General features: G+C 35.8%; 2 protein-coding genes across 5 annotated transcripts; one reads left to right on the top strand and one right to left on the bottom strand.

Moving 5' to 3' along the window:
* The first annotated feature begins 30898 nt into the window (after positions 1-30898).
* LOC142640556 (arogenate dehydratase/prephenate dehydratase 1, chloroplastic-like) lies at positions 30899-55659 on the top strand. 4 transcript variants are annotated; one of them, XR_012845200.1, is made up of 12 exons: positions 30899-31600; positions 32203-32270; positions 32373-32483; positions 32810-33010; positions 33128-33208; positions 33298-33393; positions 44131-44208; positions 44292-44381; positions 44496-44563; positions 46867-46910; positions 52960-53041; positions 55069-55100. XR_012845200.1 is itself a non-coding variant. In XM_075814699.1 (11 exons), the coding sequence occupies exons 1-11, from the start codon at positions 31315-31317 to the stop codon at positions 55123-55125; spliced, it is 1218 nt and encodes a 405-aa protein (XP_075670814.1). In that variant the 5' UTR covers positions 30902-31314; the 3' UTR covers positions 55126-55659. The 4 variants fall into 4 exon arrangements, 2 of the variants coding, with proteins under 2 accessions (XP_075670814.1, XP_075670815.1); XR_012845201.1 differs by lacking the exon at positions 55069-55100 and having other exon boundaries at positions 46867-46955; positions 52960-53015; XM_075814699.1 differs by lacking the exon at positions 46867-46910 and having other exon boundaries at positions 30902-31600; positions 55069-55659.
* A 6032-nt stretch (positions 55660-61691) lies between these two features.
* Positions 61692-62087, bottom strand: LOC142639800 (uncharacterized). The gene has a single exon (XM_075813938.1). It carries the CDS (start codon positions 62085-62087, stop codon positions 61692-61694), a length of 396 nt encoding a protein of 131 aa, XP_075670053.1.
* Between the last annotated feature and the right edge of the window lie 10002 nt (positions 62088-72089).

Below are 72089 nucleotides of genomic sequence, written 5' to 3'. Positions count from 1 at the left end.
ATTTAATTCATTAAATCATTTAAATAAGTCATATGACTATTTAAGTTAAGTGGCTAGAAGCACACATGATTGATATTTTGACTTGCCAAATTTTGACCAAAAAATTTCATCATTTCCTAACAGTTTGTACTTTTGTAAAAACTAATAATATATTATGGTATAATAATAGGTGATTTTGAATTTAAACATTATCTCTGCTTTACCACCTATATATATATAACATATTGGGCCCCATTTGCTATGGGAGAGTTTAGGGCCTTTAGGCCAACACGTGAAGAAATATTGGTAAATTGGTTAAACTCATCATTTTTAACAGCTTAAGGGAGTGTTTGGTACATAATTTCAAGCAAGAATTTTCAGTTTTTAAATAACATTACACGTATTTCTACACAATTTTTCACCTACACGTATTTTCAAAAAAAAAATCTTTTAAACTTGAAAATTGTTGTTTAAACACACGTACTAAACGGACCTTAAATTTTTAAGACAATTAATAATTTATCAAAAAGTAAGTATGTCATTCGTTATATCTTAAAATATTATTTAATTAACTGCAAAAGTGCTTTATAATGCTTTAATTTTATTAAATGGTACTTGAGATATTCAAAATTAGGTTAATTCGACTTGATATATATATATATGACCTCAAACCTAATTCATAATAAGATAGACAGGTGAATTTGGTATGGGATTGGGTTTTCCAAATACAAATGGGATAAGTTTGAGATAAAGTTCCTAAATTTCGATTAAAAGACTAACTAATGGAAGCGTATGTTGGTAGGAATGACGAAGGGGGTTTGGTGAAAAAAAAAATTAAATCTTTTCCAAATCTAAAGTCTTGAATTATTTTATGAATATCAAACCCTATGAAATTTGTCCACCTTCCTTGGATACGGCCAATCACCCAAACTTTGCACGCACATATATAAACTTATAAATCCCAATCAAGGGAGGAAAAAAAATTGCATTGACCCATTCTGTGGGATTGTTTATTAAGAAAGCCCGGGTTACTATACTCACTCAACTTTGGGATCCTAAGCTGAGAAGAAACTGTATCACACTGAATTACCTGTATTAAGTTATCCATAATCATTGACGAACATGAAATAGATCTTAATGACCCCACGAAACCAACTTTTTGTGTGATTTGGCTCCAAAATATAAAAAGTTCTATGAGCCATAGCCAACAATATGAAAAGAATTTCTAAAGTTAGGTGAGTAGGTGCAACCCAAAAAAGATTTGTGCAAAAGGATGTGGAAGAAAGTCCTCAGACTGCATGATTAATATAGCTTTTGAAAATGGAATTGGATAGAAAACCTAATACCGCATAATTTATAGTGACTGATTAAGATGATGGCAGCTTTACACAAGGCATATGCAAGCCGTGAGTACTGTAGAACCCATGGCCCTACATGCGTTCAGGCCTACAATAATATTGTTTATTTTGGCTTTATCTACTAAAAGTTTCTTCTTCTTTTATGGCCAAACAATAAAATATTCTTTGGTGGAAAGAGGAGGGTCAATAAATGACATTGTTGCAATCACGTGAAAAGATGTATGGATGGAACAAATAAAAGTCTCGTTTCATATTGCGTAGGATGGATTAGGTGATATCATTCGGTTTACCCTATTTCTTCCACCGAAATTTCGTGTATAAATTTTCATTTCAATCATTAATTTTGAAATATAAAGTAGCATATCACATCCGTTCGTTCTAAAAAAAACTATATAATCATTCATGAAACTTTGTAAAACTTTGTGCACAACTCTTGGTCAATGAATTAAACTCATGCATTCCTCTTACATGTATACAGAACCCCATCAATTGCAGACTGTCTTCTTCTCTCTTATTCATTTTTTATTTTTGAATTAGAAGTCTGAATTTAAAAAAATAATAATAATAGGAGGTAGACAGTTTGAATTTTAAACAATTTTTATATGAAGATATCTAACCATTATGTCAATACACAATTTATTCGTAAAAGAGTTCAAGCAATTCTGGCAATCTAGCCAAGAGTAGAGCCATCTTTACAAAAGGGGACCACTGTTAAGTTGAAAAATCACCGCCCTTTGTTGAGCAACCAAGACCTGAATATGAGACAATGGGCTAAGTTTTCCCTTTGACAATAATCATGGGATACTTTTTTTCTGGTAGATGTTATATTGTTATGTATCAACATCTGAACGGTGGCCCTGCAAATTTTAGGTTCCTTATGTCAAAGTCAAAACTATCACCAACCCAAGAGCTGTCGGTGGCTAGCAGAGTAATACTACATATGCAAAAAATTTCACAATATTTCTCTCAATTGAGCTAATGAGTTTTTACTGGTTTTATTTGAACCCACCACTAACATAATTTTATCACCTACTACTAACAATTTGCCACATTAGCAAATGTATAATTTTTTTGTCTATAGATTTTCTTAGAGCATTAGCATTGGGGGTGTAAAAACCCTTAGTTGCTATTTTACCCACTAAAGCCTTAAAAACCCCCCACATCCGGGTATGTAAACCTTTTTTTTTTTTTTGGCATCCTAGCTATAGTGAGGTTGCATATATGCAACTTCATTGTTCATGAGGATGTAAAGATTATATAATTTTTTAATCTCTTCTCTCTATTCCTCTCACTTCAGACTATGACCTCTTTCTCTTTATTTGATGGTGTAGTTTATATTATTTTAATGAGTTGTATATAAAATAGAAACTAGGATGTTGAGTGAGTTGTAAAATGAGATGGTAAAATAGATCAAATAGGTTTTAAGGTTGTAGAATATAACTTTTTTGGCATCTTAGATGCTAATGCTTATAGCTACCAAAACTTACAAAAAAAAAAAATCAAAAGCCAAACGGGGAAGAAATAATAGTCAATAAGCACAAATTTGTATCCAGCAATAAAACTCTTTAGATATATATATATATATATATATATATATATATATATATAATCAAGCGAAGAATTAAAAGATCTTGCCCAGCAGCTCATGGACCGGTCAAAACAGCTAGAGACAAAAGAAAAGGTTTCTCCTGCCTCTTCTAAAGCTTTAGTAAACCGCAATCCAATTGACCCTTTCCAAGATTCCCAAGATCCGTATGATGGTTACAACTTGGATAGTGATTAAGGCATTGATTAAATCCTGACTAGCACCAGTAACTTCTCAGGATCAGATTCCAATCCGGTTACTATTCAAAATCAACACCAGTCACTAATAGGAACAGTACCCGCACCCAGCAGAGACGTGCTACTTGTTATCCCCATCTACCATTTTAGCCCATAGGAAGCAAGGACATAACTTCCTACGCATAGGTTTAGTCCAGGTCAGAGTTAAACCACTTGTCAGAAAAGGTATGAACAACTCAATCCTTATGGCCCTCAGAGATACTCATCATATCAGGTTTCATGACAGCCTCTTAGGAACCATAGAAACCAGCCTTAGCAGTGGACCAGTTCATTTTGACTGTTTCCTTGATTTTGCTGTCCACATCCATGATGACAATGTCATTAAAGCCCTCACACTCAATATCAAGACCCATAGAACCCTCATGACGCAGGGAACTAGTCAGATTGCCTTGATATACAAAGTTTACTACAAGTACATAAGAGCGAATATGAATGCCGGAGCACTTGACAAGAGAAAAAAGGGTGAGACAACCCTCATCCAAACCACTGACCCTAGTGCCAAGATTCAGGTTCCAAAGACCTTAAAATGGACAGAGGTCACATTCCCCACCAATTGGACTTTAGAGAATAAGAATCATACTCTACAGATCCAAAACCGAGCCTAGAATCCAGATTTAGATTTTGTCCAACAACTAGCCGATGGTACGGTTAGGTTAAGCTTTGATAGATCTAGGCTCAGCACTCCTCTAGATTATGAGTGCAGAATACCTCTGGATGAATCTCGGTTTAGATCCCCAATAGATCTACACCAACCCTTTAGGCAGTCACCTATCTACCTTAGAGATAGACCTGCATCCCAGCATAGCTCAACCAGACCTTTAGGAACACCATTTTCAAAGTCTAGAAAAGATCTAGGTGTATAACTCCAAGGAGTCCAGACCAGATCCCAGCTTAGCACACCTTGCTACGCAGCCAAAAAGGACTCAGTTGTCAATGAGGAAGACGACCGAGAGCAATCTCTTCCATCCCCATCTGGGACTGATATGGAACAACTATTTTCGCAAGAACCCCAGAGTCCTCCCATAGATCACCAACTCATGGTACTCAAGAAAGTGTTCACTCCTGATCTAGTAGCCTTAGGCAAAGAATTTGATTATGAGGAAAATAGACTAAAAAGAGAAGCCTATAAAGCCAACTACACCAGAGAGCAAAAGGTAAAGGTATTAGAAAAATGGAAGACATTCATGAAGGAAATATCCTGTAATGTCTCCTTTTTCATATACTTTGAAAGATACTTTGGTCAACACAAACAGTTTTGTGTTCTCACCAAAGCTTGGACCATAGATGATGCGAACCTCAATCGACACGCTTTGAGACCCAACAGAAAATATTGGAATATTTAATATCAAATGATGCGAACTTCAATCGACACACTTTGAGACCCAACAAAAATATTGGAATACTTGCCCAAGAAAGCTAAAATTCAGATTTTTGATAGAAACCCTGACCCAACGTTTATAATTGAAACGCGAACCAAAGGTATAAGTTAACCTTGACCCAATGATTATAAAGAATCACAAACCAAAGGTATAAAGTTTGAACGCCACAAGGAAGAATCTCTGATAAGTTCACAGTTCTTGAATAACCAAAAGAAGAGCAAAGCCTCACATTTTCTGATTTTTATTCAATCATCTATATAATGAAAAACGTTTACAGACTTCAAGCCCTATTTAAGAGCTCTATAAAACTTGATAGACAATAAAATATATTCTAAAATTACTCCTAAGTGATACCTTACCATATTATGAATCAAATTTGACCTAAAAAGCATTAAATGCACCTAAAAACAAGGAATTAAATCACCTAAACCTAAAATAAAGTTTTTACATAAAAATACCAAAAATAATAAATTAAAATAATTAAACTGTAAATTGTGTCCTACATCAGACCCCTCCACTTGAAACAAACTCGTCCTCGAGTTCATCTTTGAAATCTAAAATCTTCCGCTCCAAATAAACAAATACTTCGAATGCTTTAATGACTTGATTCGGTTGTGAAATTTGAATCTTTCATAAAGTGTAGCAGAAAATTTTTTCTCATCTACTTTTAATTTATTTGCAACATCAATCAACAAAGGGTTGATAATAAAATTAAAATTTTCTACTCCAAGAAAATCAACATATTGTATAGTCATCTTCAACAAATCAACTGAGACTTGAGGATTAAGAGTTGGGGACTCATCCTTATATTTGACCTCAATTGAATCTTCCACAATGTTTTCAATAATTACCATCTCTCTTTTTTTCAAGTTTTTTTTTTCACTTTTTTTTTTTTCCGGATGATAACAGGAAAAAAAAGATAAAAGGATAGAAAACTGATTTTAGAACCTGTGCTCTAATACCAAATGATGCGAACCTCAATCGACACGCTTTGAGACCTAACAAACAATATTGGAATATTTAATACCAAATGATGTGAACCTCAATCGACACGCTTTGAGACCCAACAAAAATATTGAAATACTTGCCCAAGAAAGCTAAAATTCAGATTTTTTATAGAAACTCTGACCCAACATTTATAATCGAAACACGAACCAAAGGTATAAGTTGACCTTGACCCAATGATTATAAAGAATCACGAAACAAAGGTATAAAGTTTGAACGCCACAAGGAAAAATCCCTGATAAGTTCACAGTTTTTGAAGAACCAAAAGAAGAGCAAAACCTCACCTTTTCTGATTTTTATTCAATCATCTATATAATGAAAAACGTTTACAGACTTCAGGCCCTATTTAAGGGCTCCATAAAACTTGACAGACAAGAAAATATATTCTAAAATGACTCCTAATTGATACCTTACCATATTAGGAATCAAATTTAACCTAAAAAGTATTAAATGCACCTAAAAACAAGGAATTAAATCACCTAAACCTAAAATAACGTTTTTACATAAAAATACCAAAAATAATAAATTACAATAATTAAACAGTAAATTGTGTCCTACATCAATAGAAGGACCCAATGCAACTAAGGAAGTTGTTCGGTCTAGTCATCCACCCCTAGAAGCCATAACCTTTAAACACCGCAAAAGTGAGATAGTTGCCTCTCCTTTCAAGGTTCCCACAACTGAGGAAAAACCAGTCAAGAAAGTGATAGAGCAAAATAACTATACCAACCAGTGTTTAGATGTTATAGGTAAACAACTTGATAAGATAAAAGATAGGATTGAAAACAAGGTCATCCTCCAGCCAGGAAGCCCTAGTAAGCCTATCCAAACCCTAGAAAAACCTCTAGTCAAGCTACCCACAACTAAGCACACCAGCCTCAACTACCCTAAGGACAAAACAGCCTTAGAAATAGTTGCCCAGAAGCTTGAAGAACTAGCAAAGCAGAAACTAGTCATCCCTTCACCTAAAATGACCCCACAACTTAAGGTCTTAGACATACGAACAACCTCTAGCAGTTCTAGTAGAACCTCCTCTGATACCAAAAGGGGGGGTAAGTTACAGACTAAGGCCGGCTAAGGCCAGGTGCGGAAAATAAAAATAAAGGCTGGCTGAGGCCATTGGGTTACAATTGTGAAAACCGACTAAAGTGTTACAAAAGTAAAGGAGTGCCATCTAATGACAATGCTAAAGGTTGTAAAGAGGAGAGGTGTTTTGGAACTCTTCCTAAAACTGGACCTCTGAGGTATTCTGGAGTTTTTCCTAGAATTGAGCCTCTAAGACAATTGACAGTTGGAATCTTATCCTGAATAGTGACTGTTGCTAGTCAAAATAATCCCTTTTCTGTCTGGATGGCTTAATCCGAGGATGCTGCATCAGATGGATATCCATTATAAGGAGTCCATGGACGATTATTATTTTGTTCATGCTCATGATAGATGGCATATTGGTTGCATAACCCACAGTAAATTATATATAAGATTAAGGGGAAAATGTAGGTATAGTTTCTTAGGTATTTATACTTTAGGTTCTTCAATTGAAATCAATTATATGATTGAATTAATCAATGAAACAAATGGTTGAATTTAATTATCCTTTAGAAGATTTTTTTTTTTGTTAAGTAAGAAACTATACCTAAATTTTGTTCTTAGAGTAAACGAAAGTGTTAAAAAATGAGAATGTAATTGAGTGATACTTGAGTACCGAATAGCCTAATACACTCTCTTTATCATAAAACTGTATTTAGTAAGGTCCTTAAAATTCCAGACACATTCTTCTTGTCTTATAATTATGGCATTTGTGAGGCGAGGTGGGGAAGAACAAGGGGTAAGTTAAGATAACTTAGCACATAAAAGAAAAAAAGAAGGTAAGCTAAGCCTAGTTTTTCAGTTTTATTTATATGTTGTGATGATGATTTCTAATGATAATTGATACATGAAAGAATGAAACCATTAGAGCTACCTTTAGAATTTCCTTCCTTTTGTAATGACTCGCCACCCTTAGGAGGCTTTTTCTGTTTTTACCTAGCTAGTTCTTTGAGATAGTTTCTTCCTTTATGGAATCTTTCCTCTCTAAATCATGGAATTCCAGTAGGCCATTTCTACTATTAAAATTTTTTTTTCTTCTTATATTTTAACTTTTCAGTTACACCCTTTCTCCTTATCTCTTTCCTTGTATTCATCACTTCTTGGTGCTAAGATATATGACCCTTTTGATGAGGGGAACCTTCTGGCAAGATAACTAAAGCTTGAAGCTCCCCTTTAGCTGTAGCCTTCCCTTCTCCTTTTCCCTTCAGTCTTCCCCTTACAAGTCCTTCCCTGTCTCTTTGTTAATGGATTTACTCGCCCCTCCTCCATTTATGGAGGTTTCAGATCTCATATCATGTACAAAAAATAGCTCCTAGATTGATGCATGTCTAGAGCTCCCTCCAAACCAACAAGACCCAATAGCATCCACCTTCATACTCCTTGGAAAACTCATAACTTACAAAAACTTTGGTACATCATCGGTCTCTGATGTTGTTAATAGAGCATGGAGACCATCCATCTAGATTCAGGTCAACCTGTTAGAGAAGAACATTTTCATGTTCCATTTCAACCATGAAGCAAATTTGAGTAATGCCTTCTGACGAAGACCTTGATCGATTAGAGGCGAGCATCTGGTTCTGAAGCAATGGAACCCATCACTGGCGTGGCAAGAGATTCCTTTCTCAACATCAACAATTTGGGTGTAGGCCAATGGGCTCCCTGAGCTATAGAAGTCCCTAGGTAAGCTTAGAAGACTAAGGGAAAAAGTAGGGTCAATTGTTGAGATGGACTTCGCAAGTAAGGGAGGTGGAGCTTGGAGAAAGTTTATTTGTATCCAAGCTAAAGTTAATCTCCTTCAGCCCTTCATGCCTAGCATCTTCCTTCCTAGGAGTAACCTGCCTCATCTATGGATAAGCTTTCGTTATGAGAAGTTGGCAGATGTATGTTATCGGTGCGGTTTAATCGGTCATGAAACCTAGGTTTGTCAAGGCAAGGCCCTCCTCATCCGTAACCCGTTTGGACATGAGTTTCTTGCATCGAGGCCATGGTTAAGATCTGAAAACAGCACCACACCGTAAGATTTTTTGCTGGTCCCCACAAGCCTTACACCTCCAAGCCCCTCCACCGAAACAAATCTAAGCACAGCTGACACCACCATGGCCACTGCAGCAAACATTGCCACATCAGCAAGCCAGGACAACCAGTACATTCTGTGGAAAGGCAGTGAACCTCAACAGAGATGTACCAACGTAAAAGTGCAGCTTCCCAAGGCATTTCATGGCATTAGCACTGAAGGGGGGACCAACATTCAACAGCTAGTAATTGTACCCACACACATCAGCTAAAATGATCCTAATAACTCAGAAGAAGAGGATGACCCAAGTGCATGTCAATTTTCAAGGGCCTAGCTTTCTACACAAACCCAAACCCCACACAACCCCTCTACTTAGTCAGAAGATACAAGCCCACTCTTTCCACCTGGTTTCGAACCACCCAATGTAAGCCCAACCAACGAAAGCCCAAGTTTCACAAAAACCCCAATCCCTAAAAAGCAATCCATTACAGATAATGACCTAAATCATTTAATCCCATCTTCCCCTTCCTCAGCCTCACCGCAGCATCGACATAATCAAGAAATTCCAACCTTTCTCCCCCATCCCAAGCCATAACTCTCATTCATAGTTAGGTTGCTGAAATCAACAACACCCCATCACTAAAAAGGAAAGTATCAAGGCAAGAGACAGAGCTTTTCTCGAAACAAGGAAAAATAGAGGGGGATGCACCTGAGGCGGTCTCTGTCGATCCTATAGCAGTCACCTCCATCCCCAAATCAAGCCTCAATTCTCCATCCTTGAGGGGATGCAAAACAATTCAGGAATAGAGAAGATTTTAAACCAAGGTAAGTCTACCAATATTTCTATCTCTATTAAAGCTGATGCCACTTGTTCCTCTACTGTTCCCAGCAATGGTTGTTCTCTATCTATTCCTTCTTCTATGGCCGAGGAGGCGGGCCTCATCAAGCCCCCAACCTCCCCATGAAGGTCCTTGGTTGGAACTGTCGTGACATCTATAACGTTGCGAAGGTCAAAGCCCTTAATGCTCAAATAAAAGGGACTCGCCGAGATGTTGTTTTTCTGTGTGAAAATAAAGCTTCTGCTTCTAGGATGGGAGAAGTCATGAATGAAATAAAATTTTCTAATTTGTGTGTACTAAAAGCTAAGGGTATTGTAGGTGGTGTCTATATCATGTGGAAGACAGGTCCTATGATCCACCAGGTGGAATTCAACAAAAACTTTATCGCAGTTAAGGTCTTTGATGCTCTGTGTAGCTGGGTCCTTGTTGGCTTTTATGGTCCCCCTTGTCAAACTAAAAAGCAAAGGGCATGGGAGAACCTTATGGCCCTTCTGGAGTCTTGTCATTGCCCATGGGTATGCTTAGGTGATTTCAACTTCACCATAAATGACAATGAGGTTCTCAATACAAACAGAGTTGGAGTTGGGTCATTGACTACCAATTATTTGAAGGAACTAAATTTCGAGTTTAGAGCTATTGACTTGGGTTACTTGGGCAATACCTTCAGTTGGGCTAAAGGTAGATGGGGAAGTTAAGCTATCAAGAGAAGGCTTGACAGGGCTATTGCTAGTATCTCGTGGAGGTTAGCTTTCCCTAAAGCGCACCTTGGAGCTATTAATTCTGACCACACTTTAATCCTCCTAGACACATATCCAGAAGATAGTTTTGCCCATAGACCTTTCCGATTTAAAGCAACTTGGATTAGATGTAATGGGTGTAACACTGTGGTTGAGAAGGCATGGAATGTGGATGTAAGCAGCTCAGCTTTGTCTAAGTTGTACAAAAAGCAAGCTGCGACTAGATAGGAACTCTGTAAATGGAATAAACAAGTGTTTAGGAATTGTCAAGTTAGGATCAATTGTCTTATGGAGAATCTTAATGATGTCCAAAGGAGGCACCCTTCTGAGGAGAATGGAAGAATTGAAGAAGCACTCTAAGCAGAGCTGTCAGAATGGTTAACAAGAAGTGAGATCCTCTGGAAATAAAAGTCTAAGGAACACTGGTTGAAGGAAGGGGACAAAAAAACAAAATTCTTTCATCTTTCCACCATCATCAAAAGAAGGAAGAACAATATTAACGCGGTTAAATCAGAAGAGGATTAATGGGTAATGAGTGCTAATTAGAGCAGGAAGCTTTTCTACACCACGTTCAAGAAGATTTTTACTATAGAGAACACTTGGACAATCTCATGCCTTCATGTGTGTCCAAGATAGATAATATGGAACTGAGCAAAATCCTTACGCCAAAAGAGATAAAGGCAACTGTGTTTTAGATGCAGGACTTAGAAGCACCCAGCCCGGATGGTTTCCGTACGCTGTTCTACATAGAATTCTGGCCTACAGTTGGCAACACAGTAATTCAAGTAGTCACCTCCTTCTTTACTAATGCCAGTATGCCTAGTGAGGTAAATAGCTCCCTCATTGTACTGATTCCTAAAACTCCTAATCCTTCCTCTATTAACAATTTTCGACCCATAAGTGTCTGCAATCTAGTGTATAAGATCATATCCAAATTGCTTGTTGCAAAGCTTAGACCTCTATTACACAAAATTATCTCCCCATGCCAGTCGACATTCATCCTAGGAAGATGGATAGCAGAAAACCAAGTGGTGGTTAATTAACTTCTACACAACTTTAAAACAAGAAAAGTCAAAAATGGCTTCATGGGCATCAAGTTGGACCTCCAAAAAGCCTATGATGGAGTAAATTGGGAGTTCATCAAAGTTGTGATCACCAACCTAGGTTTTAGCAACACTTTCAAAAAATGGTTCATGGCATGCATCTCTTCAGTTATTTATGAGGTGATTGTTAATGGAGGTAAATCGGATCAATTTAAACCAAGCAGAGGGCTGAGGCAAGGCGATCCTCTTTCCCCATACCTATTCATCTTAGGCTAGGAAGTTCTCTCAAGAATGTTGGATAGAGAACTTATGGCGGGAAATATCAGCGATGCGAAAGCTAGTGTTAGAAGTCCTGCTTTAACTCACGTGATGTATGTAGATGATATTGTTCTCTTCTCAAAAGCTACTAGGAACGACGCTAGTATTCTTTCCAATTGCATTGACAAGTACTACACCTAATTTGGATAGTGTATTAACAAAACAAAATCAAGAATCTTTTTCTCTAAACACATTGAAACTAGCATCAGAAGAGCAATAAAACAGCATCTCCATATGAAAAAGCTCAAAAAAGATGCCATATACCTGGGTGCACCACTATTCCCATCCAGATCCCCCTCAAAAGACATTAAATTTCTTGAAGAGAAACTGGAAGCTAAATTGGCAGGTTGGAGAAGTAATTGTCTCTCATGGGCTGGCATATGCACGCTCATTAACTTAGTCACCCAAGCCATCCCCAACTACACTTTATCAGTATTCAATGTACCGACCAAAAATTGCAACAAGATGGATGCCCTATTTAGGAGATTTTGGTGGAAACCCAATGAAAGAAACACTAGTTTTATTGCTTGAATTGCATGGGACAAGTTATGTCAACCCAAAAAACAAGGTGGACTCAGTTTTAAAAAGATGAAAGAGATGAACTTCGCTCTACTAGCTAAATTGGCTTGGATGGTAGCTTCAGGCAAGCAAAGCATTTGGATGGAGGTGCTTCGAACAAAATACAAAGTTTGCAATGGATGGATTATTGCAAAACCTTTGAAGACAGGTTCCCCCAAATGGAGAGCTATTGAAGAGGCCAAAAAATCAGTAGTGAAAGGGGGCATACCTCCTCCTGGGAGATGGGAGGTCTATTGATGTGTGGACTGATCCATGGGTGCCTAGGATTGAAAACTTCAAACCACATCCAAGAGTGGATGAGTACAAATTGATTGCAATCAAGGTCTCCGATCTTATTGATTCTTCAACTAGATCATGGATCAGAGGATTAGTTAACGAAATTTTCACCCCTGTTGATGCACATGCAATCCTCTCCATCCCTATCCCTTATATTCCCAAGCAAGATAGGATTATATGGATTCCTGATTCAAAAGGAAGATTTTCTATCAAATCTATCCACAAGGTTGCCCTCGCACATCCGAAGAGTGATACTTAGCCCCATGCATTCTGGTTGAAGGTGTGGAAAGCCAAATTCCCAAAAAGACTCAAAATGCTAATATGGAGAATTGGTGCCAATTATATCCCCATTTTCAAGTGAACATATTTTTGGGAAAGGAAAATATTTTTAAGTGATTGGCTGCATTCTGAAAATTGTTTTGGAAAATATTTTCTGGTGTTTGGTTGTATTCTAAAAATGCTATTTTTCTTCTAGTTTCTCAAATTTTCTCAGCCATTTTCTTAGCTTCTTAACAAATTTTATAATTGAAAATTTCAATATGTATACTTAAAGAAACAAAATTCAAAACAAAACCATTCATTAAGCTAAAATATTTGGTCAAACTGAGAGAAGGAGGAAGAGAGAGTGATCGAAAGCTGAGGGAAAAAGAGAGGTAGATCAAGAAAGAAAGAGATCGGTCATGGGTGGGTCAAGGGCAACGAGATCGATCATGGGTGATGAGATTGGTCAAGCGGCGATAGGCTTCAGGCAGTGACAAGATCAAGACGACGAGAGTTCAATCTAGAGGGCGGGGGCAACAGGCTTCAGGCAGTGGTAGGCTTCAGGCGGCGATGGGCTTCAAGCGACGGCAGGGTTCAAGTCTCTCTCTCTCTCTCTCTCTCTCTCTCACGCAGGTAGGCTGAAAATGAGTGTAATTAGTTTGAAGGTAAAATAGAAGTGTTAACTATTTTTACACTTCAAGGGTTGATATATTACAGTCAACAAAAAATATTTTCTGTTTGACTGAATTTTTCGACCAATCCAAACACACCCTATGGTGTAAAATATTTTTTGTATTCCTTTTACAGCCGAAACAAACATAGCCTTAGAAGCATGATATGTTTTGTTTGATTCTTGTTTGTTGCTTACTTTAAAACTATTTTTCTGAGCGTGTATACGTGCACATACTTTATGTATGCGTACGCATACCTCATGTATGCGCATGCATACTCGTGCCCAAAAACGCAAATTTATGGTTCTTGCTATTTTTTTTTTTTATTAGTTTAATCATATGTTTAGGTCTTGTTGAATATAGTTTTCACATGATTAGCACTAGGATTGGTAGAATAACATGTTTACCACTGAAAATAGTGAACCTTGACACAAGCTCGATACAAGGCTTTTATTGAGAATTAATGAGGAACCCTGATAACTCTTAATCTATCAAGCTTCGCAAATCCAAAATTTTCAAATCTATTTTTGCATCATGATGACTTGGACTTCTAGGGTTTCGTTCAAACTTCTAGGGGATATAAAAGGTTTATTTTGAAATCATCATAGTACCCAAAGACTCAATTAGAGAATCTATAAACTTGTGGTGAAGCTAATGAATTTTTATGTGCTTTATGGTTTTGTAAACAAGTGCTTCCTTTTCTACAAGTGTATTGAAGTACTTTGCATCCAACAAGCTTCAAGTTGCTGGGAGTTAGTCACATACTACGATCTGTGCATAGGAAAGAAATCTCTACAAAATCAAGACCAATTAGAGATTGGCATAAGGATTCAACTATAGGTTAGTACTTTGTGGTAGGCCAAGTTTGGGGTAAGATTCCTTGTATTTATAATCTCCTGATTTTGATTAGTGATTCTTGGGAGTGGTGACTTGAAAATCACCAAGTGGGTTTTTTGCCTTGTGAGAGGTTTTCCCCATTAGTCAACAAATCACCATGTCAAGTTTACTTTTCATTGCACTCTAGACTATATGGTGATTTGTTCGTGCCTCCACAATTTTGCATATTATTTGACCTAATTAATCAACTTGTGTAATTGAATTAATTAACTAGAGTTAATCTATAACCCAACATTTAGTGATAAAAAGCTTAATGGGTATTTACGATATGTGTTGTTGGATGGTCATATAGGAATAAGAAAAAGGTGAAATAAGAGGATATTCACCATTGGCCGTATGTGAAACTTCTCAGTAAAGCATGGCTTATTAATTGGTTTTGCAACTCTTGAGAGCAAAAATTATAATAAACTAACTAAACATGACCTTTCTTTCAGAAAGAGGCCTAAGAGCAATAGAGTCCAAGGATTTTTATTGGTACAAATGCCTAAAGATAACCTCTCAATTCTTTTGTAATTAAGGGATTTCAAAGTTTTAAAAAGTGATAAAGCCTTTCCTTGTGTTGAAATTTTGATTGAACAAAAATAATAAAAGTCTAAAATATGCACTTCAACTATTCTTATTTCCATGTCCTATATTCAAGTCATCTTCAACTAGCAGGTTAATATCAGAGACCTCACCTCTCCTAATAAGATTTCATCCTATCATCTGACTGCTAAAGGAAAATTGACTTGTTTTTTTGCTATAAAAAAAGGGGCAATTCGACTTGTAAAAGGGGGGGAGGGAAATTATAAATGCACTTCCACTATAGTGAGAGTATCAATACAAGGTCATTATCGTGGTCTAAAGCTTTGGTAATTTCCTGTAGTTCTACTTCAACTTGTGGTTATAATAAACACGTGCAGTTGAAACTTGAAAGCATGTAGTGGATTCTTTTTTACAAACAGTATGTTTTGTCTTTGAAAAAATACATATATCTCTACTAATATATACCAGTTAATGTATAAGCTATAACAATAGCTAAGGGCTAGGTTTAGGTGGGTCTTGTTCAGCTTGAAATTGAAAAGTTAGCCTAATTGAAAGTCTGTCTACCAGTTATTTTGTGGGCATTTGAATGAGCTTATTTTTATTGATTTTTTTTTTATAGTATAAAAGTATAGTAATACGTTTTAATAAGTGATATTTTAAAAAGCTACACATTCTCTTTTCAAATGAAAATAAGATCATTCAAATAAAACCAATATTCTATATGCAACATAAAAATGGGGCAAAAAGAATAGCTGTTTTTTTTACCCATTTTTTTTATAAGTAATTAGATTAGCTGTTGAGAGTATATATTATATAAATTCTTATGACTGTTATAGAATCAAAACATTGTAGCAAAAGTACTAACTAATTAGAAGTTATTGTATTCATTAGACTGTTAGGACATATGTAATTCATGTTAGAAACATATGTCAACATTTTATGTAATTGGCTAATCCTTTGACAAAACGCACTTTACTTGTATTTGGGTATATTTAGGATGTGTTTAATGTTTCAAGAAACAAGATTTCAAGTTCAAGTGTTAAAGCTATGCAAGTCTGTCCAAGAATCAAGTGAAGAAGTGTTGTTCATTAAAGCTCGACAGCTAGTAGCTATCGAGGTTTAAGAAGCTGTTTCAACCCGAGGCTCGATAGCTGCTCGATAGATAGGGTATTTGTCGAAGTTTATGAAAAACAAATTTTCAGTTTTGATTTTCATCCAATCCGTGAATGTATGTTTGGGTTTTCTTTTCTCACAACCCTTAATATATATAAGGATTATTTTAAAGGTCATCACAGGTAGCACAGTTGCACAAGAGCACAATTGCACAAGTGTGAAGGAGAGTGACTGAAAACCTAGTTTACCCTAATTTATCTTGAAGAAGCTGTTGTGTTTGTACACCGTAGGGTTTTGTAACCAAGCAACTTTGTGATCTTCATCGTGTGATGAACTGAACAACTTTACAGCCAATATCCTTCTCAAGTTGGTGATAAAGTCATGTACTAGGATCTGCGCATCTATTGGTTAGTCATATACTAGGAGCCTTGCAATACAAGGAAATATTATCACTACAAAATAAGTCCAATTGGGTATTGGGGTAAGGGTTCAACTATAGGTTGGTATAAGGTACTAGGATTCCTTTACTTGTAATCGCTTGTTTTGATAATAGTAGATTCTCGGGAGTGGTGACCTTAAAATCACCCGATGGGGTTTTTACCTCAGAGGTTTTCCCCATTCATAAACAAATCACAGTGTCAAATTTAATTTCCGCTGCATTATACTTTATTTGGTGATTTTCTTGTGCAACCACGCTCTTTTTACGTAATTGAACATAATTAATTTACTTGGCTAATTAATTGGTTAATTCATCACAAGGGGTCAATATATTCTTGGTCTATCAAGTGGTATCAGAGCAGGCACACTTTAATTAGGGTTTAATCTTTGTTATGTGATCCATTGACCCCTATTTGTCATGGATAGAGGACAGTCACTCATTGTACCTCCTTTATTAGATGGCATTAACTATGCATACTAGAAAGTACACATGAGAGCTTTTTTATAGTCCTTAAATGAGAAAGTGTTGCAAGCTATGGAGATAAGCTGGACTAAGTTGAAGAAAGCGTCAGCCGACTGGGATGATGCAAAGATCAAGGCAGCAAATTTCAACAGCAGGGCATTGAATGCTTCATTCAGTGCAGTCACAAATGAGGAGTTCAAAAAGATATCCTCTACTGAAACTGCAAAGGAAGAATGGACCATTCTCTAAACAACCTATGAAGGAATTAAGGTTGTCAAGGATTCAAAACTTCAGAGGCTCACTACAAGCTTCAAAGAAATCAAGATGAAGGAGGATAAGTCATTTAATGAGTTCTATACCAGGCTTAAGGACATAGTAAACTTAGCTTTTAATCTTGGGAAAACCATTCCCGAACCCAAGATTATGAGAAAAGTGTTCAGATCCCTGCCGTAGAGATTTCATGCCAAGATCACCGCTATAGAGGAATCAAAAGATATTGACAAGATTCCTTTGATAGAGCTAGTTGGTAATCTACAGACCTATGAGTTAGGTTTGACGAGGATTGGTAAGTCGGGTAAGGGCAAGAGCATGACATTGAAGGCTAAGAGTAGTGACACGGATGAGTCTTCAAATGATGAAGATTCTAAAATGAAGTCTTACATCATCAAGCAATTCAAGAAGTTCATGAAGAATGCCAATGCAAAGGGCTTCGACAAGGACCATAGGCAATCAAGTTTTTCTCAGTCTAAGAGCCAAGACAAAGGGAAAAAGGATGCTAGGGATGGTGGTCAGTACACTATTCCCTCAGGACCCAAGTGTTTCAGATGTTAAGGATTTGGTCACATAAAACAAGAGTGTCCTACTTATCTCAAGTCCATCGGGAAGAGCAAGGCATTTGCTACTACATTGAGTGACACCGAACTTGAGAATGATTCCGAAAATGAAGATGATGGACTCCTAAATGCCTTCACCACCACTGTTAATCCTATTGAAGGGATCGTAGAAGATGTGGATGAAGAAGAAGACTTGGTGCAGTCAAAGTTTGAAAAGATGGATGAACAAGATGACATCCACACTACCTATGCAAAGTTATATAAGGCCTCGGAAAAGTATGAGAAGTTGTATAGGTTGGCCACCAAGAAGCTCAGTGATGTGGAACTTGAATGAGAACAACTCTCCACAAAGTTTGATGAAACCAATCAGACCATTAGAGCACTGAGGTTTGAAAACAATTTCTTGGCTAAGAAGATCAAGAAGATTAAGGCAAAATTGTTCCAAGTTAGAGCTCAGTTGGAGAGGACCTCAAGTGCAAAGCTTGATGAAATGCTTAGTATTCAGAAATCTGCTTTCGACTGAACCAGTTTGGGGTATGATTTCTCTTCTCCTAATATTGCTTCTTCTAGTACTACTATTTTTGTTTCTCTTGCTAATAATATTAAATCTAAGAATAATTATGCTAAAACTGTGATAGCTAGTGAGAACATAGATAAGAGTAAATCTATCTTAGGAGCACCTTTTAAGCTTGCTAAAAAAGAAACCAAAAACCCTAGGGCTAAGAAGAGTAATGCTCAAAAGTCTAAAAAGAAGAAGCAACATTTTTGTCATCCTTGTGGAGCAATTAGACACACTCAACCTAATTGCTATAAGTGGCAAGCCACTCAACAGAGCAACAGAATGGTCTCGTCTGGAAACTTGAGTCAGTTTCCATCCTCTCTTGCTCCTCTAGGTGATCTTCTCAAGGCCTTCATGTTCATTTTGAACTTGAACAGTTGCAATTCTTCTCCCTCTCCGCCTGTTCAAGGATTTGCAAAAAGGAAAGGTACTTCCAAGGTGTAGAAGGAAAAGGGCTCCAAGTGATTTAGTCACTTTCTTTTCTCTCTCTCCCCTTCTTGTTTTTGTTTTTGTTTTTGCATTATAATGTGTTTTGCTTTCTTATTTTGAGTCAATCTAGTTTTTATGCATTGATTTGGTTGACATGTTTTTGTTGGTTTGTTTTCCAATTTTGTTTTTGTTTTTCATTCATAAAAATAAAATTAAAAATTAAAAAAATCAGAAAAATACAAAAACAGTGTGTATCTGTGTACATTAGTACTTGTGTACCTTGAATGGACAATGAAACAAAGTTTTCTAAACTTTGTATCTCTTGTAGCTTAAATGATCATCTCTATTCACAACTAAGCAAGCGAGCTTTGTGAATCTTATTTGTGATGAGTAAGATTAAGTTGTCTCTTGTACTTAACACTCGTATCACTCTCTTTACAAGAATGACTAGAAAATCCTAAGAGAAAGGCATAAATAACCATCTCACCACTGTTGCCCACCAATCATGAAATGGCATCTGTATGCTTCGGCATAGCAAAAATGCAATATCAAAAAGTTTAACATAATTGGGTATTTCTTTTATCTCTCTTGTATGCTCATGCATGATATGCTTAATAAAAAAAAATATGCAAAGAAAATTAAAGCAAATAAATCAAAATGCTTTAAAATATAATTGCAAGCGTGTATTCTAGGAGATGTGGGAGTTATAGGATGTACATCGAAGGTGATAGTCCCCATCAAGCAGTTATGATCGTGTGTGAGTTAAGTTGATTTACTCATATCTCAAATCGTCATAACATGCAGACACTTATGCAATCTTGCGATATTTTTCACACACAACACGTAATATTTTTTACTACTTTTGATACATGTGCAGGTATAATGTGATTTGGCCATCACAAGGTTTGCATGTGTTAATGTATGCTCACCAAACTGTCTTGACTTGTTTTTGAAATATAAAATTGGTTAAACGTGTTTAGTGTGTGTGTGTGTGTTTTGGATCTAAATACTTGACATTTTTCTTGATTGAGAAATGTTTTGAGAGATTAAAATGTTGGTTGGATCCTTGGTTGAGTTGCATGTTTGATTGCATTCATGTCTGTGTTTTTCTCTTCTTGAAAAACTGTTTTTAAAGCAATCTCAACAGCTCCTCGATCCATCGAAAAAGTTTCTGTCTCCTTGATAGATACTCGATAGCTCCTCGATCCATTGAATTCTTTTTGCTGTGAACACCTCTAGACAGCTCCTCGATAGCTGGATCTATCAAAGTTTAAACCTCGACACCTCTCGACACCTTTCTATCTGTTGAGAATTAAGAGGTTCTATACATAGGTTCCTCACGATACCAGGTTCACTTCTCTCGATCTCTCTCGACTCCTATTGACTCTTCACCTGCCAAAACCTCTCTCTCACACTCTAAACTTCATCCTCAAAGGTTTTTCGACCTAGATCAAGTATTTCTTCACTGGTAAGGGTCCTAAATCCTTCATTCTTCATCCATTTCATGCATTTGACTAAACTTTTTGGGATTTTAAAAACATTTTGGGACTTTTCATAATTGATGAAGTTTTTGTGAAATTTTTAGGATGGGTCTTGCTAAAATGGCTTTAAATCATCATGCATTGCATCACATTTGCATAATAACAATGTTTCATGCATTTTAGATGTGTGTTTACTTTGTTGCAAATGTTGTGTGCTGGTAGGTTTGCATTGGGGTGATCGTCAGTTCACTCCTTGCTCAGCCTTTGCTAAAGGTCCAAGGTTTATTAACATGGTGATGACTTTTGTTTTGCATCATTTGTCTCACTATAACTCCATTACAGAGCCTCGTGCTCGATTTTTGCTTTCCCTCTTAGAGCATCTTACTATAGACTTCCCATTTTATTTCATTCTATCCCTCATTGATGTCTATAGGGATACAACGATTCTTGATAAGCTCATTTTTTTGTCTCCGTTCCCGTTTCTGACCACTTCTCCATTATGTGTGCCATATACGCCGCTACCCTTAAATGGAGTGAGGCGTAGCTACATTCGAGGCAGCTCAAGACGACGATTCCTCTAGCTTCTACAGCTCCATCCACATCCATTCCCTCTTCTTCTACGGGTGGTGTGTCTCTTGAGGACATCATGGCACAGCTTGTACGCATGGATGTTCGCTTTGACACTCTCAATAATGAGTTGTGTCAGGTGAACACCTATGTTGGTCGTATTACACGATGACAGGCTTGCGTTGATAGCTTCGTTACTTCTCCTTCTCCATCTCCAAAGACTTTTGAGGATGAGGATGAGGATAAGGATGATGATGGTGATGTTGATGCTATTGATGCTGAGGATGATGGTGCTAGCTTTTCTAGCGATGATGAGATGTCTACTTGATGTACTTACCCTTTGTCACTCTTGAGAAAAAGGGGGAGTAGTTGTGGATATGAGGGTAGTCATATACATAGGGGGAGAGTTAGTACTTAGGAGATTACTTGGGAGATTTTTGTTAGGGGGAGTGTTTATATTTTGAGGGATATAGTGAGGACTTTTGTATCTTTTTCTTTTCTTTCTATTTTAGATACATTGTTCATGTACCTTTGATCTTATGATCACTTTATGATAGCAAACCTTATACTTGTTGATGATATATATACATTTGAGGTTGTTATTACAGTTCTTTCATCTATCTTTACATGTGTTGTTTCTTTTCTATCTTTACATGTGTTGTTTCTTTTCTCTCTTTATGCACATGCTTCTTTTTATTTGTATGCAACATTTTATTTCTGTTTCACACTAAGATGCCTTAATGAATTTTGTTTAAAGTATTTCAGAAATACAGGTTGTCAAAGTCTTCTTGCCATGAATTCTCTTCTTGCAAAGTTTTTCAAGAGTTTGTATTAGGATAGATTTTATTGTACTTAACAAGTGAATATGAGTTGAGTGATTTATGACTTCTCTCATATGTTCATTTGTTTATTGTGGTTTTGTCACGGATTGTCAAAAGGGGAGATTGTTAGGATATATGTATTCATGTTAGAAACATATGTCAACATTGAGTAGATTTAAGATGTGTTTAATGCTTCAAGAAATAAGGTTTTCAAGTTCAAGTGTTAAAGCCATGCAAGTCTATCCGAGAATCAAGTGAAGAAATGTTGTTCATTAAAACTAGACAGCTAGTATCTATCAAGGTTTAAGAAGTTGTTTCAACCCAAGGCTCGATAGTTGCTCAATAGATAGGGTATCTGTCGAGGTTTATGAAAAACAGATTTTCAATTATGATTTTCATCCAATCCGTGAATGTATGTTTGGACTTTCTTTTCTCACAGCCCTAAACATATATAAAGATTATTTTAAGGGTCGTCACAAGTGCACAATTGCATAAGAGCATAATTGCACAAGTGTGAAGAAGAGTGACTGGAAACCTAGTTTGCCCTAGTTCATCTTGAAGAAGCTGCTGTGTTTGTACACCATAGGGTTTTGTGACCAAGCAACTCCGTGATCTTCATCGTGTGATGAATTGAAGAACTTTGCAGCCAATATCCTTCTCAAGTTGGTGATAAAGTTGCATATTGGGATCCGTGCATCTATTAGTTAGTCACATACTAGGAGCCGTGCAATACAAGGAGAGATTGTCACTACAGAACAAGTCCAATTTGGTATTGGAGTAATGGTTCAACTGTTGGTTGGTATAAGGTACTTGGATTCCTTTACTTGTAACTGCTTGTTTTGATAATAATGGATTTTCGAGAGTAGTGACCTTAAAATCACCCGATAAGGTTTTTGCCTCGGAAGTTTTCCCTATTCGTAAACAAATCACCATGTCAAATTTAATTTCCACTGCATTATACTTTATTTGGTGATTTGTTTATGCTACCACGCTCATTGCATATAATTGAACCTAATTAATTCACTTCGTTAATTAATTAGTTAATTCATCACAAATGGTCAATACATTCTTGGCCTATCACAGACTATCAAAAGTTCATTTACTTATCTCTTCTAACTATAACTAGAAAAGGTGGTTACCAGGTAAGACTAATATTAATAGAAAATCATTATCCACATTGCACAACTCTTACATTATATTAATACTACTTGATGTATAGCCCCTTATATTTATATAATTGCTTATGTTTCGTTTATTTTTTAGTTTATTTTTCTTCTGTTTCTTGTACAACTATATTTTGCTTATTTGTAGATGATCATATATATGAGCAGAATAAGTTTTTTTGTTTCACATTATTCCATAAATGCATTGCGTGAATACTATCAAGTTTTTATTTTTTATTTTTGTCTTGATGAAAAACTGTAGCTATTCTTTGGAGGTGGTGATTCACTAAATAATTATATAGACTTGACACAAACATTTTTTTTTTTTTTACTAGCTTCATTAGTAGAGAGGCAACAAGTTTTAGTATATCTATACACAAGTTTTTTTTTCCTACCTTATTTTTCCTAATTTTTCATGGATTAGCATGCTACATCATTAACAAACTTATGTTTTGTTTAGATGGGTAAGGTTAAGGAGGCTTCAAATCCCAACCCTAAACCATCCAAAAATAGCTCAAATGTTAGAGTTATTTGGACATTAAGACAAATAACAATTTTTTGTGAAACTTGTGTGGATGAGGTATTTAAGGGTAATCAACCTAATACCCACTTTAGTAATAAGGGTTGGAAGAACATTACAAGAGCTTTTGAGAAGAATGCTAGAAAGAAATATCCTAGGAAAATGTATAAGCATAAGTGGGATGGATTAAAGAAATAATGGATACTTTAGAACAAATTAATAGGAAGTGAAACTGGATTGGGATGAGATGCAGCCAAAAGAATAATATCTACAACTAATGGGTGGTGGGAGAGGAACCTCATAGTATGTTTGGTATAACCCATTGTATGTATGTTGTATTAGTAGATAAACAATGCTAATTTGATTAACAAAAATAGTCAAACTTGTAGGAGGTACTTGATGCTGTAAAATTTCGAGAGAAGGGTTTGGAGAATATTGAGTTATTAGACATCATGTTTAAGGACATTGCAGCTATTGGAGAATTAGCATAGGCCCCCACTTCAGGTGTGCTACCTAATGATCTTGAGACACATAAGGAGGGGTTAAGTGAAATATGATGATGATGATGATGATCCTAATGGAGTTGAGACTCCTAACCACAATAAGACAAAGGAAAGAAGTGAACTTTTCCATTATCTACACAGGGTAAAGAGAAGAAAGGGGGAGCAACATTGAAGATGACACAACAACTTAGTCATATGTGTGATGTTGTGGAGTAAATGGACTCAGCTTGTTCAGTTGAGCAGAGTAGTAATATTTGTAATGTCATGGAACGTGTGTGCACCTTGGATGGCATTGAAAAGAGTTCTGAACTCTACTTCATGGTAGCCTATATTTTTCAGAAACAAGAGAAAATAGAGATATTTGTCGTGATGGAAGACCCACATTTACAGCTTCAATTTTTGGAAGAAGAAGCAAGATTATTAGAGGGGGGGGGGCACTACTTTAGCACTTAACTAGCAAGTGAAAAGTTTATAAGAAGATAATTGTTTTAAAATGTGTTCTTTGTTAGATTTTTCGTGGTTTATTGCTTTTTCCTTTGAATAATGTGTTTGTTAGAGTGATTTGAACTTGTTCAGATGTTTAAATAATGTTTTTTATGATTATTTGTTTTTAATCATTTAAGCAATTTTTTGGGTGATTTTTCTTATTGTTATCATTTTTTAGGTGTCATTCATATGGATTACAATGATCATAATGATAATAGTTATGATGATCATTCTTATGATGTGGAAGATGATGATGAATGATACGACCTTGTTGTTGCTGGATGTTATGTAGCAGTGACATGTTATATGAAATACATTGATAAACAATCATGTAGAGATTCTGATCAAATTGGCTATAAGTGGTTGATGGATTGTTTGATTGGTAATGAAGCAAAATGTCATGAAATGTTTAAAATGAAGCCACTTGTTTTTCTTCAATTGTGCAATGTTTTACAACATAGATATAGACTTCAACACTTAAGGTATATTAGCTTGAAGAGTCAATAGGTATATGTTTGATGAAACTTGGACAAGGAGAATGTAACAGATTGGTTCAAGAAAGATTTCAATATCCTGGTGAGACCATTCATAGACATTTTCATAGAGTTCGTAAATACCTTAACATAATGTCAATAGATATCCTCAAGCATTCTAATTGTACATTTAGTAAAGTTCCAAGATAAATACAAAAATATCCATTATACATGCCACATTTTCAAATATTCATTTCATTCATTCTAATTTGCTTCTAATTTTTGTTATGATTATTTCCTTAGTAACGAAAATTTGTATTCTATTTTAGAACTGTATTGGTGCCATTGATGGCATACATCCAAGTTGTTATTGGAGAGGACAAGAAAATTCCATATTATAATAAAAAGGGTGTGACAAGTTTTAATGTGATAGTAGCATGTGATTTTGATTTACTTTTCACATTTGTTATGGTTGGATAAGAAGATGCAACATACGATACACATAATTTCTTAAATTATATTCGTCGACAATCTGTCAATTTTCCAAAACCATCAACAGGTATATACTATTTTTATATATTAAATATGTATGAAGGATGTTATTTATGTACATCTTTTTTTATTTTTTGTTAGGAAAATATTATTTGCCACCTTACAAGGGAAAACATTATTTGAGAAAAGGATATTTGCCACCTTCTAAGGGACAAAGATACTATCTTTCAAATTTTCAATAAGTTGATCGAGGAAATCACCTAGGAGAGAAGTTTAACTATGTTCATTCGTCACTTAGAAGTGTGACTGAACGAACTTTTGGAGTGTGGAAGAATAGATGGAGTTTTTGAAGCAAATGCCATTTTACGACATTAAGGACCAAAAAAACATTGTAGTTGCCACTTGTGTTTTACACAATTTTATAAGAAAACATGATAGGGAGAATGAGAAATTAAAATGGGATGAGCATAGGACAAACCAGAAAGTAATAGTAGTGAAGAAGGTAGTAGCAGTTAGGATAACGTTGTGAATATGCATGATAAGGAGATGAAATTTATTTGTGACAAGATAGCTCAATCCATTTGTAGGTTGTTGATAGTATTTTCATTACTTCTATTTTGGAAAAATTTTAATATTTTGGTTAAGAACATTTTTATTATTATTATAATGGATTGTATAGTATTGATATTGTTGGTAATGAAGATATATTTTGATATTTTTAAGTTTCTAACCATTTTAATGTCTTTCTCTTGATGATTTTTTTCTTTGAGAAACTTCTCTCTATGAATTTGATCATCATTATCATCGTTGTCATCATCATCATCAATTTTTATTGTTGCTTAGAAATTTTCCTTTATAAAAATAATGATTACTTGATAAAAATAATTGACAAGGTAACCTTAACAATATACTTAAGTCATTTTTTGGAATTTACACCAAAATAACAAATTTTAAAGGCATAAATGCACTTTTAGTCCCTATATTTTGGATCAATTCACATTTTGGTCCCTAAATTGATTTTGTTCCTATTGTTGTCCCTATTTTTAAAAAATCGTTTCTATTTTAGTCTCTGTCGTCATTCAAGTAACGGAACCCTATTACGTGGCAGACGGAGTGCCTTGGTTACTGACATGGTGCTGACGTGGTATTGACATGACATTAAAATATTATTAAAAAAATTATTTGGCATTTTTCAATGCCACATCATCATTTTAATTTTTTTTTCTTTCATATTATTATTATTATTATTATTATTATTATTATTATTATTATTATCTATACTACTATTTAAGGGGCTTCCTTTGTTTGGACCAGATTTTTGTTTTTGTTCCAAAATACCTCTATACCCCTAGGTTTAAGTAGAGACAAAACTAAAGGATAGTTTAGTAAAAATACATGTCTAACTTGCACTAAAATATTTCTTACAAAATAGGAACACTCTTCCACTAACCCACTTCTTCAAAGCAACTATACGTTTATTTTTTTAAAAAAAAAATAGAAAATAAGTTAAACACCCCACATTTATCCAAAAACAAATCTAAATGTATATAAAAAAAAAAAAAGGACAATCCTATTTTTTTGTTCTAAAATGCCCTTACACTCCTATGTTTAAGTAGAGATAAAACTAAAAGACAATCCGGTAAAAATACAACCCTAATTTTCACTAAAACATTGCCTAAAAAATAGGGTCACTTTCCTATTGATTTTCAAATTTATTTATCCACTTATAAATTAAATTCTCAAAATAAAAATTATGTATATAATAAAAAACATAGATTTTTTTTTTGCTACTACCACTAAAAAAAAAACCTCATCTCACACACGAAGCGCATGTGATGAGGTTAGTTGTTATTGTTATTATTATTATTATTGGCCTTAAATATAATATTATTATTTATTTTTACTTTCATTATTTTTTTCTATACAAACATAACAACTTGTTTTTCATGTTCTTCCCAAATTCAAGAAATAAACCCAGTAACCAATCCAATCTCTGGCAGACCCAAATCCAAATCCAGCAACCAAATCAAATCTCCATCAAATCTAAAAAAACAAGAAATAAAACCCAGAATCAAGAGCAAACCTAGAACAGTGTAGGTGAACCCAGAACTGTTCTTCATTTTCTACAAAAAAGAAGAAGAAAACTTGCCTAGAAAATTAAAATAATCAATATTTTCTTTTCTTTTATTGATTTTCTTAGCAAATAATCAAACCCATGAACCCAGAAAAATCATCAACAACCCGAAACCACAGAAATCAAACTTCATATTCTCACAGTCAAACCCACTGATCAGTCAACAAACCCACGCCTACAAAGTCACCAAACCCACTACCACCATCGTTGATCAAAAATGAAAGAGGAAGAGGGATTCGGGTTTAGAGAGAGAAAAGAAGTCGGAGAATGACAAAGAAAGAAGCAAAAGAACAATACAAACACAAACAAGCAAAATTTGGAGATTGCATGTCGTGCCCATGTTGCTGATCCCCTCTGCCTCTTCTTCTTCTTTTTTCTCAGGCCAATCTCCTCATCTAATTCTTCTGGGCTGATCTTCTTCCCTCTTCTTTTTCTCAGCTGTGGTTTGGGATATTTTTCAACCAACCCAATCTGAGGGCACGTCATCTCAAATCGAGAGAGATGGAGACTAAGAGAGACAGATGCCGTACAAACACACAAACTAATTTGGGTTTTTTAGCACTATAAATACGCATCTCTGGCCAATGTCGTTTGGGATATTTATTAATTTATTTTTGTTTTGATTTTACTTTTTTGGTTTATCTTAAAAGAAAGAAGAAAATGAAATAGATACAAACACAAACACAAACACAAACAAAAAAACGCCAACATAGAGCATGAATAGTGTTAATTTAGTGTTTGTTTCTAAAAAAGTTCAAGAAAAATTGAAATAATTGATCTCAATTTTTTTTTCTCGATCTTTAAAATGGTAAAGTTTTTTTTTTTTTTTTTTTTGAATTTTTTCAGTTAAAATTGAAAATTTTTTATTAGAAATTAAAAAAAATTAAAATGCTGACGTGGCAGTGAAAAATGTCAAATAATTTTTTTAATCATATTTTAATGTTGTGTAAGTGTCACGTCAGCACCATGTCAGCAACCAGGTTACTCTGTCTGCCACATAATAGGATTCCATTACTTAGATGACGGCAGGAACTAAAATAGAAACGATTTTTTAAAAATAGGGACGACAATAGGAACAAAATCAATTTAGAGACCAAAATGCGAATTGTCCCAAAATATAGGGACTAAAAGTGCATTTACACCAATTTTAAAATAGCATGTCTTTAAAATTAGAAAACACATTTTTTTCACATTTTTACGAAATGCTTATTTGTGTTTTTTAAATTTGTATTTTCAAAAAGCTATTTCTCAAAATAAAAATTTTAAAACAACTTATCCAAATGGACCCTAAGAGCTTTTGTAGTTTAGTCGCGTTACATGTTTTTATATTGAAAAATGCTATATACTCAATATTTTCACAATACTTTCAAGGTTGATATTGGTTATTAGTGATGTATAAAAAAGTAATTTCAGTGGTGAGTTTAAATTAAAATTAATGACAACTTACCACCTAAAATTTGTTGTAAATGTATTATGAAAATGTTGTGGATGTAAAAATTCTCTTTTATATTACAAAGAAAATTAAAAACTAATTGGTGCCTTGGTTTAATCTATATATAATATAAAACCAAAATGTTTGACTTTTTGTTGACCGCTCCTTATTGTGTCACATAACTACATAAATTAATGCCATGTATACATTTAAAAACATCGAACAATTATGACTTTTCATTTTCAACAAGCACATTTTCATTCAATAGACAACTTTTTGATCAATAGGCAATTTTATATTCAATAGACACATTTTCGGTCCATAGACATCTTTTTGGTCAATAGACACTTTTTGGTATATCCAATATGAAGAATTATGATATTTCAATAGACGCCTTTTGGTAGACACCTTTTCATTCTAAAAACATTTTCAGTCAATAGACACATTTTTCATTCAATAGGCACATTTTTGGTCAATAAGTATCTTTTGATATATCCAATATGAAGGATTATGACCTTTCAATAGATTTAGTAAGGATATTTTCATTCACTAGACACATTTTTATTCAAAAAGCATATTTTCAGCTAATAGGCACATTTTCGGCCAATAGGCACTTTTTTACATATATATTACAACCTATCTTATATATACCTATATATACAATACAAACTAAACTAAAGACGCAATATTCTGTCTCTTTTTCCTTCCTAAAAAAACTAATAAATAAAACAACATTGTCTTCTTCAGCCTAACTAATAAAACTTTATACCATTTCTTTCAATATCATTTTCTTTTTTTAATTTCATACATTTTTACTTACTAGTCCAACTCAAGAATAATGCTTTTTTTCCTCCGAAACTCATTTAGTAACTATTTTACACAAAAAACCTCTTTTTAAAATTTTACACATTCATTTTTACAAATAACCTACATCAGTTCATCTATCCTACTACATCTATTAATTAAATAATAATTTCCTCACTTTTTTTTAATTATTTCTCCCCCAACTACCTGTACGCGCGCCACTCTTTCATTTCTGATTAATTTCTCTCTCTCTCTCTCTCTCTCTCTCTCTCTCTCTCTCTCCTCTTCATTTCTGATTCATTTCTCTCTCTCTCCTTCTCTTCATTTCTCTTTCGCTTTCTCTCTCTCTCTCTACCCATTTCTGTGTTTGCTCTCTCTCTCTATACCCACACTCTCTGAATCAACTCTCCCTCTCCCTGAAAAACTCTCCCTCCGAAACAACTCTCCCTCTCCGTTTTTCATAGCTTCAAGCTCCCTCTCCCTTGAAAAACTCCATAGCTCCGAGCTCCCTCTCCCCTGAAAAACTCCATAGCTCCGAGCTCCGATTCGCACCATTCCATAACCTTCAAGCTCTGATCCGTCCGTTCCACAACCTCCAAGCTCCGATTCGCTCCGTTCCACAACCTCCACGCTCCGATCCAAGCTCCGAGCTCCGATCCGCTCCATTCCACAACCTCTAAGCTCCGATCCGCACCGTTCCACAACCTTCAAGCTCCGATCTGTCCGTTCCACAACCTCCACGCTCCGATCCAAGCTCCGAGCTCCGATCTGCTCCGTTCCACAAACCTCTAAGCTCCGATCCAAGCTCCAATTTGCTCCGATCCAAGCTCCGAGCTCTGATCCAAGCACCGATCTTGTTTGTGTATCTCTGTTTTTTTTTTTTTTTTTTGAGCAAGTGTATCTCTGTGTTGTGTTGATTTGTTTGTGTGGATGGGTTTGTGTATTGGTGTGTTTGTGTGTATCTGAGGAAAAAGAAGAAGATGAGCAGTTAACTGTTTTTGAGCACAGAGAAGAGAGAGAAAAAACGAGCGAACGGAAATTAATAAAATAATCTATAAACGAGCTACAGTAACCGTGTATATTTACACGGTTACTGTAGCTCGGGTTGAGTTTGCACAATTTTGCATATTTTTACACTTATTGATGTGTGCTCAAAATGTGTAAAATTGATAATTTTTTGTGTTTTAGATGATTTTAACTAGACTGATGTGGTTGCTCTAATAAAGAATAATTATAAATTTTTTATAATAATTTTTTTTTTAAATCAATATCATATTCCGTCCAATAACATATTTTTTAAAGAAGTAAATATACACCACGTGTAATGTGTGGTGGTCCTACCACAATTCCTTGACATGGTCCCCCACAAAACGCGAGCTCAATGCTTGAGGTCGCAGGTTCAGAAGGATCTATATATATAAAAAAATTTGATTTATTTATGGTCGTTCGAATCGTTTTTTCACTCTCAAATTGTGTTTAACTTTTGTCTGGCTTCACAGAGCTCACATCAGCACACGAACAACTTGTTCGGAACAAGTCTCATTCACGGAAGCGTGTAGCTGTTGCACGTTTTTTTCACCTAATTTTTCAGGGCGGATTGCCCTCCACCTGCTCGACGAAAGTCTTCAACCAACACTTCCCTCGCTTACTTAAAACACAAGGCTTAGCTTTGTCGTTTTCTTGGTTTCAACAATAGACGCAAAGTATTCCTTTGTGTTTTTTCAAATCCATTTTCTGATGGTTCTTATATATAGCAAACATTGTGAGGAAACATATTGGTCTTGAAGCTTTTTGATGGCTTTGAAGAGTGTAGTTGTGCTGGGGGTTACAAATTCTCAGTATGGTTGGAAAGACTTGGGGTCCAAGCCATCTGGGTTTCCATTGAATCGGATAAATGAGTCGGAGAAAGTATTCAAATGGATGCGTTTTGGTGGGTTTCCGGGTCTGCCAGCTTGCCGGGCAATACGGTCTGTGGAAAACGAGAACACGTCCAACCGGGGCACCAAGTTGCAACAAATAGTTGATCAGACGGAGAACGATGTTTCAAGGGGATTGCAGAAGGATTTGAACTCCCTTCCAAGTGGGGTTTTGTTTCTTTAATGGCAATTTATCAAATTTATGGAGTTTTTAAAGTTTTGAATTGATATATGTATTAGGATCGGATACAGATTAAAGCTTTTTTCAAGATGATTATTTCATTGTAGTTTTATTTTATTTTTAAATACAGCAATTAAGAATCTTTGAATATACATATAGTGATGAAGTGAGGATTAATTTTATTGGCAACTTGTGGGACAAATGGGATTGACTATCCTTTCAATGTACTTCTTATTTAGTTATGTAAAACTGGAATTTTAACTTGCATTTCATATGGGCAAAATAGTTGCTAGACTCGATAGTTGATGCAATTGAGCATTCAGAAGGAATTCATGCTGGTTAATTGTCAAAATTATATTTAACATGAGCAAATTTAAGATGGTGAATTACCCAGTAAATGAAAGATGGTGATTAGCTTTTAGAAATATATATCATAGGAGGATTAGTTCAATTTTTATTTATTTATTTTGGTGGATGTAAATGGTAGGACTAGAATTTATTGAATTCATGTTCAATCTCAGAAATTTGCCTCCCATCTTTGACAAGTTTAATTTGACTCAACTTCATGTTTGGTTACAATCACAGGACCATTATCTGTATCTGATCTTTCTGCTATTCCTGATGGTGGTTCAAAGGCGCGAATATCATTCAAGGTAAGGGATATATTTAGCAGAAGCTAGTCTGTAAATCCCAAGAATAAGATCAAAATGAATTGCCAGGTGCTAAAGACTTAGTGTCCTCTTGTTCCTTATCAGGTTGAATTTATGGTGCAGGGTTTACCGGGGTCGTACAGTGAGGATGCTGCACTGAAAGCCTACCCTAAATGCAAAACAGTTCCTTGTAATGATTTTGAAGATGCATTTAAGGTTTAGTATGATATATTGTAATAATTTGTAGGCTGAAATTAGGACATCAAGCAGAAACTCAATTCTCTATATTTTCTTATACAACTTTTGAACATTTGTATTCAACACCTTTGTTATGACTCAATCCCAAGAGATGGAATCATTAGCGATATTTTGGTGAACAACATGGATAGCCAAACACCTTCTAAAATGAGCTGATACTAATCCTTACTTCATTAAGTCATACTGAAGCCGCAACATGTCGCTTTTGGTGAAAGGCACTTGCCATCGTACCACGGCCTGACCTCTTAATCATTGCTTCATTCATTTTTATATTTTATTTTCAGGCTGTTGAACTATGGCTAGCTGATAAAGCAGTTCTTCCAATTGAGAATTCTTCAGGTGGAAGTATCCATCGTAATTACGATTTACTCCTTCGTCATAGGCTTCAGATAGTAGGTGAGGTAAAGTTGGATTGTAATCTCTGCCTTCTAGCTCTGCCAGGTGTCAGAGCAGAGCACTTGAAACGTGTTCTAAGCCATCCACAGGTCAAGAGTTTATTTCCTCTCTCCATATTGAAACTGGTTATATTGATGTTAACCAATCTGCATGGTCCAAATGTTTGTCCTTTCCTTGTTTAAAATTTGAGTAGTTCTTGTTTATAGGCGCTTTCCTTGAGTGATATTCTCCTAAGTAAGTTAGGTGTTTCCAGGGAAAGTGTTGATGATACAGCTGGGGCTGCTCAGGTGATTGATAGACGTCTCTTTTGTACCTATAATGATCTCGTTTGAATCATTACATAGAATGATTTTAATTTAACTCAATTTTGGTTTAGTATGTATCCTTAAATGGCTTGAGGGAAGCTGGTGTTGTTGCAAGTGCTCGAGCTGCAGAAATTTATGGGCTTAACATACTGGCAGAAAGAATCCAGGTACAGTTTTCCTTTTTTTTTTTTGTTGTGTCTCAAATTTTTGTTCTCTTACCCTACACTTGTTTTGTCAAGAAAAGGATAAGTTGGAGGTCCTACCCATTTTTTATTATTGATTGGTAACATAGGAAGCACGGATATTCCACTTTTTCCTCATGTATCTGTATCCGATGCACATTTGTATCAGATACATTTGGGATACTCCTACAGCATGTCTCTGCTTCTTTTTTTTAAGTTCCGGTGTGTCTGGGATACACCCGTGATGAGGCCCTAATATAGTCATAACTAGCCCCCCCAATAGTGAGAGATAGTTCAAACTTGTGAAGATTTTTATTAATATTTTTAATATATTGGTTTCTATGTTGAACACTTGTCTAGTTCTTTTTTATTTACTCTTTTGGATCTTGGCCTATATTCTAAACATCATTTAAAGGCCATGGATTCACTTTATTATCAATTGTTGCTCATAAATTGATATATGCTTAACAATATATAAAAATACAAATAAAAATATATTTAACAATTAATTAATATTTGTATCCCCACCATATCGTATCCTAGTTTTTCAGGAAATGCCGTATCACTGTATCCCCATATCATACCATATCCGTATCGGTGCTTCTTAGTTGGTAACTTATAGAACAAAACCAAGTTAAGCCTCAATTGAACCTGCCCCCACACCACTCTATGGCCCGCATCTGAAGCCTTGAGATCACAGCTTTTCTCTATCCTTTATGTATTGCCCTTAAGAAACCAATAAATTATTTACATTTATTGGGGATGATTTGAGATGGCAAGCTATTGGACTTTTGCACCTATCATACTGGGTTCAAAAGAGGGGAGTTGAACCCGCTACTCACTCCAATATTTAAACAATAGAGGCTAGCAGTGCATCATGAGTCCACTATCAAGGCTTTATAATATATCAGGGGCATGTCCAATATCCATCTTTGGATGGTGATCGAAGCTTTTGGTTGCTGGGTTTTTGGAAGAATGTTAACCTTGAGCTGTGGACTTTTTGGATATTATCACAATCTGGTTTGCAACCCAGTGCGGTTAATCTGGTTAACTAAACCAACTTTTTTGTCCCTTTTTGGTGGAAACAACCTCTTAAGAACATGCTAAATTTGAGAAACCTAGTCAGTTAACATTAAATGAGGTCAACATGTTTTTCATGGCTTGGGGTAATTAGTCTGAAATTTTGTGCACATACAGCAGATTATTCAAGTTTTCCTTTCTACGTTTGTGGCCTGCCCGTGGGCTCATGGATTTTGCAAATGTTTCAAGCCCACTTGACAAATTCCATCTCTTGGGCCCAAGGGTAAGCTCAAATAGGCCCTATTCTTTGCCCTTCATGCCACACTTCTTCAAAATTTCCCATTAAAGATTACATGGGCTTGGGCATATGAAAATTAAGAAAATAAAAGGAAAAAAAAGGGTCCATAAATAATTGGGCTTTTCTTTGTGTGGGCCTTTGGAAAAGGGGGCATTAATAACAATGAAAGAAAGTGGGTGACAGTTTTATAGGTGAGTGTTGTAGTGCAGGAAGCCACGTATCAATTTATAAATGTTGAATAGTTATATACTTTACTAGAGGTCTTGACACATACCTTTGGTGGAACAGATCACCAAATTGCCGAATCTTGTTCTTTGCTTACTTTATGAAATCCTCACGATCTCCTTTGTTAAACACCTCCAAGTCGCAAGAGAGGCTACTAGAGTCTCTCCTAATTTCCACGCTCTAATTTCTAGGAAACAATAGATGGTGTCCCAAAGAGATGACTTATTTTGAAAGAGCACTCAAAAACTATACATATGTTCACTCACTATATCTCTTATTAATCTGACTGATGTAGGAGAATTTTAAATACTAGAAGAGATTCACTTACTATCAGATATATGTAATCTCTAAAAGATCTCATCTGTTAAGTTTAAATTACTCCATTACTGATATTGATAACTCATACCAATATTAATTAGTTTAAATTTAAACTTACTTATCAGATAACCCATGTGGACGATCCATGAGCCATGGTTTATGGGTTGGGGCAAAACCAGCCCAATTTCTAACTTTTCCCACTCGTCCACACTGCGTACTATAGTCAAAACTAGCTCCTCTCAATCTCTTGTCCAATCCTCTCTTTATACAGAAAAATGAAGCGTGCGACCTGACGAGAAGGTGTAGGGTAGGAGTACTATATTAAGTCACCATCTAAACTAACATAGTACATCACTCATAATATCTCGTCTATGCCCCAGATTATTTGATTACACCCGATCAAGTTTCTTCAATCCCTCATGAGTTCAAAACTCAAAGCAACACTTGATCCTATACCATATAATATGCTCATGATTATGTTGAAAAACAAATTACTCATAATCACCTAGGCTATGAGCCATAAAATAAATGGTGTGTTCTAAATAATCTTCCCAGACACTCATGTCAATCCATTCACACTTGACTGCTTTCCTAGACATCTTCGCGAGACCGTATATATGATGGCCCTGAGATGACATGCTAAAGTAATGACATCAAACATTCACTTCATGACATAGTTCTAGATTGAAAAAAGGGCACAGAATGGACCATATAATGGTTGACTAGGGCTCACATAGTGACAGAGTAAGGATCTATCCAATCACTCCCTTAATTGGTCGGCTATAGCACATACAGTATAATTTGTATGCTACGGTGGTGATCCCACTCAACGGATTTGTCACACTCAAACACTGTACAAATCTTAGTCCAATTGCCACAAAGGCAACCACTTCTCAGTACAGTTACACATCAAGTTCCTGTCCAAGATCTCACTTTTGGCTTTATTCAGGCTTCATGAAGTTGTGGATATGCTTCAAGTGCAACTCCCATAAGTCTCATCTTAGCCTAGCTAAGGCAACATTCATTATATTATCTTGTACGCCTCCTTAAGCATCAAGGTGATCACTTACTTGATTTATAGAAAAACAAAGTGGTCACTATTTCTCATCCTGCTTGCTACTCAAGAGTGATCGTCTATGTGAGTAGACCAATCTAAGCCTAGTGACATATTCTCAAATAATGTGTGTTCAGTATGCAATATCAATCACATCACAAGATGAATCAAAATGAATAACATCATTATTGCATTAAGTATGAATAAACATAAATTTCCATAAGGTATCCAAAAACATATCAAATCCTACAAAGTTCCAAACTCATAACATGAGCCTGAAAGGCATCTCTAGCAATGGCTTTAGTAAGCGGATCAGCCACTATCCTGCTAGTGGAGATATGTTGGAGTATCACCTCTTCTTGTGTAATAGCAAGACAAATGTAGTTATAATGAGTCTGTATGTGCTTCTTGTGCTATTGCTAAACAAGCAACATACTCAAACTCCATTATGGATGAAGCAATGTAAGACTATTTCTAACTGCACCAAGAGATAGCTGCACCACTAAAGTAGAAATGCATAACCTGTAGTGGACTTGCACTCATCTCTATCACTGACCGAGTCAGCATCAAAATAACCTCTCAATCTCAAATCTCCACCCTGATAGCAAAGAATGAGAAACGATGTCCCACGAAGGTATCGAAAAATCCTCTTAACTGCTTGCCAATGAACAGGTCCTGGATTACTTTGATAATGACTAACCATACCAACTGCAAAACAAATGTCTAGTCGAGTACACAACATAGCATACATCAGACTTCCAATTACACTTGCATAGGGAACTCTTGCCATTTCTCTCTTTTCCATTTTTGATTTAGGGCAATCTTCAAGGCTTAATGTATGTCCCTTCTCAATTGAAGTGTCTATAGGTTTGGAATTATGCATACGGAATCGCTCTAAGATCATCTTTATGTAAGTTTCTCAAGACAAACCATGAAGCTTCTTTGAGCGATCCCTGAAAATCTTAACTCCAAGCACATAATTAGCCTCTCCCATGTCCTTCATTTCAAAAATAGAGGACAACCACCTTTTGATGGTGATAATCATCTCCATATCATTTCCAGCCAACATAATGTCGTCCACATACAAAGACAGGATAAGTAAACTCTTTCTTGATTGTTTGACATACACACAATGGTCTTTTTCCATCATTCGAAACCTATTGAAATAATAGCCTTATGAAATTTGAAATACCATTGTCTAGACGCTTGTTTTAGGTCATAAATGGAACGCTTAAGGTGGCACACTTTGCATCCTTGTTCTTTGACCTCAAAGCCAATAGGTTGATCCATATAGATCTCCCTGTCTAGTTCTCCATTGAGAAATGCAGTCTTTACATCCATTTGGAAGAGTTCCAAATCCAAATGTGCAACAATAGCCAGAATAAGGCGAATAGATACATATCTCACTACTAGGGAGAAAGTCTCTTCATAGCCTATCCCTTCTCTTTGGTATAGCCTTTCGCCACGAGACAAGCCTTATAGTTGTCAATTGATCCATTTGCCTTGCGCTTTATTTTTAAAACCCACTTGTTCCTAATGGTCTTGCGCCCAGGCGGAAGGTCAACCAACTCCCAAACTTGATTCTTTGCCATAGAATCCATCTCATCCCTCATAGCAACTATCCATTCATGTGAAGCAGGTGAAGCTAATGCTTCCTCATAGGAAGAAGGCTCATCAAGGCCCAATGAATCACATATAAAAGATTCCCCCTCAATCTCAAAATGACGACGGGGAATAGTTCCATGTTTACTTCTATGTACCTTGGATCCTTGTGTGTCACTATCTAGCAGTTTGCTCCCACTAGGAGCCAAATCACTCCCGCTATCTTTGATGATTTCAGGATGAAGTTGTGATTCTCCACCCTCACCCAAAGATGGTATGACACCTTCAAGTTCTTGCAGCTCATAAAGCTAAAGGTCTTGTTTTGCTTCACTGATGCTTGGAAAATCATCTTCAATGAAGTTGACATCACGAGACTCTATCTCTGTCATTCCACCATCAGAATGCTCACCATACATTACATACCCCTTTGAGCTTTCTGAATATCTTATAAAGATTTTCTTACTTGCTCTAAAGCCCAATTTCCCATACTTATGGAAAGTACTGTGAACAAAACCTGCACAAGCCCAAGGCTGCAAGTTCTCCAAATTGGGTTTTGCACCAGTCCATAACTCATATGGTGTTGTGGGAACTGACTTAGAAGGCACATGGTTAAGGATGTAGGCAATAGTCAACAATGCATTCCCCCAAAATGAAATTGGAAGGTTAGCTTGTGCCATCATCAATCTAACCATCTCTAATAGAGTACAATTCCTTCTCTCTGCAACACTATTTTGTTGTGGAGTACCAGGAATCATCAATTGTTTGCGTATCCCTTTTTCCTCACACAGTTCCTGAAACTGTTTAGACAAATATATGCGACCCCTATCAGTTCGAAAAACCTTTAGGTTCCTTTCTTTCTGATTTCCAACCTCTACCACAAAGCGCTTAAAGAAATCCAATGCTTCAAAGTGATGGAAGGTCAGATAGACATAACTAAAACGTGAATAGTCATTTATAAATGTGAGAAAATAAGAGGCGTCATTACGTACCTTAACATTCATAGGTCCGCATATATTTGAATGGACTAATTTTAAAGGATGAGTTGCCCTTGGAGTCTTACCAAAAGGCTTCCTACAGGCCTTTCCAGTTAGACAAGGTTCACACATAGGTAGGCTTACATTAATGATAGACCCCAATAGGCCTTCTCTAGCTAGTCTAGCTAATTTATCTTTTCCTATGTGTCCAAGTCTAGCATGCCACATTACAGAATCAAAAACATCATCATTATGAGCAATAAAAGAAAAAGAGGAATGATCTAAATCCACCATAAAGAAATTATTAGATAAATAACCATTTCCATACAATGTTTTATTTAAATAAAAATCCATATGAGTACCATCGAAACGGAAACTAAATCCAAGTCGAAGCATAGTAAGTACTAAAAATAGATTACATTGGACACCAAGTGCATGAAGCAAATCATGAAGAAGTAACGTACGTCTTAGACGCAATTTGAGCTGGTAAGTTCCAACTCCTATGACTTCTTCTTGAGCTCCGTTACCCAAAATAACGTACTGTGTGCCTTTTGGTATCTTTTTGTAATCCACACACCCAACTCTATCTCTGACTATATGTTTGGTTGCTCCTAAATCTACAATCCACCCAGGAATAGTATGAGCAACAAAAACATGTGTACAAACATAATTAATAGCAGAGTTGTTACAAATGGATACCTTCTTCGGCTTAATGCACTCACGAGCGAAGTGACCCTTTTTACCACAATTGTAGCACTTGATCTTTGCCTTGTCCTTCTTAGCACGCTTGCCCTTTTGGGGCTTTGCTATCTTGCCTTCTTTAGGCCCAAGATTATGAGATCCTTTGGCATTCCTCCCTTGTCCTTTGAGTTTAGGCCTGAATGCCTTCCGCTACCTAGATTGAGCGACAAGGAGGGTGTTTTGTTGCGCCCCTATGCACTCTACCTCAAGCTCAAGATGACGAGAAATATCAGCAAAAGTCTTGATATTCTCACTATGTGTCAAAACAAGCTTCATTTGCCCCCAAGTAGGTTCAGGCAGTGAACATATCACCGCTGTGACCTGTTGTTCATCGGAGAGATTATTGCCAGCAACCTTTAGGTCACGGATCAATGCAGACATTGTCGTTAGATATTCAGCCATGTTATGCTTTGAATCCATAACATATTGCTCAAACTTCAAAGTAATAGCTCGCAACCTAGTTGCTGAAGTCCCTCTATAGGCAATCTTAAGTTGGTTCCACATCTCTTGGGCATTTGGGTAGTCCTCAAACTCCCCAATAAGATCATTGTGCATGCTACTCAGAATAGTGAAGCGTGCACAATGATCTTTCTTAACCCAAGACTCATAGGCCTTTAAGATGGCAATGTTGGGCAATATTCCCATTTTTAGGTCGCATCATCACATTGGTTAGGGTTTCAAGGACCTCTTGTTCATCAAGCAGATATTGAATTTTTCTATGCCACATATCATAGTTTGTTCCATCTAGTTTCTCTCCCTTATTAGATCAACAACTACATTCTTAGTGGCCATGTTCACTACATTCATTACACAAGTTGACATTAGAACATACATTTTTAAATTTTATTTCCAAAAATCCAACTAGACCATGATATTCCTTTCTACATAGTGAGATCAAAAGTTCGCTAAGCTCATAATCATCTCTCACTATGTAAATTGGAATAACACATCTAATTGATTTTAAATGAAATCTTGTGAAGAATAAAACATCACACCATTCACATATTAAATCATACATATAACATGTGTCCATTTATCTTTCTGTACAACACATTGTGCATGGGCTCCACTATAAGCCCTATTGGTAATTTCATGCAACATGCTGAGACAAAATTTGAAAATTATAGGTAACCGTGAAACACATCCCCTTACATGGCTTCTAAAATTAAATTACATAGCCTTAAATTACATTGCCAAAAACAATGGCCCAAAAAAAAAAAAAATTGCCAAAAACATTGGCCCAAAAAAATTACATATTCAAGAACCCTACTACAAAGATTCTATTTGTAATTAAAAAAATTGGGGATGCCACGTTACCAAATAATTTCAAAAAAATTGTCTTATTCATCCACAATAATAATAAATAAAAATATACATGCTGCTTAAATTATCAATACAATCTCTAACTATAGAGATGAGCCAAAGAGTCTCATAAACCCTTTGGACACATATTCATCAATGCATTCATATAATATCAATTCAATCATATCACAATATGTTAAAAAGACATCATAAATTAATTCAAAAAACCATGCATAATCATACAGAAAATTAGAAAACTAATTTCACATATTATCACAATTCTATTTAAACATCAAAGTTAAAAAAAAAAATGCCAATACAATTACATATATGTCACATTAGAAAAAAAATGAGGTCTAAACAAAATTAAGAATATATAGGTGGAGTTTGGATACACGTTTTCACGTTTTGCGTTTTGCGTTTTGAATTTTTTTTTTTTTTTTTTTTTTTTTTTTTTTTTTTTTTTCTGCTGGGGGACAACGCGCACTGTGCGTGCAGTGCGCGTACTGTGCGCGCACTGTTCATGTACGTTTTTAGCAATTTTTTATTAAAAATGGGTCTCGCAGTACTATTTACACATTTAAAAATTATTTTGCTACAGTGTTTTCAGTTTTCAGTTTTCAGCAATAAGTTCTATCCAAACGGACCCATAGTGTTTTACTATAAATTAAAATAAATAATAAGAAAACCCACATGTTATAACATTTGATTTTCATATAATTTTCTATATTGTTATAACCCAATTTCTTCGTAAACTATGTTACAAATTCACACAGCATTTGTAAATAATATTACAAACCCACACAGCCACTTGCGTGTGGCTTATTACTTGCACAGTTTCCTTGTTGAAGGAAACAACAACAATTTGTGTGTAACTGATACACCAACGTGGCCTTGCACAATATCCTTTTTAAAAGAAACAAGGATAATTAGTTGTGTTCAAGTGTAACTAATACACTAACATCAATGCGGGGCTCTTTTATTTTATTATTATTTTTATCTTTTTTTTAAAAAAATTTTATAGATAACCACTCAAACAATAAGTGTAGTGGTTAATGGTACATGCACGGTACACTATTACAAAACAATTTTACATATGTAAAAAACGTATTTCCTTTTATTGTTCATCGTCTACAACCTTAGACATCAATTTTTCAAATTTTATCAAATACAACCATAATCTTTAAAAGACCACAACTTTCTCATTTAAAGTCTAAATTAAGCATGTAAATTGTCGTTTTAAAGCTTATGGAATGTACTTTCAAACCATTAAAAAAATATTTGACATTAATCAAGATTTAATGGGCCAAAATAAGCCTGTAAATTTCAGATTACATGTAAACAATCAAAAAATTACAGCTTTTTATTTCCCTCTCTACATGCCATAACATGCTTCTAAAAATTACAGATATGAAAATTAAAAATTACTTAAACTTTTAATTTTAGCATGCATATAAGATTACATATATCAGAGATCATGGCATCATTCAAGAGTGAAAACAAGCATAAAATGGCTCTGATACCAATATTGAATAGTTATATACTTTACTATAGGTCATATAGACACATACCTTTGGTGGAACAAATCCAAATTGCCAGATCTTGTTCTTTGCTTGCTTTATGAACTCCTCACGATCTCCTTTGTGGAAGACCTCCAAGTCGCAGGAAAGGCTGTTAGATTCTCTCCTAATTTCCATGCTCCAAATTCTAGGGAACAGTACATGATGCCCCAGAAAGATGACTTATTTTGAGAGAGCACTAAAAAACTATATGTATGTTCACTCACTGTATCTCTTATTAATCTGACTGATGTAGGAATATTTTAAATACTAGTAGAGATTCACTTACTATCAGATATATGTAATCCCTAAAAGATCTCATCTGTTAAGTTTAAATTACTCCACTACTGATATTGATAACTCATACCAATATCAGTTAGTTTAAATTTAAACGTACTTATCAAATAACCCATGTGAACAATCCATGGGCCATGGTTTATGGGTTGGGTCAAAACCAGCCCAGTTTCTAACAATAAAGTTGTGCACAAGTGATGCTGATGATGCTACTGCTTGTGTTGGTGGTGGTGCAAGAAATGTTACTGCAAGGGTAGCGGTATGACCACCTATGCTAGTCCTCCTATCTCCTTTATTGAATGACTGAACACTCAAATTGCATATACCATATTCTCTTTCTTGTTGTAGTCCTTTTGGTGATGTCTGCATTGTATAGGGGAGAATGGCATAGCAGAAGAATTTCTTTTTTAATTTTTATGGTTATAAGTGACATATAACTGGGGCAGAAATTGTAAAAGTTTAAAATGTTATCTTTTTTTAGTTCAGTTTTCCTAGGAACCAAACATAGCAAGCATATCTTGAGAGCATACTGTGTTTATCATCAGTTTAGTTGATGAACTACCTGTTGCCAAAAGATTCCCAGTGTTGTAATCATTATGACCTCTCCTTTAATTGATATTCTTTTTCTTGAGGAGGGCAGAAGCTTAGATGGGGGACTCAAACCACAGCAGTCTATATATGTTTATTTAAGATCCTGCTAATGGCCTGTAGGTCAATTGGCACTTCCTAATGTTTCTAATGGAGATGTCCAGGGTTTAAATCCCCCTCCCCCACTTAATATATATATATATATATTTATATATATATATATATATTCAAGGTCCTATAATGTTATTCCAAAATTCCCAAGCTAGGTTTAGACCATTTTCTTTTGAAGTATTCTTTTTTGTATTTTTATAATTGTCTCATTGAAGCATTAACCCCATCACTTTAGTCAATGAACTACCCCTTATCAAAATATTCCCTGGTCAGATTGAGACATCTCCTTTAATTGATTTTCTTTTTCTTCAGAGGGACAAAAGCTTAGATGTGGGATTCACACCACTGTAGTCTATGTATGCGACTTAAGGTTCATGTAATGCAAATCTAGATTGCCTAGGCTACCTTAAATATATTAATTTAGCTCAAACCATTTTCTCTTGAAGTATTCATTTTTCATTTTTAGAATCTTCTCATTGAAGAATTAGCCCCATAAAAGTTCTTGATTGATAACCCAACCAATCAATACATTACTATCTGACCAAGTCAGTTAGATGCCAAATGCTACCTAGTTATGATGTTATTCTGGTCATAAGAAATGCTACTGATTTTGCTTCAATTCTATGGTTTATTCAGGATGACTTTGATAATGTTACTCGTTATCTGGTACTTGCAAGGGATCCAATAATTCCAAGAACTAATAAACCCTTTAAGGTATGAGGTTCATTTACCCATAGAGAATTTATATGTTTTCTAAAGAGTTTCTTATAGTTGAATATCATCATCCTTAATTTCAGACAAGCATCGTATTTACTTTAGATGAAGGCCCTGGAGTATTGTTTAAAGCCTTGGCAGTGTTTGCACTGAGGGACATAGATTTGAAAAAGGTATTTTAGACACAGTTCATTTTTATTTAGTTCATATCAAAGATTTGACCATACTTATTAAAAATAATAATATCAAAGATTTGACCATGAATAATAATCTCTATGCTGTTTCAGATTGAAAGTCGACCGCAGAGGAAACGGCCATTAAGAGTAGTCGATGACTCCAACACTGGAAGTGCCAAGTGAGTCTTCTTTTGATGACTTATTACAAAAAAATGGATATCAAGTTCTCTATTAGACAATACATTTCATCTAGTTGGTTTGAACCATAAGTAGTACTTTGGAGTGATTTTGGTCAAAATATGTTGCTTGGAACACATAATTAATATACTTTAGACATGCTGACGCAGTTAGCATAAAAAAACTAAGAAAGCGCAGTGCCAGCATCTCTAAACTCTAAGCCGATAGTATAATTATGCTGTTGGATTTGAATTTGAATTTTCTTTCACCACTGCCATTGTTCTTATTTGGAGCTAATCTCCAAAGTGGGATATTTGAAGCCTTTAGAACCAAGCTTTCTGAATTCATTTTTCCCATCATGGTCCATTATCTTAAAAGTAAATGATCATTAAAAATTTTAAAAATATCATTGGTTGCTTAATGCCAATGCTTTAATTGAGTTGTAAAATATGAAAGATTAGGGTTAGGAGAGAAGAAAGGAGAAAAGGAGAATGGAGAGAGAGAGAGAGAGAAGGTTTAAGGGCTTAATAGTTTAGTCTCTTCAATGTATCATATATTATATTAAAGTGATATGACTTGATTACAAGAATAACCTTAATCTAATATAAGAATAATAAGCCAATATAAAAAACTCTCAAGCTAGAGCATACAGATCAAACATGCCCAGCTTGAAAGGCACAAGCTAACAGCTCCATTGGAATACCACCCAACTAATCATTCGAGCGAACATGGAAACAATTCGTTTCCTTGTCAATAAATCTTGAATAAAATTAATCAACCTAGATATTTTTGGTATGCAAATGGAAAACGAGATTGTTAGCAATAAAGATGGCAGCCTGATTATTAAAATAGATCCACATAATAGTAGGAACATCAACACCAATGTCGTAAAGGAGAAAACGAAAAGGAACTGATAACATTTCTAAAGCAATAGGAGCCATAGATATATACTTAGCTGCAACATTAGAATGAGCAATGAAATTCTACTTTTTTGTAGCGCAAAGTAACATGAATATCTCCAACCAATGTCTAATAGCCAGAAGTTGACCGCCTACAAAGTGTCTAGCCCATGTTATACTAAAACTAGCCACACAAGGAAGAAAAATGTACAACATTCTATGCTAGGAGAACCCTTTTGGTAATGTAAGATACGACAAACTGCTTCAAAATAAGGTTGATGAGAAGCGTCAGTGACTACCACACCAATGACATAAGTAATATCAGGAAGGAAGACTAATGGTAAGATAAATCAACTTCATAACTAATCCCTAGTATCGACTAACATCAGTAGGAACAAAGTGTCTACCAGCCCATGTTATACTAAAACTAGTCACACGCAAGGAAGCAAAACGCATGTACAACATTCCATGCTAGGAGCATCCTTTTGTTAATGTAAGATACAACTGACCGCTTCAAAATAAGGTTGATGAGAAGCATCAATGACTAAACACCAACGACATAAGTAATATTAGGATGGATGGCTAGTGGTAGGATAAATCAACTTTCAAACCAATCCCTAGACTGATGTCAGTGGTGAAAATGCAAAACCTAACAACCTAGGCAAATAATTAGACCCCAATAGTAAATTTTGCAACTTTATCACAATTAATCCTAACTGAAAATTAAAGCCCAATATACATGATTGACCGATTTCATAAGCCATGGTTTGCAATAAACAATATAAAGAAATAAAGCAATATAAAGTGCAAAAAATAAATACGCAAACCATACAAAGATACCAAGACGTGTAATCAAAGAGGAAACCGGAGCCCCCAGTGAAAAACCTTTCTACCGACCCTCTAAGTTGGAACTACACTATAGAATATATGTAGTACAAGATTGGCTATAGACCCTTCAAGCCTAGATCTCTCTAAGTACTCGAGCCCTCCAAGCTAGCTAGCATTTGAATTCACTGAGTCCTTTCTTCTACAGAGTCTTGCCGGTTGAGCAATCAACCGCTAGTCACCCAATGAAACTTGGGTATGAACTATAGCTCCAAATGGTTTACAGCACCAATCAACTCTCTAACACTCAGATAAGGTGTATGTAGTGATGGTTAAAATCTCCTCTCATAAATATAGAAATGATGAGAGGGAAGGAGAAGAGAGATATAAGATGTGTTTGGCTCAAACAACAAAAATGGCTTCCTCTCTCTCTAAGAGGCAATCTGAAAGTTGCCCTCTATCTCTCTGGTGTATTTGTGTAGGAAAAAGATATATATATATATATATATATATATATATTGGGAGTGAATTCGCGAAGGGATATAACTGAAATAATTGTTCTGTCCTTGGCTAACTCACAGGTGCGACTTGGTCTCGAGTTGATCGCAAGTTGCAAATAACAAAGGTAGCTCCTTTTTTTGCCATGTGTCCTTTCAGCAAGAGTGACCAGGTTCAAGTACTTCTACCCAATTAAAAAAACTAACCCCACAAATTGCATGAAAATTGAGCAAAAGTTCCATGCAAATTTAGCACAGAATTAAGCCAACAAACAAAGACTTAACGAGTAGGAATTCTCCTTTCTCTCTATCAAGTTTAGCAGTAGAATTCATAGAAGTATCAACATGATGAGATCCTAAGAGCCAATTTCATGTAGAAGATCAATTACATATTTCCTCTAAGAAAGAGAAATTCCTTGAGAAGAACAAGCAACTTCAATTCTAGGGAAATAGCAAAGAGCACATAAGCACAATGACACTAAATCTATCCCAGGCACAAGGGGATTGCTTTTAACCATATAGAGCCATTTGTAGCCAACATAAAGGTGTTCACTACAGGTAACAACATATTCAAGTGGTTGATCCATGTATATTTCCTCCTGAAGATCTCAATGAAAAGAAAGATTCTTAATATCAAGATGGTATAAAGACCAAGAATGACTAAGAGCAATAAAAATCCAAATCCAAATCCAAATAGAATTGAGAGCTATAAGAGAGGTCTCAGGATAATAAACACAATATGTCTGTGTATCCTTTGTCAACCAACTATACCTTAAGGCGCTTTATAAAACCATCAAGGACAGCGTATACTCCTCATAACCTCTGAAAGTACCCTTAAATATCTCTTCGAGAAAATCCGTAGACCACATACATCACCATGGAGACCATAAAACAAGGAGTGTATCACCATGAAGGAAGTCATGCGAGTGCATATTGAATAAGGAAGATCCAACCAAGCTCCTTCTAAATATTGTTGGACATACTCTATTTCCCTTCATCTACAATCCAAGTTCACACTTCTAACTCTATTATTAGTATGGAAGTGCTTATTTGTTTTATAGCTTCACTATTAATGAATACACAATCTTTCTCACTATTGTGTTTGTGTCGTTTATTAACTTTATGTTAGGAGAACTGTATTGGATGGCAAAAATATTTTAGTTTATTTATGGTTGGGTTCCTGTTCCTTTGATTTACCGCTAGACATATTTCAGACTAGGGCTATCCACAGACCCAACCCACCCGACCAGAACCAACTCAACCTACGCCTGATCCAACGACATTGGTTGTCAATGGTAGGTGTCCAAACTCAACAACAGCAGATCAAGTGGTGGGTCTCCTCCAAAATCAAACTTGACTCGATCCGACTATGAAAACCCATCTCCATCCAAATCACTGCCCAGATTGGTGGAGATCTCTTGAACTTCGACCAGGTGGAGATCTCATGATCTCCAAACAAGTTTTCCTGCATCCCTCTTCATCGCCGTTGCTCCCAGTTTCAACCAAAACTGACTCAACTCAATTCATTTCTTCTCTTTGGTTGACAGCGGGTTACGTTTTCTACCACCCGACATGATTGGATCAGGTCTGAGTTGAGCCTAAACCCAACTTAACCCAACCTATGAACACCCCTATTTTAGACTTTTAACTTATTGTTGAATTTATTGTATGTTGACCTGCAGGTATGAAACTGTAGACTAAGCTATTTTAAAATCTGAATGGAATCCCTTGCTGTGTGTCAATTTGTTCTCTTTTGGGCTTTGGGCTAGTTCTGTATTGTAGGCCTTGAGATGCATTGATAGCCGCTAGTCACATTTTGGGCAGTTCTTGAGTTCTGGGCTAGACTCCCAAACACAAAGCATGGGCCCCTTCTTCTTGATTCTAACACGTCATCGTTCCAAAAAAACCCCCTAACATCTGTTTACAACCAACTGTATGTTTCCAAAGTAGAGAGGGAACAAGATCCCAAGTGCCAGTGTGTCCCTTTTTGATATCAGTAAATCTTATTATCAAAAAAAAAAAAGAAAAAAAAAAAGAAAAGAAAAAGATGATCCCAAGTGCCATTTTGATGTAAAAGTCATTCCAACCACAAGGCTTGCCTCTAACCCAGGTTAGAGAGGGCATCTTGAAGATTTTTATGGATGGAAACATTGGAAATGGTGGTATATAACAAGAAAAAGGAGACAACGATGGACAAAAAAAAGTTACCGATAGGATGCATAGTGACTTAGGGTTGTGTGCCTTTCCTAAGAGCAATGGGAGTGAATTGAAGATAGTAGATGTAGGATCGGCAGACTGAGGATGATGGAAAGGGGCATTAGAGTTGTCAAGCATGGAAATATGATGTACAATTTGTAACAAAGTTGGGGCCTTCGAAGGCTACAGTTTAGGTTTAGAAATAGGTGATGAGGTAAGAGACTCAGAATCAGAAAACAGGTAGAAGATGCAACAGACTCAAATCGATTTTTTTTTTGGGAGAACTAGTGCTAGAGAAATATGACTGAGACTTAATAAGGGTAACATTAGCATTTGTAAAGTGGCATTGATATCCCTTCTAAGTCCCTAAATAATCAAGAAAGACACACTTGGTGGGGTGAAAATCAAATTTGTCAAAACTTGGTCCAAGATTAAGAACATAGCAAACACATGCAAAAACTTTGGGAGGTAAATGGAAGGCTAGAGAAGAAGGGAATAAGATCAAGTGAGGAGATGCCCCATCAAGAATAGTGGAAGGAATTTCATTGATGAGGTAGCCAGCAATCAGTAGTGTATCGCTCCAAAAACATTTAGGTGTGTGCATATTATACAAGAGGGCTTGTTCAACGTCAAGGAGGTGCCTATTTTTATGCTTAGCAACACCATCTGTTATGGAATGTGAGGACAAATGGTCTGATGTATAATGCCTTTGCTAGTTAAATAAGAAGAAAAGGATGCCTTGGAGATGGAAAATTATTAGATAATCCCGGAGCATGATGACGTGGTGCTCTCTCTTACATTATGGTGGATCCCATCATGAATTTAATTAGTGCAATTCACCATGAATCTGAGAGGAAGGAACACCATGACAAAAGTATCCTATTCTTGATTAACCTATCCTAATTCGAGGTAGTGAATAACCAACACCATGAACCAAATAGGAGTCTACTCTATCAACTCCCACAATTGTCGATGCTGATTATACTCAATGACTCTCAATGACCATGTCAGCTCAAAAAGGGGTCATTGATGGTCAAATTTCCCCCTCCCCCGAGTACATCGGAAACCTCCGTGCTTTCTTTAAGGCAACCAAAGTTTCCATGAACCTCCTCAAAACCACCAGAAATTCTCGCACATACTACTGACCAATCATGAACACTACCATGTTCTTAAGAAATATTGTTGTCTCTGCTACCAATCGTTGATGACAACAATGGCAATGAATCGGCTTTTCTGACGTCTTCATTATGAGGCAATTCATTTTTAAAGCTAGTCATTTACTAATGCTTATGTTTTATGATAAGTAGATCCTTTCACTTATAACAGAAAGTTAGTTAATTGATAGATTATTAGTGATAAGTGCAATAGCCTATTAGTTAGTTAGAGATGTTTGTTAGGCTTTGACCAATCACATGGCAGCCACATGGTAGGTTCTTGTAACTAACTTTCTAGCTAATCAGCAGCTTGCCTATGTATCTATAAATAAGTAAGGCAGCCCTCATTTTAATTAGTTGAATTTGAATCCAAGAAATCTACCTATGAGGTATTATTCCAAGAGTGTGTCTCTTGAAGAGCTAGTTCATTCTTTCTTTTCTCTAAGCAACTTAGCTTTCTAAAACATCTTTTCTTTTCACCATTTTTCCTCCATCACATTCACCTTAGAAAAGTTAGACCATTACTCAGAAAAACTAATGCATATCCAAACACAATCCAATAGAGTGAACTAAAAGTGATGCAGGAGCAAAACCAAAATTATTTTGAAATTTATATTTTCAGATTTTTGTATTTATCTGATAGGGAATTGGATGATTGTAGGCTTTTATTCAGATGGGAATTAGATTTGAGATTAGATAGGGATTAGTATTTGAGTTCAATTAGGATTAGTTTTCACTAGTCATTATCTTTTATCTCTTGATTTCCTAGAAGCTTTAGCTCTATATAAGTTCCTGGTTTATTTTTATTTTGAGGAAAGACGATTGATTGATGAAATTTCATAATGAAGATTTTCTAATACATTGGGTGCTGATTCCTAACACTTAAGGTGCTGACGCCTAAGTTTCTTGCTTGGTGCTGATTTCAGGCAAGCCCTAAGTGCTGATTTTTAGGGGTTTATCTTTTAATTTACTTGTTCTTTTATTTTCCTCGTGATTGTCCTACATCAATTTGATATCAAAGCAAAACAGATACAATTAAAAACAAAACAAAATCCCTCTCTTTTCCTTTTCCACCCATCACGAAACCATCTTTCAAAACCCAAATTACTATGTTCAGCCACAACCGCCTCCGGAAAACCCCAAACAGCCCAATAAAAAAAAGTTTCAGAACCTCCTGCATCAGAAGAAATGGTAAAACAAAGAAAAAAAAAGAAAAGAGAAAGAAGAGAATGCAGAATCAGTCAAGACCAGGGTCAATTCAAATCCCCTGCTATGATCCATGTTTGAGAAAAGGAAGATGCATGTAAGAAGAAAAATATGAAAGAAAATGGTTATTTCTATATTTGATCTTTTCCCAATCCATATAATATATATAGGAGAACATTTAAAAAATATTACAAATAATATTCTGATAGTGACAGCTGGTACGGACACCTCACCAATAGTTTCTTCTAGAAGAGTCTAGAATTTGGACATCTCACTAGGGACACCTCACAAATGACATCTTTCTAGAACAACACAATTCTCTTTCTTTATTAAATTTTGATTGCAGTTATCCTGTAACTGATCATCATCAATTTTCTCCTTGTAAAGGATTTTACACTTTGTTTGGTTGGGTTGGGGGTGGATGGAAAACATAGGAAGGAAAAGTTGAGATGACATATTGGCTTTCCATTGTTTGGTTAAAAAGAGAAGGGGAGAGAAAAAGGAAGGGGGAGAGGGTGATTTTCATCCAGGCTCACCAAAAACTAATCCTCGAATTGGGGAGAAAATGAGGAAAGGGGGGCATTGAAGTCAAATGACTTAAAGGCCCTTCCACTAACATTTGTCTACCAACCAATGACCTTTTCTAACTTACATCGGCTGCTCTGACTATAGTCGGGAAATTTTATTCGTTGAAAGCATGAAGCATGAACCAATGAGCAGAAGAAAAATGAAAAACATAAATAAGACAAGGACAAGGACAGGCTATTCATTGTAGGGAAAGTTATTCTTTTGGAGGCTATTAATCTTTATTCCTTTGGAGTCCTTTCCTGAATGAATTTAAGTAATTACATTATTAGTATTTTTGTTATATATACATATATAATGGATGAATAAAGAAAAATCAAATAATATAGTAAGTGTGGTGTGTTAACTTTTATGATATGTCATCTTTACCTCTTATAAATATGTAATAGGGACATGATAGTAAATTCATACAAACTATATCTTCCATCCTCTAATTTTACTTCTCAACCAAACAATGGAAATTTATATTTATTTTCTGTCCTTTTACTTTTCCATTCTCTATACCAAACACACAAGGTGGAAAGGGAAAGTAAAGTAAGAGGGATTATGGTATAATATAAGGTCACTCTAACTAAAATCTTTTCTATTACTTTTCTATCCTCCCAACCAAACAAGGCCTTAAGCAGTTGGAAAGAAGATTTTTCTTCTTATTTAAATTTAATCATGAAGTTACTAAACCTCTTGACTGCATTAAGCAACTGTCACTTCTGAAGATGCTGTCATCACAACTGTATAGCATAGTGGGGATGCTTCATAGACCTGAAGGGAAGTCATTGGTACTGGAAGTTAAGGATGATGCACTGCCTTTCTTCCGTTTAATCTATCACCTCAGGAGTTGTATTGCACCTATCAAATTAGTATTCTTCATTCTTATTTCTAGTCCAATTTGTTCACTTAGTTCAAGTGTATCATTGACCTTGTTGAATATCTTTTGTGGTGTGCTCTTGTCAACTTTATAAATTGTGAGGTTTTTTGATTAGTTGAGAATGAGATAGCGTTGGTTTTTTATTAACTCATTTTTTTATTGTGGTTGCAGATATTTTGACTACCTTTTCTATATTGATTTTGAGGCTTCAATGGCAGAGCCTCGTGCACAAAATGCTTTAGGACATTTGCAGGTTTGTTCCTTATCATTCTCCACAATGCAAAACTATGCCTCCTGATAGTACATTTGTCTTGTCATCAATCAAATTCCCCTTTAGGACATTTTCAGGTTTGCTCCTTATCATTCTCCACAATGCGAACAATGCCTCCTAATGGTACATTTGTCCTGTCATCAATCAAATTCCTTGTTACAATTACTCAAAATTTTAGAATGGCTTAATTGAAATTTTGGAATATTCTCTAGTCTCATACCTAATACACAAGGCTCTTGCTTCTATGGGGTCTGGTTGATAGGCAACCTTGCCCTCTCTCTCTCTCTCTCCACAAATAAATAAATATATATATATATATATATATATATATATATATATATATATATGTTCACACCCACTCACCCACATAAACTTAAGCTTGTACATTTCTTTTTTGCCATTCTATTTTATCCAAAGTCCACTTTTTGTTACCTCTTTAATTGTCATTTCCTTTTTTACTACTTATATTGATGTTATTTTAGGTCTTCCTTTATCTTTTTTTTTTCCTCAATTTGAATCAACAAACTCTTCTCACTAGTGTATTAATCGTTCTCCTCTACACATGACCAAACCATATTATTCGACCCTTCCTCATTTTTTTTCATCAATAGGGACCCTATCTTTAAGCCAATTCCCTCATTTCAAATCTTATCTTTCCTTGTATCCATATATCCATCTAACATTCTCTGCAACATTCAATTTATAAGCATGTTTCTTATTAACCATATATCATAGCTGGTCTTATAGTAGTCTTGTTCAATTTTACCTTTTCCTAAATAGGTATTCTATGATCGCAAAATTATCCTGATGTGCTTCTCCATTTCATCTGTTGTGCTCTTATTCTATCACACATTTTCTTCAATATTTCCATCTTTAAGAATTATTGAAATACCAAAAGCTCACATTCTTTGGTATCTCTTGATCAAGTCTTCTATTCCATGTACTTTGTTTTAGTCCTACTTAGCTAGAAGCCTTTAGATTCTAAAGCATCTCTCTAAATTGCTAACTTGACAGTAATTCCACATCTAATTTCATCCACTAAAACTACATTATTTGCAAAAAGCATTCATCGAGAGACTTATTTTAAATCAATTTAGTGAGCTCATCATCACTACTACAAAGAGATATGGACTTAATGTTGATCCTTAATACAAACCTATAATCATAGGAAACTCATTTGTAATGCCTCCATTTTTTCACACACTAGTTATAGCTCCACAACACATCCTTAATCAACTTGATATACTTTAGAGGAAAACTTTGTTTTTGAAAATCCTCCTCATTAGAGATACTATTGTATGTTTCTATAGGTCAATAAATCAGTTTGTTAACTTCTGTAATGCACAATATTTCTTGGACGTGGCCAAAATGTCAAACTTTTGATTTACCTAGGAAAAAATGCCCATCCTAAGTTCTCTATGTTGTTTTTAGAGGTTAAGGGTATGCAATAGAGGCTGCATTGCATAACATAGGAAATTTTATAATTAGATTTTCTTGGGATTTAATAGAATGGACACATGATATTATGGCCTTGTCCGAGTAGTTCTTGTTCTAATCAATTCATTATGTTTCTAGCCTCCCTGAATATGTAGTCTTTTTTCAAACGTTTGATTTAAAGATCCTTTTCACTCTGCTGTAATTTGTCGCAAGGCTTAAGAAGTTAAGTATCTCAAGGTCAAAGCTAGAATTCTACAGTGTCTCACATAATATCACCGACTCCTCTGTACTGCTTACTCCCCAGGAGTTGTCATAAACATAACGCCATTCCTTTATGCTAGTAGTGATAATCATTTTATGTTGACATTTCACACTGATGGTTTGCCATTAAAACTCTCTATTTTGTGAACTTCACCTTATTTAGGGAAGAAGTGTGATTTAAATTATAACTCCTTGTCAATTTTATTTAAAAATGTTACTTATCAAAAAAAAAAAAAAAAACTCTATTTTGTGAACACACTGCTATTAGCCTTATTTTTTCATATTTTTATTACAATTTTACATCTTTGCAGGAATTTGCAACGTTCCTTCGCATACTTGGTTGCTATCCCATGGATACAACTCTATAGCTTCCTTCCTTCTCAAACCTTTCAAGCCAGTGGCAGAGGAGAATTTGTCCACTTTTTAATGGTCTGTGCAATTTCTGAGTAGACAAGAAGGTCACATCATTGCCAGATTATGTTTGATGACATGGGTTGAACAGTTGTTCCCAAGTCCCACCTTGTCCCTTCTTCTAGCCATTTAGACTTGCTTAGCAAAAAATGAGCCGTTCTAATAGCATGATGGTGGGGCTGGGGGTTGATTTATTTAGTTGTTAGAAGACAATATCAAGAAACGATTTCTGGATATCTTGGATTCTACCAAGAGAATATAATTTAGATCCTTGCTTGCAAGTTATTGGGTACTTCTCCCATGAGTTATTGACTGTAATCAAAGGAGGCACCTGGAAGTAATATTTGTTGTATATGTCATTTTTCTGGGGGGTTTTGTGAAGTAGGGCAACTGAATATACACACCAAATCTGTCATGCTGTACATTTTTTCATCTTGATGTATGCTAGAAAGTCAACTCTTCAATGGAATTATGGTCAAAGATGTTCTTCAGCATGGTCTCTCCTATCTTTACTGCTGTAATGATAATAGGAACTCAGGAATTGTTTTGTAAAAATTGACTTAGAATCGGGACATTTTGTGAGGAATCATGAAGTAGTTTTTAGACAGCTATTGACTAAACTACATGGCATATTTTGTGTGTTGCTAGTGCAAAGCAAGTGGGCAACTTGGTCTGGAGTCTGACAGGTAGCACCAACAGTAGTGATGGTTATGGTGGAGCGGTGGTGGTGATGTTGTTGTTGGTGGCCAAGTTGATAGTACTGCTGGTGGTGAAAGTATTGTCTATTTAAGGTGTTACAGCATGGTATGGAACCTACCTTCTCTTTGGTATTTGAGAGCTTTGCCTATTGGGAAAGCATTGTCTATTGGCAAAGGTTAGGATTATAGTTGTACCTATCAAAATATAGTGTAGGTGGCCGGAGAGAAATAGGAGGCAGTGGCAGCGGTGACGAAGACCATTGTGTAAGACTAGTTGCTGTCTCTCTTTCAGTGTTGTTAAATGTATACTTTCCTTACGAGCTGTATTGAACTTAACTAGTTAGGGCCGTACAAATTATAACTTCGCATCATCAATAGTAATAGGGGACCGAATTGAATTGTAAAGATCTCTAAACAACAAACGAAATTGTCTTTTGATTTCCTTCATATGTGAACATCAAAATCATTGGCAACTGATGTAATGTGGTTATGTCATAAGCATATTAAAAATACGGCAACAAAGATCTGTTGACGTTAACCAATAATGCTAAGCCCAAAATAAAAGAAAGACGAACCAATAATATTTTGTGTAGCAATTACAATTTACAAATGAGAAGTTTGATTGGATTAGGGTTTAACTGCTAAACTCATTTATTCGTTTGCGTTTTACAGTCGGTAAGAGAATGTATTAATGTAAGACAAGTCTCACGTAACAAAAAAAGTATCAAATATCAAAAAGAAGGAAAAATAAAATGACTACCTTAAAGCAAAAAAGAAAAATGTTCAGTGGTGTCTTTTCCCATAGCCATTAAACAAAATATAACATAAAAAAAAAAACAAATTGTTTCGTCTATATATATATATATATATATATATATATATATATATATATATATATATATATATAGATCTCTAATAATTGGCCTCTTATTTTAATTACACTTCTGCTGCTCAATGAATTTGATACGACTGAGATGTTGTTCAAATTAGGTCACCAAAACCATCAAACACAATAATAATAATTACAGCATAAAGCCATGAATTAGGGTGTAAATTTATGTCTCGTAGCGTTCTCACCGTCACCTAAATTAGATGAGCAAATAAATAGGAGTAAATAAAGTATTATAAAATTTTAAAAAATAATTTATTTTATTTTTTTAATGGTGTCCAATAAAGAAAAGTTGTTTAGTGTTAACTTTTGGTCCCATCACTAGAAAAGGTGATGCTGATGCAGCCTTGAGAAAAAAGAAAGTGGGCCGTGCCCAACCGAGTTGGCTCACACGTGTCATAAATTAATAATAAGTGCATAACTCGTGTGTTCTGTATTATTGGGTGCTTGAAGTTGAATTAACGTGCCACAGTTTTGTGATTGTGATTCCGCATCTCATTCTCTCACGAACGAATTTTGAGGTGTTTCATTTTGGTTGAGTGTCTTTTCATTTCTTTAACTTTATATTCCCTATCCCTATTACGTGTTCCCTTGCTCTCATGAACTTGGTCATAATTCAGGTTCTATTCGTTTTCTCCTTGGGAGGGGGGAATTTCTTTTTTTATTTAAAAAAATTTGAATACGGGTTATGACTTTTGACTCAAAAGAAACGTTTTGCACTGGATCGAATAGAGGCATTTTCGTTTCAAGAAACCAATTCATCAATCTATAGGAAAATCTGACTTTTAAATTTGAGAAATAATTATTGGATTGAAATCCTCAGTTTCATTTAATCATAGCAGTGACCTCCCATCACTATTTAGGGTGTCTTCGTTGTTAATATTGTTTTAATACAATCACTAATATCAAGCTATTTATCCACCATCTCTATTGTCATTACTTTTATCATTATCTTTTAAAATTATGCTTTTTCTATTTGGTTAATTTGTCTCCATACCATTATCGATAAAACATTGTGCATTGTCACAATGCCACTAATTATACATCACCATTATCGTTATTGTCATCGTCATCGTCGTTAAAGCATCACAATAATAATGGTCTTTTATATGTCATTACTAGCTGTAACATCATTTATTTTAGATTTATTTTGAACCACAAAACAAAAGCAAGCAAATATTGTCATTTTTTTTTAATAAACAAATTTACCCAAACAAAATGAAATGCAAAATTGATCATAATTAACATTTCTGATGAATTTGGTATATGTATGTATGAATGTATATTAAAATACTCAAAAATAACTAGAACGAAATTATATATTAAAGTACATAATAACTAGATCAATTTCGTCTTTAGATAATATTATTTCAAATATTTTTGTGAAATATTGCGCCTTTAAACTTATTGTTTAAACAACTTTTAAGTGTATAGGTTCATTTTTCTTTCTTTCTTTGTTGTATTAATGTTTTACTTGGGTGTTAAGCTTTTTAGGCAACAAGCAGAAATAATTTTAGAAGTATCATAAAAAAAAATTGCACCACACAAACAATTAAAATTGACTCTATTTTTATTATTATTTAGAATTCTCAAAATTAAGTAGTTGACAACCACTGAGGTTTTAGATCGAATAATGATGCCTTAATTTGATCTTAGGCATAATTTTTTAAGGACCTGCATTAATTTTGTAGGAGATGCAAGGAGTCTTAGAGATCATCTTCATGTCTTATGGTTGTATAGTTTTTGGGATCCAGTTTGGACAAAGTTGTTGAGATGAAAAATACTAAAAATATTAGTACTAATCTTACTTCAAAGATCTTACAAACTAAAAAGCGTACTAATTTAATGGAATTAGATATTAATACAATCAAAGGAAGGGTTATCATGTCGTTGTTAACAATACTAAGAATGCTATATATCTACAAGCTAATTAAAAGCTCATTTTGCGAAGGAAAATTTGAAATCAATCATGTCCTTTTTTTTTTTTTTTTTTTGAACGTAAAAGATAGAATTTTATTCGAACAAACAATATAGATATTACATAATCCTCCCCAAGAGTAACATTACTGGGAAGTACGTGGGTCAATGCATGCAACTGCATGTCCCCCACCTATTGCACCTACAATAGGGTCCCTTGCAACCCCAGCAACCCATATTATACTTAATGCACTAATCCCTGGCACCAAAACCTCTTCTTTAGTGTTCTTCCGTTCTTGTACCCAGTCATTGACAGAGGCGTTGGTAGTCTTGTAGCAGGGACATCGCACCTCGCAAGATATCGCACGGTTGAGTTTGTTTTTTGTCAAAGAGGTACCTATTTCTGGCATTCCATATGGACCATGAAACTGTAGCCCATACCTCCATTTCTTTAGGCGAGAGCTCAGCCATCAATCCTCTCACCAGTACATAGAAGTCCTTTGCCTCTGAACTACGCTTCTGTAACTTGCCTGTCACCAACGCCCACACGTTCCTAGCCATAGGGCAGCTCCACAATGCATGGGCCACCGTCTCATCGTGTTGTTGGCATATTCCACAGGCTGGGTCTACAGGCACCTTCCTACGATAGAGATTTGTGCGGGTGGGGAGGATGTCAGAGCATGCTCGCCAAACGAAGTTCCGCACCTTAGGGGGTGTGTGTAGCTGCCAAATACGATTCCACATCTTCCTGTCCTCCCGGGCTGATGAATGTTCGCCATGGTCCTGTTGTTTTAGACGTACTGCAACTTTGTACGCTGATTTAACCGAGAACATGCCATTCCTATTTTCCTTCCACACTAGTTCGTCCTTGGAGTGTGTATCCCTGAGATTGATCTGTTGAATATCCTCCACAGTAGACTGCATGAAGTTTGTATGAAGGACCTGTGTGTGCCACTGCTTTGTGCATGGATCAAAGAGGTCACTCACCCTCATATCCATGTTTGCGTTGGGCTTGAATTTAGGGGGGTGGGGTAGCCATCTGTGATCCACCAGCTTTATACTTCTCCCATCACCCACCTTCCAGACCGTAGCTTCTCTAATTAAGTCCTTGGCTTCTAACAAGCTTCTCCATGCAAATGATGGGTTGGAGCCCAAACCAGCCTCCATAAATGAGCAAGTAGGGAAGTAGCGAGCCTTATACACTCTAAAAAATAATGAACGTCCTCCTTGGGTCAACCGCCATGCTTGTTTGGCTAGCATAGCGAGGTTGAATGCATGGATATCTCTAAACCCCATTCCACCTTTATCTTTCGGTTTGCACAATTTATCCCATTTAATCCAATGAACTTTTTTCTCATCTCGAGTTTGGCCCCACCAATACTTTGCTAATGCCGAGTTGATGTCGTCACAAATCCTTTTTGGGATTTTGAACATACTCATGGAGTAAATTGGGATAGCTTGTGCCACCGTCTTGATTAAGACCTCCCTCCCAGCCTTGGAAATATGTTTTTCTTTCCAACCCATTACTTTTTTTGTTACCCGCTCCTGCACCTCCCGAAAGATGTTCACCTTAGACTTCCCTCCCACCATAGGTAAGCCAAGATACCTCTCACAGCTTGTCATGATTTGGGCCCCAAGCATGTTCCGAATGGCCATCTTTACCGGTTGCTTTATGTTTGGGCTGAAGAGAAGTGTCGTTTTTTGTCTATTGATAGCTTGACCTGATGCTCTCTCATACATCGTTAGTATATTCATCAAATTTTGGCATTCTTCAGTTGTTGCCTCACAAAATAGTAGGCTGTCATCAGCAAACAATAGGTGTGATATTCTTACTCCTCTATGGCATGACATCACCCCTTTCAATAGATTCCTTTCTACAGCTCGTCGTATGAGGGAGGAGAGCCCTTCTGCACATAACAAGAATAGGTAGGGAGACAAAGGGTCACCTTGCTTGATTCCACGGGTTGGTGTGATGAAGCCTCTTGGTTCACCATTAATGATGGTCGAGTATGAAGCGGTGCGCACGGATTCCATGGCTAGGTTGACCCATTGATCTGGGAGTCCAATTTTTTGCATTATCCTTTGGAGGAAATCCCACTCCACTCTGTCATATGCCTTGCTGATGTCAAGCTTCACCGCCATGTGGCCCTTCTTTCCTTTTTTCCTGTTTCTCATACGATGGAGCATTTCAAAAGCAACAGTAGTATTATCTGTAATGAGTCTACCAGGCACAAATGCACTCTGTGAGTCAGAAATTACATTAGGTAGTATTGGTTTTAGCCGGTTGGCTAGCACCTTGGATATAATCCTTGATACAACATTACCCAAACTAATGGGCCGGAATTCCGTAATGTATTTTGGCTCATTTTTTTTAGGGATAAGTACAATATGTGTGTAGTTCATTTTTCTAAGATACCTCCCTGAGTGTAAAACAGATAATACTGCAGAACTTACATCCTGCCCTACGATATGCCAAAATTTTTGAAAGAAGTAAGGCAACATACCATCGGGCCCTGGTGCCTTGGATGGGTGCATCTGGAAGAGTGCGGTTTTTACTTCTTCAGCTGTGTAGGGGCGAGTCAAGGCTTGGGCCATGTCCTCTGTCACTACTCGGTCGACTGAGTCAATCACCTGTCCCATATCAAGTGAATTGGGAGAGGTAAATAGTTGCTTGTAATACTCTTCTGCTATGGTGGCTATCTTCTCCTCATCCGTGTTCCACTCCCCTCTGCTATCGTACAAACCGCCAATATTATTCTTTTTTCGTCTTTGGCTTGTTTTTTGGTGGAAGAACTTTGTATTTTTATCTCCTGCTGGTAGCCATATAGATCTCGATCTTTGCCTCCAATATACTTCCTCATGGTGCAAGAGTTCATTTATCTCCCTCTTCACTTCATGAATTCTCTCCAAATTCCTCCCATACCCATCCTCCTTCAATGCTTGTAATTCTCCCTGTTTTACCTCCAATCGATTTTTTGTGTTCCCAAAGGCGTTTTTGCTCCATGCGATGAGGTCCATTCTACATCTTTTGATTTTTTTCAAATAAGCAGTACATACGGCTACCTGTTAGCCGTTGGTGATTCCATGATCTTTGTATGACAATTTCACATTCTGCATGTGCGACCCATCTCTCCTCAAACCGCTGGATTTTAGGTCTCCGTCGGCGGGGTTGGTTTGGTGGAACCATGTCCACCAATATAGGGTCATGGTCGGAGTAAGAAGCTGATAGGTGGTGCACTTTGGCTCTCGGAAATTTCTCACACCAATCCGTTGTTGCAACAGCCCTGTCTAGTCTTTCTTCCACAAATGCTTCCCCTTCCCTGCCGTTTCTCCATGTAAATCGGTAACCATTGAATCCCAAGTCTACCAACCCGCAATGGAGGAGTGTATGTCGGAACTCAAGCATTGGTGCCATTGGTCTACGAATTCTACCATTCTTCTCTTCGGAGGCCAAGATTTCGTTAAAATCGCCTATACATACCCAAGGGAGGGATGCACGGGCATGGAGGTGCCTCATAAGCCTCCAAGTTTCGCTTTTACATTGGTCTTCCGGATGGCCATATATACCGGTTAATCTCCATTCTGGTGCTGCTTGTGTGTGTACTCTCACATCAATATGGTTCGGTGAGTAAGTTTGTGTGTCTACAACCACATCTGCTTTCCAAAGAAGTGCTAGACCCCCTCTACGATTGTCACTTGAAATCAATCATGTCCTATCTTATGATGATTGTTTAAAAATCAAGTCAAAACATCAATTGGCAGGGTTTTATTATTTTTATTTTATTTTAAATTTAAAGACACTTCTCTCAACAGTATTTTTTTAGAAAAATTTAATTCTATGTTTTTTTAATAATGCTATGTTTAATTTATTTTTGCTTAAGCAAAGGTTATTGTAGCTAATTGGCATTACTTGCTCCCATTTATAAGGAAAATTATCAAATTCCTTTCTCCACCACTATTGTAACTATCAAAATCTCAAAAAGAACACTACAAAAAAAAGGTCTTATAGTCATGTTTTTAAAACGCGGCTATAACTCTTGAAAATGTGGTTGTAGGTCAATTTGGCCTATAGCCGCTTTTTTTAAGCCGCGCTTTGGGCCGTGGCCTAAAACGCGTAACTACAAATGTGAGGGGTCTATAGCCACGTTTTTACAAATGCAGCTATAGGCCAGGACCAATGGTCGCGTTTTTAGAAATGCGGCTTTAGGACATACTTTACCCGCATTTATAAAAGGTGGCTATAGGGGACAGTTATAGCCACATTTTAAAAACGCGGATATAACCCTTTTTCTTTTTCTTTTTTGGAATTTGGCTATAGTCACGTTTTAAAAACATGGCTATGGTTTTTTTTTTTTTTTTTTTTTCTTGGCCAGATGGCAAATGCCTGTAAGTAAATGAAAAAATAACACGATACCAAGGTAGTCATTAACATACAAAATGCGCAATTAAGGCTTGGTTTCACGACATAATAAAAATTTAAGAGAAATATAACAAAATACCCTTGACTTGAACTCAAGCTGTCCACAAGTTTCCTAGTACAAGTAATGGAAGGCCCCAACATTTCCTAATTTAAGATTCAAGATATGCATGCTAATTAGGGAATAGGCAAGCATACCATATCACAGAAACAGATTGGAAATGAGACATAACATTACCTTCAATGGAACAATCTAGCTGAGATAAGTAAATCAGTTTGTAATAATTGAACTCCATATGTGGAGAAGGCATTTGTTTATGAGGTTAAGGTTATAGCAATGATAACCTTTTTGGGTAATTCCATAACTAAGGAAGCAACGTAATCAGGACGGAGGCTGAAGTTTGGAATGTTCATATGGAGCAAACTAGGTTGATAACATAGGAACAACCAAAGACACATATTGAAGAGTAGTGAGGGAATTTAGCATAGAGAAGTTCAAACAGTGTTTTGTTATAAACAAAAAGTGAAGAAAACACAATTAATAATACGAACAATAATAAGGACGGGAAATTATTGTGTACTCCCAGAATACCATAAATGCATACTCCCTCCTCTCACATAAATTGTGAGTCCCACTAATTAAATTCATGATGGGACCCACTATTCATGTGAGAGGAGAGAGTACGCATTTATGGTACTTGGAAGTATCTAATAATTTTCCAATAAGGACAACCTCACCATAAATCGTTCTGATTGAATAACGAAATAAATTATTAAAATTGATAGTTAAGTCTAGGGCCTAAACAACGTTTTTTAATTACAATCTCTTGAGTTGCAATCAACGCAAATATTATAACTTAATAAGTGCTATGTGTGGCCATATTGTTAAGCTCCATCTGCTTTTTAGCACCATTAAATTAAGCATTTCTTTGATCTTGTAACTTCATTACAAGATTTGAACTCTCATATAGTAATATAGTATCATTTGCTAACTTTATTGATATTAATGGAATGTTCTAGTTACCATCGGTCCCTATAAATAGGAATAATCATGCGCACAAAGTATTGTTTTATTCAGTTAAAGAAAGTCCTAACTTTCTAAATCTATATGCTGCTTACATACAGTCCAAAGAGGCGTACTAGAACTTTCATTATGATAATAATTTAGACAATAAAAAATCAATAACCCACGCAATTGAAAAATATTTTTTATATACAGCATCAATAAATGGTGCACACTTATTGGAGCAAAAGCCTTTTTGAGGAAACACACCAACTTGCTTTCTTGGGTGAACAAAAATTATATACTTCTTAAGTCCTATGGCTGACGATGTTTCCTTAGTTGTGTTACACACTTGTGAATCACACTTATTTACACTGACGAAATACAGTGTTTTCCACAATAAGATTCAAATCCGGCTTCTATTTTAGATATATATTGGTAATTCCATATCTGTGGTCTGCCCCCATTGATGAAGGTGGTTTAAGAATTACCCCCCACACATGAGTGTAGCTCATCTCTGCTCATGTAATCATTGTTTAATGCAAAAATGACACAATATGAATCTCTATTCACCTGGACTTCAATTATAGATATAATATACTGAATTAAGTCCCCGAATTTAACAAGCTACCAAATTACCAATAGTCTTTTAAAAAAATAACAACAATAAAACAAAAATGTGATTGGCTATTTGAACTTAAAAAGTGGTTTTTAAATCTATTTATTACTACACATTTTGAATAGCTAGGCAAGTAGATTTATGACAATGTTTCATTTTATTTATTCTTGTGGGCTGTAGGGCCAATAGATTTAAGGCAGTGAGACGTATTTTAATGCTTTTGAATAACTTTTGTAAGGCAAAAAGGTTGTGCTCTCTGCTCATTGATGCAGCGGTGCTATTAGGAAAACAGAGAAAACAGTTTCTGGACTTGGAGAATGTCTGTGTATATTGCATTAAAAAAAAAGATTACAGAGCTGAATGTATATATATACAAGGAAGGGAAAACAGGGGAAACGGACTAACTAACTAATCACTAACTAACTACCAGATTTCCCTCTAAACTTGGTTAATAAAAATAACTACCACACACATGTAAACCACGTGCTCACTAAAACTAACACAGAAATGCAAAGCTACATGTAGTATAAATATAAAACTAACACAGTGGACAGTGTACAAAGTTGTCGTTTAAGCAGCAGACTTGGGAATCTTCTTCTTCACTTGATCCTTGCTTCTGTCATGATCCTTTCTGTCTTTCTTTGTAGAATCTTGACACCCCCCCTCAAGTGGAATAGGGGCATAAATGTTGACCATATTCAACTTGGACACAAGAAAGGAGAATTGATGAGCATTTAAAGCCTTTGTCAACAAATCTGCAATTTGGGAATTAGTTTTAACATGTAACATTCTGATATACCCTTCCAAAACCTTATCCCTCACTAGATGACAATCTATCTCAATATGCTTCGTTCGTTCATGGAAAATCGGGTTTGCAGCTATGTGAAGGGCGGCTTGACTGTCACAAAACAAAAGTGCTGCTTGAGGGTGCTTGACTTGAAGATCACTAAGCAAATACAAAAACCAAATGACCTCACAAACAGCTACTGCCATGGCTCGATATTCTGATTCTGCTGATGATCTTGAGACTGTTTGTTGCTTTTTTGACTTCCAAGAGACTAGAGACTCACCAAGAAAGACACAAAACCCTGTCACAGACCTTCTAGTGTCAGGACAAGAAGCCCGATGCATCAGTGAAGGCTTTCAAGTGCAGGTCTGACTTGCTTGCAAAGAATAGACCCTGACCTGGTGTTGCCTTGAGGTATTGCAAGACTTTATTGGCTGCATGTAAGTGTGGTTCTCTAGGATATGCCATGAATTGACTCAAACGATTCACAGTAAAGGTTATATCTGGTCTGGTTATGGTTAAGTATAGAAGCCTTCCTATAAGCCTCCTATAGGAACTAGGATCTTGTAAGGCTTTACCTTCATACTTACTGAGCTTGACATTAGGATCCATTGGAATCTTGGCTGGTTTACACCCCATCATGCCAGCCTCTTTCAATAGATCCAGGATGTACTTCCTTTGACATAAGCTAATGCCATTTGCAGCCCTTGCTACTTCAAGACCCAAAAAGAACTTTAAGTCATCCAAGTCCTTCAATTTAAACTGTTGATCAAGAAGAACCTTTAATTCATCCACTGCTTGCTTGTTGTCACTAGCAAGTAAAATATCATCAACATATACTATAAGAACAATGAATGAGGTAGAAGTCTTCTTAGTAAACAAAGAGTAGTCTGCTCTAGATTGAGTAAAGCCCAACATGAGTAGAGCAGTGGAAAACTTAGCAAACCACTGTCTGGAGGCTTGTTTCAGACCATACAAGGACTTGACAAGTTTACATACAAGCCCCCCCTTGCTGTGGAAGCCTGGTGGAAGGTCCATATATACCTCTTCCTTCAAATCACCATGAAGGAATGCATTGTTTACATCAAGCTGACATAAAAACCAGCCTTGCACAGCAACTACTGCAAGGAGGCATTTGACAGAAACCAACTTTGCAACAGGAGAAAAAGTCTCCAAATAATCAAGGCCTTCCTTTTGAGTGAAGCCTTTGGCAACCAACCTGGCCTTATACCTCTCCACACTTCCATCAGACTTATATTTCACCTTATACACCCATTTACACCCAATAGTTTTCTTATGAGAAGGCAAAGGAGTGAGAACCCAAGTATGGTTAGCTTCAAGGGTAGAAATCTCAGCAGCCATAGCTTCTCTCCACTTAGGATCAGTGACTGCCTGGTGATAGAACTTAGGTTCCTCAATGGAGGAAATCATATTGCAGAAATGCAAGTGTTTAGAGGACAACCTGTGAGAAGACAAGTAGGAAGACAAAGGATGGACAGTACTAGAGGAATTGGAATGACAATGGGAAGACACTTGATTACATTTGTAAGCATCTAGATAAGCTGGTTTATGACTGACCCTAGTAGATTTTCTAAGGGTAACAGGTTGATCAGAAGTAGATAAGGAAAGGGGCTGATCAGGCAATACAAGAGGTTGATCACTAGACATGGAAGAGGGCTGAGTAGGCAACACAGCAGGAAGATCAACTGACAAGGAAGTGGACTGATCAAGATCAGTAGGCAAGGGAATTGGCAAAGAACCAACTAAAATGGTGGATGGACTAGATGGGGGGGTCCCTGGATTCAAATGTGTGTCTGCAAAAACAAAACTAGGACTAGAAGAACCATCAAAAACAGGATTACAAGAAGCAGGTAAAGGAATTGACAATGGAGGTGTCTCAGATAACAAAGACTTATAAGAAGGAGAGAAAGGAAAAATTGATTCATGAAATATAACATCTCTAGAGATAGTGATCTTCCTTGTATGCAAATTAAGAACTTTGTAACCTTTCACATTGAAAGGATAACCAAGGAAGACACAAGGAAATGCTCTAGAATCAAATTTCAACCTATGAACAGGAAGAGTAGAGATAAAACACAAACATCCAAAAACTCTAAGGTGATCAAATGAAGGTGGTTTATGGAAAAGAAGTTCAAAAGGGGACTTGTTTTGTAACAAAGGAACAGGCAGCCTATTAATGAGATATGTGGCAATGAGGATGCAATCACCCCAATAAGTAGAAGGGAGATTAGATTGGAGCTTAAGAGAGCTTGAAACATTCAAAAGATGTTGGTGTTTCCTTTCCACCACAGAATTTTGTTGTGGTGTATAGGCACAAGTCTTTTGATGCACAATGCCATGAGCATTATAAAAATCAGGTAAAGAGAATTCAAAAGCATTGTCTGACCTGATCACTTTAATACCAGTGTCAAATTGGGTGTAAATCATGTTATAAAATGAGATTAAAAGATGTTTAACATCTGACTTAGCTTTCATGAGGTACACCCAAGTAGACCTAGTAGCATCATCAACAATTGTAAGGAAAAACTTAAAGCCATCATGAGTGCAAACAGAATATGGACCCCAAACATCCACATGTATTAATGAAAAAGGCTTATTACACTGATTATTTGGAGAAGGGAAAGACAATCTCTTTTGCTTTGCCAAAGGACAAATGGTACAAACATCAGTACACTTGGATGAAAAAGAAGGAAGAACATTCTGTAAAATAGACATTCTACTCAAGGATGGATGGCCTAACCTAAAATGCCACAAGATTGACATGTCTTTAAAAGAAACAGAAGAAGAAAAAGCTGACTTGAAGGACTTGTGATTGGAAAGATGATCTGACAGAGAAGGTGTAGTCCTGGAAGTTCTCTTCTGTAGTAGATACAAACCATTATGGACTTCACCCACTCCAATCGTCTTCCAACATGAAAGGTCCTGAATGAAACAGTATTGAGACAAAAACACAAGACACAAAGGCAATCTTTGAGTAAGTTGGCTGACAGACAAGAGATTGAATGAGAAAGAAGGAACACAAAGAACATGTTCAAGAATAAGAGAGTTAGAAAGTTTAACAATGCCAATGTGAGTGACATGTGCTGATTCACCATTTGGCAACTCAACAACACAATGTGAAACAATAGTATAAGACTGAAAAAGAGAAACATAACAGACAATATGATCACTTGCTCCTGTATCCATGACCCAAGTATCAACACCAAAGGCAGTTCTATTCACAAGCTTAGCAGAAAATATGGAGTGCTTGAGATTATCTGCTAGGGGTGTGGACTGAGAACATGAAGCTTGATTAAGAGCAACATTATTTGCCATGGCAACAGTATTGGCCTGGGCATCATTCCCTCCAATCATGGCAAGCAATTTCCGACATTGCTCCATTGTAAAAGGAAATGCTTGTTGAGTGGTAACAGCAACAGACTCTTGATCAGCATCAAAAGATGAAACTTGATTAGCCCTTGGCTTAGTCTTGTAGCCAGGAGGGTAGCCATGGAGTTTATAGCACTTCTCCAGGGTGTGACCACGCAATCCACAGTGGCTGCAAGTAGGCTTTTCCTTAGTTTTCTTGAAGGTCTTGGAATCAAGATTCATGGCCTTAGCTGCAAGTGCTGTGGAGTCCACAAAAGGACCATTGTTGCTGCCATGCCCAACTGATCTTTGCTTCTCATCTTGAATCAGCAAAGAGAAGACTTTCTCAACAGATGGAATAGGATCCATCAACAAAATTTGTCCTCGAATGTGAGAGAAAGAGTCATTGAGACCCATCAAAAATTGCATAACAATTTCTCTGTGATGAATATTTGAGATCTTCTCATTTATATGACACACACACTTCTCACAAGAACATGTAGGAAGAGGTTCATAGTTCTGTAATTCATCCCATAGAATTGAAAGATTGGTGAAGTATTCAGTCACAGATAGCTCACCTTGAGAAAAACTTGCAAGATCCTTCTGTAATTGATAAACCCTAGGTCCATTACCCTGAGAAAACATGTTCTGGAGCTTCTTCCAGACTTCCTTAGCAGTCTTGCAATACACCATGCTCGTGGCTATTCTGGGAGAGACATAATTAACAATCCAAGAAACCACAATTTCATTGCACCGTGACCAGCTTTGAACCAAGAGAGGATTTTTCTCCATGGCTGAAGTCAAAGAAGCTGATCCATCAATCAACCAGAACTTGTTCTTGATCCTAAGGGCTCTCTCCATTGATTTTGCCCATGTAGGATAGTTCTCACCTCCAATCAATGATTGTGAGACTAATATCGCACCAGGATTTTCAGCATGATGAAGGAAAAATGGATGAGATTCATCAATTGTGATGATTGCAGAAGCTTGATCGGAAGAAGCCATTGATGAAGCTTCAAGATTCTAAATGAGAAGAAAAAACCCTAACTTTTGGGAAGAAAAAGAATTGAGAAAATTAAGCGGAAGCTAAAAACTGCTCTGATACCATATTAGGAAAACAGAGAAAACAGTTTCTGGACTTGGAGAATGTCTGTGTATATTGCATTAAAAAAAAAGATTACAGAGCTGAATGTATATATATACAAGGAAGGGAAAACAGGGGAAACGGACTAACTAACTAATCACTAACTAACTACTAGATTTTCCTCTAAACTTGGTTAATAAAAATAACTACCACACACATGTAAACCACGTGCTCACTAAAACTAACACAGAAATGCAAAGCTACATGTAGTATAAATATAAAACTAACACAGTGGACAGTGTACAAAGTTGTCGTTTAAGCAGCAGACTTGGGAATCTTCTTCTTCACTTGATCCTTGCTTCTGTCATGATCCTTTCTGTCTTTCTTTGTAGAATCTTGACAGGTGCCGTGCTCACTACTCATGGCACCATGGCCACAAAATCAAGTACTCCTTTTATCCTACAATAAATAATCATTTTTTCTATTTTGGGTTGCTGCTTAAAAAAAAAAAAAAAGAAGGGTAAAAGCTCAATTCTTATATTTTATTTATGAAATCTTCGTTACTTTAAAATAATTGACATTATAAAAAGAAATAATGTTACAACCATAGATTTTTTTTTTTTTTTTTACAATATTTTTGCAAACCGTTAATGTGAAAATTTTGTATAGGGTCTTATCTGGACTCACAACTAATATTACTTTTTTACTCACTAATAACCTTTCACCCCATTAGTAATTTGTAAAGAAATTTGTAAAATAGTTTATACCTTTGGCACGACTCTATTAAAAGATGTTTATATTTTTACCTTTCCATTAGTAATGGTACCTTTAGTACTACTCTTTTATAATACACGAGGAAGTTTGAATATATATATATGTGTGTGTGTGTGTGTGTGTGTGTGTGTGTGTGTGTGTGTGTTTGTTTAATCAATTAATTAGTAAATAAAATTTAAATTAAACAATTTGTAAGTAAAAAACACTAACCTAATTCAATTAGAATTCGTTCAAAAAAATATATCAAATCTAATTTCATTAGATTTATCTAGTATTAGATCGCTTAATTAAAATATATAGTGAGTTTTATTAGTTTAAACTAACATAGTTTATAATTATTTGTAATTCTAAAAGTCAAACTAAAATATTTATTATGATGATGTAGAAAAATATGAAATTAAAAACTTATATGGCAACATTAAAAGAAAAGTTAACAAAAATTCAAATGTTTCCATATATATATATAAAGAGAGAGAGAGAGAGAGAGAGAGAGAGAGAGAGAGAGAGAGAGATAATCAAGTTATTACAACAAAGTAAAGCTGAAATACTTAAACACTCTACCATCCTTTCCAAATTCAATTAATTCAATTTAGGGCTTAGATTTTTTTTTTTTTTCATTTTATTGGTATATTGGTGAATGAGTGTGCACACTATTTAATGCAAAAACAAAAATCTTAATAATGAAATTAGTGAGATAGAGAGAATATTTTTCAAATAATTGTTAAGAAATTAGAGTGCCAACCTGGCTGGAGATACATTATTTAATAGGAATCCCAATTAAACAACAAAAATTTACACACATGCATGCTTCCTCCTGTTCCTGTCAAGAAATTAGAAATTTGTTAAAGCAGACATTTTGCAAATTTTAATCTGATTGGAATTAGGGAACAAATTGCCATGAAAAAAAAATAGGGATAATTACACTTTACCCACCTGTGGTTTGCCTCTAATTTGATGTGCCTACCCGTGGTTTAAATTTTAACACTTTGTCCGCCCGAGGTTACTTCCGTGTAGTCTCTGTTACCCATCTCTGTCAAAAAAATGGGTAAATAAGTCTTTTTACACCCATTTTATGTCTCTCTCCTCCCAAAACAAGAAAAAAAAAAAAAAAAAAAAAAAAAAAAAAAGATCAGAATATGGTATTAGTTTCTCACAATTCACAAACATGAAGAACATACACAAACGTGAAGAACATAACCCAGAAAAATATTACAAATTAAATCAAGCAATACCATCAAAGTACAAACCACAGATCTATCAAAATACAACTAAAAACACAAGAGCAACAAGATCAAAAAGTGGTATTGTCATCTCCCTCAATTCACACAAATCTTGAACATGAAGCATAGACCCAGAAAAATCAA

Source organism: Castanea sativa, chromosome 6, assembly GCF_040712315.1.
Source record: "Castanea sativa cultivar Marrone di Chiusa Pesio chromosome 6, ASM4071231v1".
Lineage (NCBI taxonomy): Eukaryota > Viridiplantae > Streptophyta > Magnoliopsida > Fagales > Fagaceae > Castanea > Castanea sativa.
The sequence above is the reverse complement of the archived record's forward strand: the minus strand, read 5'-3'. Positions and strand labels throughout refer to the sequence as shown.

Coding starts and splice junctions, on each gene's coding strand:
- LOC142640556 (XM_075814699.1), top strand. CDS start 31,315: ATGGCTTTGAAGAGTGTAGTTGTGCTGGGGGTTACAAATTCTCAGTAT. Junction 33,209..33,297: donor ATACAGCTGGGGCTGCTCAG/GTGATTGATAGA, acceptor ATTTTGGTTTAG/TATGTATCCTTAAATGGCTT. Junction 44,382..44,495: donor GGGACATAGATTTGAAAAAG/GTATTTTAGACA, acceptor ATGCTGTTTCAG/ATTGAAAGTCGACCGCAGAG.
- LOC142639800 (XM_075813938.1), bottom strand. CDS start 62,087: ATGGCACCAATGCTTGAGTTCCGACATACACTCCTCCATTGCGGGTTG.